Source organism: Lepisosteus oculatus, chromosome 1 (genome assembly GCF_040954835.1).
Source record: "Lepisosteus oculatus isolate fLepOcu1 chromosome 1, fLepOcu1.hap2, whole genome shotgun sequence".
Lineage (NCBI taxonomy): Eukaryota > Metazoa > Chordata > Actinopteri > Semionotiformes > Lepisosteidae > Lepisosteus > Lepisosteus oculatus.
In genome coordinates this window covers 65,639,088-65,700,035 of record NC_090696.1, presented here as the reverse complement: position 1 = coordinate 65,700,035, position 60,948 = coordinate 65,639,088, and the positions used below count along the sequence as shown (strand labels likewise).

The 60,948-nt window shown below is 37.3% G+C and overlaps 1 protein-coding gene across 1 annotated transcript; it reads right to left on the bottom strand.

Annotated features, from left to right (window-relative positions):
- Nucleotides 1-6,550: 6,550 nt before the first annotated feature.
- dkk2 (dickkopf WNT signaling pathway inhibitor 2) lies at nucleotides 6,551-41,280 on the bottom strand. Its single transcript, XM_006629902.3, has 4 exons — nucleotides 40,683-41,280; nucleotides 20,962-21,112; nucleotides 18,811-18,957; nucleotides 6,551-11,413 (listed from the first exon to the last, which is right to left on the bottom strand). The coding sequence occupies exons 1-4, from the start codon at nucleotides 40,893-40,895 to the stop codon at nucleotides 11,163-11,165; spliced, it is 762 nt and encodes a 253-aa protein (XP_006629965.1). The 5' UTR covers nucleotides 40,896-41,280; the 3' UTR covers nucleotides 6,551-11,162.
- Between the last annotated feature and the right edge of the window lie 19,668 nt (nucleotides 41,281-60,948).

Below are 60,948 nucleotides of genomic sequence, written 5' to 3'. Positions count from 1 at the left end.
TGAAGGTAAAGTATTTCTGATTGTAAAATCCAAGACTCTCATCTAGGATGAAAGACATAATATCAGTAGTGTATGATGTTTCAGAAAATGTCTCAAATTTACTCAAACAATGTGTTCTGGCAGTCTTGTCCATAGTTTCCTGTCTGGCCAAACTGATAAGCTCTAACGAACTCTGTGTGGAAGCTATGATAATCCATCTACGTGAAGGGTCTAAACCAAGGCTGTCCAGAATGAGAATCCTATCACTTTTTGTTATTCTTGTTTGTCTCCTTACATTGCAGAACAAAAAAAATATTATTGGCTGTTCACACAAAATTCAAGTTTGCTGCAGGTTGTAAAGGTTTGTAGTCATCGCAGTTCAATCTTTTTCACACATTTTCTCGGGAAACAGAAAAAACGTATTGTGACATGAACATGATGATTGCACTGTCTTGTTGTTTAGAAAGGGTGTATGAATTATAATTTCAAGCAGATGTGCTGTCTTTTTTTTTGGGGGGGTTACTGTTGAACATAATTTTTAAATATTAGGAAAGGGATCAGATTTGGCCTGGTGCGAGAGGAAAATTTGAACTGTGGAATAAGCAATGCAACCCTTGAAATAATAGCCCTGAGGCCATAATGCTGGTATTGTTGTGTTGGCCAGATGGAATGAATTCTATGACTGGAATAATCAGTCCTACCTATTTAATGTTTATGTACAAAGTTTCCACAGTCTCAGCTAATAAAATTTTCAAACCTATCAGTGAAGTGTTTTAACGATAGCAAGCCTGTGGTGCGAAATCTCTTCAAAAGAAATGTAATTACGTTCTGTTTAATTCTCCAAACCCTTCCACAGTACATAAATAAAGCTTGTTCTTAAATAGCACACATTTCCTTTGCATTTACTGTAAATAGTTACAGACCAGTTAGTGGTTTTTCCAATGGTATAGTCCCATCCAGGAATCTTGGCTAAAACCTTCACAAATCAAAAGTAGACCCTTTTCAAGTTAATTACCCCCAGAAAAAATGTAAAGTAATAAAATACATAGTCACATTTCATATTAAATGTGTTTTTCTTAACTGCTTCCATTTTAATATAAATGTCATATTTATGTCTTTCTGTTCGTGTAACATTATGTCTTTGAAGAACATTTGGGCACTATTTTCTGAAAGTATTTTGGCCACTGAGGAATACTTGCAGACTATTTTACAATATCTTTCTAAAAGCTCTGTTGAGAATCCACTCCTACAGCAATTATAACAGTATTTCAGCAAACTGCAACCAACTGAAGTGGTAGTCATAAAGTCGCATGAGAGCTCCCACAATCTCTAATTAACCTAACTCCTGTAATCTCTTGTAATAAGATAATGCTGACATTATATTATTGTATATATACAGTTCATAATAAGACCATTATATATTTCATGGTAGAAAAGGTGTGAAATACTGTAGGGTAGTAGAAAAGACTTTGGCCTTATGTTGTAGGTTCAAGTCCCCTCTGCAGACACTGCTATTGTGTGCTTGAACAAGGTACTTGATGCCAGACCACCCATCTGTGGACTGTGAGGGTCCGTATTACACATTCCACAAGTGAGGACAAACATTGCTGGGGATTTTTTCCTGTGATGGACTGGTGTACTGTACATGGGAGAAAGGTACATGCTCCCTAGTGTGCTCAGCTGCGGAAACCAGGATGAGCTCTGGCCTGAGAGACTCTGTAGCTCTGGTCTGGCCTCTTTGTATGCTTGTTTCAGCTCAAAGAGTCTAAGCAGCATTGAACCCCAAAAGACTTTCATGCGGTTGCAATAGAAAATTCACCAGTGCTTCAGCAAGCCGTATTGATGAAAAGATGAGACATTTTAACAAAGATATCTTTTTCCATGAATTCATCAACTATGAGAGCCACTCCTGGCTTGGCACAGATAGTGCATTTTCATTATTTTAAGAAAGGATTGTTGCGTAGATTTAAAATAATGCCTATTCAAGGTGTAGCCACTGACCTAATGCATCGTCATGTAACAGCAGAAGATACATACCCAATTATTTTTTTTTAAATAACCAAATGGTAGAACCACAGTCTGTGGCCTAAGATTGTCCATGTACGAAGAGAGGAAGCAATATTAAATTGCAGGGAGCAGGCAAGAATTCCACTTTCTTTCTGTGCCTCTCTGATCGTCATGACTCACAAGCCGACACAGACATTATTTTAATGGTTTGATACCATTAAAATAAAATTACTTTCTCTTTCTTTAACATGTGAGATGTCAATCAAAATCATGAGTGTCTGTTAAAAACATTGAAGTTGGAAGATGTCATGGCAGATTCCATCATTGATGATCAAACAAGAGTCTTAGGACATTCTGATTCCTAGTACTTGGCCCCTTTACAGCTTAATTTCACAACTGATGTTCAGATGTGGTAGTCTGTCTAACACTCCCACAATGCTACTGTGGATGAAAGCTGTTTATTACAGGTACAGTATATGTAGCATAAAACAGAACCAGTTCATACAGATTTACTGGTTCTATGCATACACAAATTAATGCAGTGCCCTTCTTTTCTAGAAGGTAATCAGAGAGAACATTTTCCTTTGCCAACAGGTGCTGAACAGGCATTACAGACTGAAAATAATGGCACACCCACTAAATGTCATCCTGCAATAAGATTTTAACTGGTTCTTTTACTGATTTAGGTGATATCTGGTTAAGAAATGTTAGGGTTAAATATGGTTAGTATTTGAAATAATATCATTTGGATCACACACAAACAGATGTTTTTTTTTTCCTGTGATGCCTTCTGAAACTCAATTCACAAAGGAGTTAAATAAGCTTGCTTTTACTGAGGGACTGTAACTCTGGATTGTGGTATTTTGATATAATAAAGTCATATCCTGGTCATTTTCAATGGTGCTGCTCAGGATCTATTTATTTAGTACCTTTGAGTAAGACGATCTCTGCCAGTCAGCGGAACTTTGTAATTAATTGCTCACTTTTGTTCTTCCCAGCACTTCGGCTCCTGAGCTGCTACGCTTACTTGAGAGCACATTAGCAGAAAATTCAGCTATTGGAAACATCTTTGGGAGCTGAATGTGGACGGGTCTTCTGATCCAGAAGAAAGGAACCCTTTGATGGGCATCCCATTTTGACTCACCTTTCAGAAACATGAAACAAAAGCTGCATTCAATTAAACGTGCGGCTTTCACTTCTCAATCACTGCTTCCTGGACTTGCATAAACAGTGCTGGCAACTGCACTGCATTGCATATCAAGGGGATTTACACTGCATTTCTTTCTGACTTATCTCAGGATCTCATTTTTGCTACTAATTCATGACTGACCTTGAAATTAACATCTCTCTTTCCACAAAAATAAAATTATCTCTCACTCAATGAGTCTGACTCATAATTTCCACACATCAAACTGTGCCGGAGAATAGAGCCAGCGTGCTGTACCAAACTCAACAACAACAAACAACGCAGTCTTCTTCCCCAATCAGGCTCCCTTGCAGTTTGGCTTCATCTTGTCAATTCAGTTTAATATCAGACAGCTGTGCAGATTTTCTGTGCTCTACTGTATCAGATCTGCAGATGTCAGCTGCATTCCTTACACTTCTATATCACTTGAATATCAGCTATGTAAACTGTAAAATTATTATTAAGTCTCAGGTTTGAATTTTGGGAGCTCAACATACAAATGTAACCTCTTACAAAAACATACCAGAACTCAGCCCACTGAGTCAACCCTAAAAACTGAAGCACGTTTCCTAATTGGAAATTCATTACCTATTGGTCATTACCTATTCACTACCCTATCGGGTAATGAATTCGATTTTATACTGCTGGTCTTAAGTACTCTTATTGCATATTTACATGTCTTTTTGCATCACTCACTAGTTATCTGTGCAATAGTTCTTTCTTAACTTATACCCATGTCACATTCCAATTGCTATTTGTGCCTGTATCCCAGAAAAACGTGAATCATGCAGTAGATCGTATACTTATGAAAGAGGAGTTTTATATTCACAAAGATCTGCTTGCGCTCTGTTCTTCAGAGTGATGTGGAATTTTAGCTCCAGGACCTTCATCGCATGGAAAATCTTTAGGGGAGCTGATTGAACCATGCAGGGTGAATGCAGAACCCTGTATTCACAGAACTCTAATCTGCGTTCTCAGACTTAGGCACCTTTTACATTTTAGTGGAAATATCAATGTTCATTAAACTTCACAGCATTCTCTTACATCACACAAAGATTTGTGAGAGAATTGGCCTGATGTAGTATATGCCCTAACAGTTCTCTCAGTAGTTCAGACGAACACTAATTCAAATGTTAAAAGAGTGCGATTTTAATCAGTAGGTTTTACGAAGCCCATGGCTTGGCAACAACATTTAAGGAAGAGACTGCCGGATCCCCCTCTTCAATGGAGAATAAGCCAAGGGGGTTCTGCAAGGGCTAAAATAGGGAGGAACGGATGATAAAACTGGCGAGCTAGAACTGCTATAGGTAGTGTAGCAATCCGGGAGTGGGAGGAGCCACGGCGAGCACGAGTGAAAAGTCGACGCCCCATCTGAGGGGGCGGAGGCATTAGTGTGAGGTTAGTGAAAACCGAAAAGAAAACACCCAAAAAGGGGAAACAAAAAGGAAACAGAAAAATGTGTCGCTGTGTAAAGTGGTGCCCAGTCTGGACTTACCCTAAACGGCAGCCTTCCGTTCCTCCGGGACTGCTGGTGGAAGTTCCTCCCTTTCAGGGGGTGCCCTGCTCGTCCCTTCGGAAGGGGAGTATTCAGTGTGTCTTTAAAGAGCCCTCTCGGTTGTGGCTCATCCCTGATCAGCCGGCACTACTGTAATTACAGAGGCAGCGCGTCGCCCTTCATCCAGGGCTCCACTTCCACACTGATCACGCCTCTCGTGTAGTGCCACTGTAGGCCTAATGGGGAGAGATCAGGGTCTGGCCTCCGCCAGAACTTTTGTTTTAAACTCCATTTAGTCATAGATGGCAGCGAGTAGTGAAACACAACATTTGCTAATAAAGGAGGTTTAGGTGTTCAGCCACTTGAACCATAAGAATAACATCTACTGTTCCCAGTTTGGACAGACTTGTAAAAATGTGTGTCAGATATTTTACACGGATCCTTAAAATCCCATGTGCATTTTCACAACTTTCATCTTAAAAGGTTTGGTGCATCCAAACCATTTGGAGGAATAAAAGGCACTGAAGCTTCTGAAGTCTATTTCCTTATCATTTCATTTTGTTTGTCCCTTGCATCCTCTCGGCAGACCCATTTCAAAAAGGTCACCTTAGATATAAGCCCTGCCTACTTTGGGCATAGATTGCTGGAGGGGGTGTTTATGGTGCGTGATGATATTTGTACTCAAAATCTAGTAACTGAATTAAGAGCTTATTTTACAAATTCCCTTGCCCCACAGAAATTAACTACTGTTGCACCTTTGAGCAAGGAACTTCACCCAAACTATTCTAGTTAAATACCCTGCTGCCTAAATTAATACAATTATAAATTCCTTTCAATAAAAAACAATAGCCAAATAAAGTTGTAGTTAGCAGAAAAATGTCTTAAAAACTTAATATATTTAATTAGTGGATATTGTTTTGCAAAGACTTCAGTGTAACTGCATTGGATATTTCCAGAACACGACCAACAGCGCATGTGTTCATGTGCTTTACTCAAAAGAGACAGCATACCTATTAAGAATACTAGAGGATGGAAGTCACAAGACATTGGAGAGTGTGTTACTGCGTACAATCCAGCTCCGTTCATCTCTGATGAACCCAAATCAGGTACTGGGCACTCATCAAAGTTAGGGGAAGGAGTTGCATGTTCATGATGCAAGTTTACAGTACCTTCATTTTCCTTTTTTTAGATCAAACAGGCAAAGTTTGTGATGGTTGTACATTTGGATACATGTTTGTCTCCTTTTTAGCATCTGTTTAGAATGCAGGCTGTCCTGCGGAGGATTTGTTATTTTATTAATTCGGTCTTGCCGAACCTTATAAAATTCTGTTTTCTGAAAACACTGGGGCTGCAGTACTAGGCACCTGGTGGAGGAGGTTGGATATAAAGTGCTCGGCTATGAGAAGTCTATCAGTCGGAAATACTAACCTTTAAATACTAGTTTCTGTGTTTTGTGTGTGTCAATGTATTTAATATTTTTTTCTCTTTTAAACAGTTGCCTGTTTATTGTTCTGCCAAAAATTGTTGATCTTGCTGAACATTCTCTGAACAGTTGGGTGGTGTTATTTTTTATAAATTACATGCACTCAAGCTGGTGTCAAAGTAGACTGTTATTGTATATATTGCATAATTACTTAATCTGTAATTTACAAAATAGTCACCTCTTTGCAAGAATATGATATACAGAAAAAATGTGTATACTTTGTATAAAATAAGTATTACATGGATAAGTTTCCAGAATTTTCCATATGTCAATGTTTTTGCTCTAATTCTCTAATAAAGAGGGTTCACGTTTGTTAAACCCAATTATTTTCAACCAAAGACACAGCAACGAAAAGTCCCTGTGAAGAACTGAAGGAGGTGCTGAATAAAAAAAGCCATAATACAAAATACATTTTTATTCATTTTGAAAAGTAAATACACAACAATAAAAAGTTATAAAATATTAACAGCTCTACAAAATTGCAGATTCCCGATTAAACATCTGCAGTTAAAAATGCACCAGCAATAGCTTTCTAAAAGAATGTACACGTTTTTAGTTCTATTTACATCAGTTTTTAAACATGAAATACACTTTTTTTCCCCCACTGTACTCAGTTCTCTCAATGTAAATAAGAAGACCATTCTCAGTTGATTTCTCTTAACTCTTAATATACAGAAAGAAACAGTTTGCATTGTTAACTACCGTAGCTTTATGGAATATGGTAATATGTTCATTGAAAGGCTCTAGGCATTCATTCAATATTCATTGGCTTGGCTTTCATGCTAAAAGAAAAATAGAAAAATGTGACATGAGTTTTCCAGGATTGTAATGTGTTTCTCACACTCTTCAGCAGTTCAGGGTTACATGTGTTTTTCCCATTACAGATTTGGGTGACTTGTAAAAATCGATCACTTAGGTTCATACCAGTTCAAAACAAGCACAGTTATAGGTCTGGTTTGGCATTCAATCCTGCTGCGTTCTCAGCACTGATACTGTACATCATAATGGCAGAGAGATAACGATGTGTTTCAATATTGATTAGATCTTTAGTGTTGAAGTGCAATGAGCACACATTTGATGTGGCTTTCACATCTGTTGTCATGCACAAATTGGTGTCTTTTAATCAGTTTACACATCTTGAAGCATGAGAAAGGGATTTACACATCATTTTAAGTGATACCATATGTGAATCTTGCATCTCTTATAGCATTAGTACTATACATGTTAGAACTATGTCATATACTCACTATGGTAGCAAACTGCTAATTAATCCAAGTACTGATGCCTATCTGTACTGCTTCTACTGTATGACCACATACCTGTAGTACTGAACTTCATAACTTAAGACACTAGCCCACATGAATACATTCTCCTCACCAGAAACAGATTATTTGTTATTATACAAGGTAATGCAAAACTGTACATGATATATTCTTGGTTCATAAATACACTTTTGAATAATGGACATTTTATTTACAATATAAAAGCTTTTTGCTTTTTTTTAAACAGAAGAAATTGAGTGCATACGAGAATGAAGACAAGGATAGTTTGTGCATACTGTATAGTACCGCAACATAAATGCCTTTAGAAAACTAATATGGTTGTTTCTAAATTAAAGACACCTAAACTTCTGGGAAAAATAAAAATAATGCCCAATATCCTCTAAAAATAGGTTAATATTAGGAACAGAAAGAATAGGAAAACAGTGCAGATGGTAAAACTATTATTACATTTATAAAGATACGTTTTATTATTGGGATATAACTCATTTTGACAAGATTGTGCCCTCTTAACTAGTAACACACAATATGAACTCTTTTATACAAATTATTCTTTTCCACAAACTTAATAGCTTGAATTTAAATTTTTCCATTAGATGCAAACTACAGTAAATGTGTGTTACTGATCTCAGGTCTGGGATTTGAGCTCTACAGATTATTAATTAGAGGGTGACAAGCACAAAAACATCCTCCTCTCATCACACATAGAATCAACAGTGAAGGTTTATCGTCATATATACGTAGTTAACTTTCCACCCAATTCATTTTCATCAAGACATGATATACTGTACAGTATTAAAGATCTGAAAACTGTTTTCTTGCCCATTTGTTATAGTTTGGACTGCACTGTTGGTCAATATTCTAAGAAGCAAGTAAAGGTTTATTTTATGTTGAAAAGAGAAGAAAGAAAACACATTTTGGTTGTGGAGCCTTCTTCAGGAGTGAGGCTCCGAAGAAGGCTCCACAGCCGAAACGTTGTGTTTCCTTTCTTCTCTTTTCAGCTTGGAATAAACCTTTACTTGTTCCTTTCAAGCCTACACATGCTGATTCAGTTCCCTACTTGAACTATATTCTAAGAAGACACTCTTAAAAAAATTCATAAAGAAATGTTTAAACTTCTTACAGACTGTAAGAATATTTGAGGACTAAAATGACGTTACTTCTTATTTTGGGCAGTTGCACAACTACTGTGTACTTCTGGCATTTCATTTTTGGAAAAAAATAATCTTGCATTTCTTTGGTTATAGATATAACAATGTCAGACTGTAACCCTCATCATTTTGAACTTAAAATTGACCATCAAAACAGGAAAATAGCTGTATGTGGAACAGTAATGTTTGGAAGCAACCAAAGCTTTACTAATAATTGGTTCATTAATAATCATGACAGATGGTATTAACCTTTTTTTGATTACCTGTCCACATCAGAAAAACAGATTTACAAAACTTGCATGTACATTATAGCAATGTATAGACAGATTTGTTGTCAATGGGGTTAATAAACGTTTGGGAGACAGACAAGCCCCCTTTTCTGTTCCCTCATCACTATAAATACAGATTGGACTTTCTCTCCTTTCATCGCTGTTCTGTTCACTCTTGTATAGATTTCTCAGTATGGCCAGACAAGTTAAAGCCAGTGAGACTATAATCACATTAACTTGAGAAGGGGCTTGTCTGGACTATTGCAATACGTGTCGGATATGTATTCAATAACTGAAGACAGAATGGCAATGTACTGTAACAGTCCTAAAGCATATACTGTATTATTCAGCACACTACCCATGCCAGAGGTCAGTGTGAGTAGGACAGAGGATTTTGCCACGTGGAGGCAAAGAAAAAAAAACAGCCGAGATGAAACGGCATTGACTTTCCTTTCTCAGCTCATGCAGCATTTTTGTAAGCACATGGTCTTCAGGTTTTGAGAAAAGAACAGTATTTTCTGAAAGGCCCAGATTTAAAGGCACATACAGGATATTCATAAATCTGAAGCTCAAAAATCACATGCAGAAAAAGCTGCAGTTGATTTCAGGACATTTTGAGATATTTTTAATATACTTCTGCTTGCAAATACAAGTGTAACTGCACAGGAAATTACTCCTTTCAGAAAGCAGGGAAATAGTTTTGGCAGCAACATCAATTCTGAAAAAATGGATTCTGTACCCCTGTAAGATATTAGTAAAATTCTAAATAATATGAAATAATGTTCAAACGGATTATTCCAAATGTTACCAGGCTAAACAAACAACATGTGGCAAACGTCCATGCTAAAAATAATAATGATGATGAGTAATTGGTACATGGGTTACAATTTTTAAATAATTTCAAAATGACATCACTCTATTTTTTTCTATTTATTTGATGTTTTCTCTCTTTTTAAAAAAAGGGCGATAATTTGTTTTGCATGCTTGGAATTACTTCCACAATTCTTCCACTTGCTTGCAAAAATCTCACTCTGCTCATATGGATGTCATTTCGTTGAGTGGCTCTGTCTGATTTGTAATTGCATTCTGCTCTAGTCATCTCTAATAATGTGACTGGACAGACACACTTTCCCTTATGGAAAAAAACCCAACACAAAACTACATCCGTCCATCATCAGAAAGCCACTTATTGTTATTAAAGGTTATGGCCATCCTTAGTAACCTGACACCAGACTGTCGTAGAGTACACATGTAACAGATCTTATTGTCCTGAGCGAGTAACAGAACTGATGTCACCCCTCTCTGAAATCTAAACAGTATAAAATACTCCCTTGACAGGGGACCCAGCCTGCTGTTTAGAAGTGGCACAATGCAATGGTGGAGGCCAAAAGTCACCAGAATAACATCCTGGCAGGGCAAGGGAGAGCTGTACTTTCACACACGCAGGCACAAATTAGCATCTCATCGATCTTGCTGCTATGAAACCTAAAGCTGTTAGCACAAGATGTTCTGCTGTGTTGAGAAAAGGTAGCTTTTCTGGACGTGTCTGCACACAGACTGAAATTAACACAAGTGTAACTGGTGCGGCCCTGGTACTGGAGGAGAAAACACTCCCAAACAAGTTAGAATCCCAAACAACTGTGTTGCTTTGAAATCATTTAACATCCCAGTTGAGCTATTGCTAGAGCCAAAGTGCAGTATTTCAGGCTGAATTCACTTTGTGAAAAATGAAAGAAAAAAAATATACAGTATGTATATATTTATGTTCCCATAAGAAAAACATGAAACATCACAATGCAAAATCCAAGGGTGTCAAACTCTACAGCACAAAAATAGGCACATTTGCATGGCTTTTATTCCACTTCAGTACTAAATGTGATAGTTGACTTGACTTAATTGCCTTGATTGACTGTAAGACTGCATGAATACATTTTCAATTATTTCCTATTTTAAGCAGCCAATGTCCTTAACACGCCTTGAAAAAGCCTGCGCGAGTGTGACTTTTGAGGAGTGCAGTTTAACACCCTTGCCTGGTGACAGTCAAAGTAAAAGCTTGGCTTTACATGGTTAAATATCTTCCTTGCAGAGCAGAATGGCACTTATAGCAGATAATGTTATTTACACATGGAAGCCACGCAGTAGACTACTTCATGGCCAACCCTACTGCATCCCGAATACCATCGTTCGTATGTTCCACACCTGTACCGCTGTCTGCAAAGCTCCCTTCCGTGTCCCTATTCACTGTGTCTCTCTTGTCTTAAATATGAGGGGTTTTTTTTTCACAGTTAGAAAAGAATGGGCCAAAGGTCCCTCTACACCTTTTGGCACATGTGGAGTCTTGATTTGGACGAGGAAGTGGCGTCTTTCCAGATCTTGCAGGAAAGGCCCTTCGCGCATTCGCAGCGCTGGAAGATCTCCAGCCCGTGGGTGCCCTTCTTACGATGTCTGGTACACACCTCGCCCAGCTGTAGGACAGGCTTGCAGATTTTGGTCCAGAAATGGCGGGCACAGCAGTAACCCTCCACACAGTCAGAGGAACGGAGACATCGATCTCCCTCGTGACCTGTCAGAGGAAAAAAACGAAATATTCGAATTTGTGTAACAAGTGCACCAGGTTCAAGGAGGACAAACTCATGACGGACTGCAAATACTGTAGATAAAGAGTTTGCCTTCAAAATGGCTTACTGTGAGGTGTAACAGCTGGAAATGAAAGGGTATAATTTACAGACTTATGATAAAGCAGGTTTCATAAAATAAAACAACCTGGTTAAGTGGAACAAATGCATAAAAAATGGGATAAAACGAGGAAAAACTACAAGATTACAATGGCAGTCTTGCATGAGGATGGTTCTTGCTACTGTTATTGGAAGTGAAGCCTTCCTAAAGGTCATACACTTACTCAGGGGACATTGCAGCTGTGAAGGAGCATGGCTGACAAAGACAAAATCTAGCTTGAATATTATAATTATGAGAAAACATGAATGGAAGACTAATGACTATAATTAATACTTTAAATTACAGGCATATAGTACATATACAAAAATGTATAAATATTTATACAGTAAATATAAAAGGTTTACTTGCATTTGTATAGTACACATGATATTTTTTTTGTAATGTGCCATGCACTTTAACTCTGAAACGACAGAAGTTTCCAATTAGCATCGATAAGGGTTGCTGCTCACAGTAAAACTAACAAACTACTTCAATTAACCTTGTTTAAACTGAGAGGAATTTCTTGTTAAAACGAAAATGTAGATGAGACTTTTTTCAGATACAGTACAAAAATACCCAAAACTTTTTTTTGAACCAAATACATTGAAAAGGAAGCTTTTAGAAGTTCAGAGAACATTTTTATTTAATACATCTCAGGCTGCATACAGTATCACTAATTGCTTAATTAATTGCTTAATTATTGTTGGTTCAGTAACTCGGCCAAAACCTATTTATCATGATCTAGAGTCAAAACATATTAAAAAGTTTCTGTGGTGCAGCTGAGGGAAAAGCAGCCTGCCAATGAGGACAAACCTGAAAGCACTACTGCTCCCACAAGGAATAAGCCAGGGTGCTGCTTCAAGGGTGCAGATGGAGTATGTGTTGGTGAGTGAAAGTTGGCAAGATTCACAATTTGACCACATCATTTATTTCTCTATTACATACTTATCTCCTGAGTTTCCAAATCCCTAATATCAGTACAAGTTAAAAGGGAATGGTGGTTGATTTTCAAAACTTCTGGGTTCGTGGTTATGTCCAAGTGTGAAATAAATACACTCCCTCATCAACAGTCATATCAATATAAAATGGAATGAGGTTGATTGCCCAGATAAGGTCAAAAACCTCAACCCGCCCACCAATGGCAAATTTACAGACCCATGACTTTCTCATTTGCCAGAGGCCTCTTGATTTTACCTAGTGGAATCCTGCCATCAAGTTCTGGTTTTGTAATTTTCAATTTGTCAAATGATGCAGAGTTTGCTTCACTCCAGACAGATGACAATTAAAATGAAAAATGAGAATTCATTCTTTTTAAGTTTTGTGAAATATGGAGAGTCAAACGTGAATCATAAAGTAAAAATGAGACAACAAACCAGGATACATCACAGGATACTAAATCTACAAGGATATAAATACTCTGAATCTATAGAGGTAAAATGTTTATAAATAGCAGCTTTCACACAAAAAGGAATTGTATTCATTCATGGAAAAGGACAGTCATCTTTTGCTATCTTGTTAAGAACACAATAACTAAATAAATCTAATTAAGTCTTCATTAATTATGTAACACCATTATAGATTACAGTTCTAGCCTTAGTCTTAGCCTGCCCTAGTACCATATACTGTACAGTACTGGATATATTATAACATCTTTGTTATTAACAAAAACATAAATAAAACAATCAAAACACCTCTATTCATGAGAAGAAAACATGAGATTGTAGTAGCCAATGCCTATCATACAGATCATGCCTATCATGCCTATAAAATACACATCTGTCAGGATAACTGAATTACATTTGATGATCACCAAAGAATGTTTCTGCATAAAGAATGAAAAATTCTGAGGAAAAAGAAAATAATAATGTCTAAGTCTAAGACAGATCAGCAATCTACTGTACATGAATGAGCAAAGTAAATCGAGATCTTAAAATCCCACCCAAACTTATGTGATCAATTTCAGCCTCTTATCAAAGCTATATTCCTTGCATATTCTTGTGCACTCATGAAACAGCTCTGCCTCAACATTAAAACCAAATTCCTTGATGGATCTTTAACACATAACTGTTTAAATAAAGCAAATTTTCCTCAATTGTTTTCTAATTAATTCTCAGTTAAGCAGAACATGATATTCCTTTTAGCCAGTTTACATGGTTGTTTCAAAGGTCATAATTAGTAAAGAAAATATTTATTAAAGATGTTAATCAGTCATGCATCTTTTCCATGAAATTATATGGTATTTTTTTCCCCTGCCAAAGGCTGTTTCACACGCGACAAGAGGCTCCAACATCCTTGAGAAACACATGCTTTCCTGTCCAGCTTGCTTAAATAAAACAAGAATCAATACCACATTAAAGAGATTACTATCAGCCCTGAGCGTCTTTCTGAATAGGGGCTTCAATTAAAGATAGATTTTTATACCATTTTTAATATATTCAAGCAGTTATGATTTCTGCACAATCAATTCTGTTCTTCCCTGCTTTGACCCTGTACAGAGCAGTAATGTTGCCCTAAGTCTACATCAAAGCTTCCTGTTACAAAAGATTCCTCTTCTTTTCGGTATAGATCCACTGCCTCACCAGCTGGCTTGAATAGCGTTCATGACCGTCTACATGCACATTGTCTCCAATCAGTTCTTCAAAGCACAAAAATGTCACTCATCGCTGAATGAAACACACTACTTCTGTTTCTCCTGCCAACTCATGTGTTCTCTGTCCCACAGAAGATGGCAGTTTCATCTCTTATCTGTCAGCATGTAACCCCAAAATAGCCTCCAAACATGTACTGTAGATCATTTTTATGCAAACAGTGCTATAGTCTTCCTGCTGATGCACAGGTTATTTCCTCTTGGAATGTCTCATGCTGCAGCCACTGCAGTCTGAAAACAATTACACAGATGGATCAAATAGATATGAGGGTCCCAGCCCAATGCAGTAACTATCTGTCTTCCGGGATTTGGCCTGTTCTTCACAGAGATGGTGTCCTGCTTTGTCTGGGCTAGTCTGCTGAATGTTGAAGAAGAATCTTAACTTTAAGAACAGCTATTTATGTACAGTACTGTACATTCTTAATCAACTCAATATGACAACTGTAACTTAACTCAAAAACCGAACACTACGCACCTTACATATTCATGAAATTACATGAATTGATCCCAGTATTGTTATCTCAAGCAATGATATAATAAACACATTTATTGGCTCACATTTTAAAAGACAGTTAATTATGACAAAGCCATGACACATAATACTGTAATAGCGTGTCAACATTCTACTTTTGTTTGTCAAGTTTTATGTGGGCTGTCTTTATCTTTTGGAACTCCTCTGCAATTCTAGATTTCACATATGGGTCACCTCTCAGAGAAAACTGCAAGTTCATTCTCTTTTTTCTGTGATTATTGTTCCACCTTCTACTGACGCACAGTCAACACTAGTGCTTTAAAATAAACTAAGGTGTACCCCGTTTCTTATACTCTTCATCTTACCTCTTAAATCAGTTGGCATTGGATAATTCAAGTCCATGTCGCCCATTTGCAATATTCACAAAAACAATTCCTTCACCTCATGAGACACTGCAGCATTGAACTTGTCTTAAAACCTAATGCCTAATTTTCAATCTTTACTTCACTAATCATTAATCAGTTTACGAGCCATTGGGGCATTGAACTCAACATCACCCTTCATGCTGATTTCTTCATCTTCACTAGCAACCACAATTTTATTTCTGGTTGATCCTGTTTGGCCAGGGACACCACTCTAGATTTTCTGTCAATAACCTGCTGTTACACTGAAAAATGATGTCAGGCTCTTTTAAAATCCCAGTGCCTCCCATCACCCTAGCTCGGTCAGTCCACCCTGTACCTCCACAGCACACCTAACCCTCATTGAGCCTGGCCAACACAATGACCACCTGTTCAGCACTTATGACCTCCCTTATGACCACAAACCTAAGCTGCGTTATCTTGAGTATTCCTAAAATGCAGATTCTTTCAGGTCTGTAAGCCGTTAGGATAGCCTAGTCTCCTAATGTAGACAGAAACCTTTTCCCTCTTTAATTGGCCCAGACTGCTGCCTAATTCCATGCAGAAACTATCCTCTTATCTTGCCAATCCTTTCCCCTCCTGTAGAATTTAATTCCTTCTGAGATGTAATTACTCCATAAAACAAGGTGTACCTCTGTGTGTTTAACTGGTAAACATACCATTCTTAGTCAAATTCAATCCTCTCATGTTCTTTTATTTTTTAATGTTTCTTTACTAGCCCTATACAATTTCTTGCATTAGGAATTCGTCTTTTCGCATACCCCAGCTTTTCTCCATGGAGACACAGACAGGGAGAAGCTTGGGGTCAGAGCGCAGGGTCTGCCATTGTACAGCGCCCCTGGAGCAGTTAGGGTTAAGGGCCTTGCTCAGGGGCCTAACGGAGTAGGATTCCTCTGCCAGCCGCGGGATTTGAACCGGCAACCTTCCAGCCACAGGCGCAGATCCTTAGCCACAGAGCCACCGCTCTGCCCCACGGAGAAGTTCTAACCACTTCTTCCAATTCAGGGATGCAAGGGAGCTGGAATCCATTCCAGCAAGCAACAGGTGCAAGGCAGAGTACACCCGGGTCAGGATGTCAGCCCCAACACAAGGCACACACAGACACACACTCACACCATTATCAGTTTTCCCAGAAGCCAGTTAATCTACCAGTATGTTTTTGGACAGTGGGATGAAATCAGAGCAGCCAGGAAAAAACCCACACAAACATGCAGAGGACATTTAAACTCCATGGAGACAGAACCCCAGGTCCGGAATTGAACACGGGAGCCTCAGCATTGCAACGTAGTCCCAATGCTGACTACTGTGCTACTGTGCGCCCGAGTCAAGTTCCATTTTTCTTATATTTTCTAATTTGAGTATGGATTTTAAATATGTTTTTTTATATACAGAATAATCAGATCTGACATACTTTTGGAAAGGATATCTGTGGTGAATGTGACATACTGTATGAATATAAAAGGAGCAGTGGTCATGGTTCAGGACATACAAGTGGAAGGTTATGGGTTCAAATTTCACATGCTGGGGTAATTCACTCAGATTGAGACAATGGTGCCCATCTGTAAAAAAATAGGTATATCTATGAGTTAAAGTATAACCCAAATAAGTTAATAATAAAGAATGGAACATTTTTCACAAAATAATACATCCATCTCTTCGTTTTCAATTTTCTTGTTTTGCTGCGACTCATGGCATGTTATATATTGGATGTATCCCTTGAAATGTTGCGGTATTACTTTAATGAAAAGTCATATAACTGACAGATTCTGGGAGTGAAATCAACTTTAAATTCTAATTTATTGAACAAAATTGTCAACATTTAATCACCAGTAAGCAAAGATTGTAGCACATTTCCAGTACTCATAAAAATAATGCCTAGGTGACACAGTATAAACCATTTGGTTAAAATTCAAGTTAGATAACTGTTGCATTTTTATGAGGAAAAGGATAAAACAAAATTGCCAGAAATAGTTGTCAGTATTTCATCAGAATGCTATATACTGTAAGCTTTCATTATATGGCACCACCAACTAATAAACATCTCTAAAGAAGCTTATTTGCTTATATGTAATATATTTTACTTCTTAAAAGACGTTTTGGGTAGGATGGGCTCAGTTTTCCAATTAGACTCCTTAAAAGGATGTTTTGCAAAAACACGCTTAAACAGCAAGAAAAAAAAATAACTTTGAACAAAAAATACTACAGGGGTACCTGATTCAAGTATTCAAAATGCTCAGGGGTATTTATAAAGTCAGTCCTATGGACTTCTACCAAATCAACAATGAAACATGAACCAGAAGACACAAGAGTAAACTGTGTATTAGAAAGGAATATGGAACAAGTTACCCAACCATACTGATGAAACCAAAAACCTGGCTTTTCTTTTCAGAAATAACTGGCTGCAATCCTTGGGTCAAGTAGCAATGAGAAACCAAACAGCTAGATGGGCCAAATGTACCCCTCTCATTTGTAATCTTTCTTATGTTGGAGATAATTACCAATACAACGTGTAAATTGAAGATTGTCCTTCTACCCGACTGCATTCCGGTGTAATTTTCAAAGGGTTTCAGCATTACACTCAAGTTCACAATAAGAAAGAAACACCCCTGTTCCTTGAGGTTCTTCATCATTTTCACCCTGCCATCATCTATATACTACAGTATTTCCTACCTTTTATCACTCTGTATTGCATATTTCATTTGTTATGTCATGCTTAAAAAGAAATCATTAGAACTGCTTATTTATTTAAAAAAAAGAGATGCATCAGTTTTTGATTATATATGATACAGGATGCCATTTGCTGCTAGTAAGTGTACATGACTTTTATATGGGGTGCAGAAACAACATTGTAATGTGGTTATGTCTGCACCCCATGCCGTGTTAACAGCTCAAGGGTCCGATGACATAACGGCAGTAGATAATTATTAAAATAGTTGGGGACTGGCGCCACCTTCACAATATGTTGTTAATAACCATGACTAACAGGAGATAATGATTCAGCTAGGGTCATGTGTAAAAGGGTCACTGGAGAAGGAGAAAAGCAGAGAAGCTCCTCTGTGGTGATTTTACCAGTGGTTATCTGGATTTTTCATAGGTGTGTAGTTTTATTCATTTTAAAGATAGGCTTAAATACCTATATGACATTCAGCTGATTGTTGATATGATGTGATGTGTCTGAGACAAACTGTTTTCTGTACAAGTATTATCTCATTATTACATTAGGAGCTACATTCAGACTAGTCATTCCTTCTGTGTGGGAAATCAAGGGCATAAGACAATCTGTCCCCATTGTATGTCCCAGACATACTGTATGAACACAGCCATGTATAAAAAACCTTATTTAAATCTAAAAAGATAACATTCTGCCCACAATATTTATATCATTGCTCCTTGTGTACACATTGAACAATTATTTGGTGTTTAAACAAATTGAGTGACATACAGGTGTATGGTGGAGAGAGTTATTAATGCTTAAATCCATTTCAGGAGGGAACAGAGTCTCTTGAAAAAGTACATTTTCTCTTGAACATCTACTACACTTGCATTTCAACGCGTCTCAACAATATGCAGACTTTTTTGCCTTTAAAAAAAGTTAATCAGCTCTCAGCTCCTACTATTTCGGGAATCAACAACATTTCTACAATAGCACTTGGTTTCCCATACGGCCACAAGGGAAAGTGGAAGACGGAGCATCTGCTACCAACCTTTCACATGCGGTAACTTGGACTGTGCCTTCCCAGTCTTTGGCCAACCCTTTTCCTTAGTGGAAAGCTGTCCAGTCTTCTTGTTGTGCCCCTCTACCGCGGTGATATGTGGCGCAAGGACAGTTTCGGTGATAGGAATGCAAATGTCTGCAATCAAAAAGATGAAAAGAAAAACATTGGTCTGAATTCTGTCCGCTGTCCCTCTCTCTTTCTAGAACTCTACAAACCGAGCACTCATACAGATCCAAAGTGTTTGTGCAAGCTGCATTCTAAGCCTGCTGATTTGTCAAAGGCGTTCAGACTCTACATGTGAACAAATGTTGATTTGAAATATTTTTCAGACGGATTTGCAGAGGAAACCGGTCATTGCTCAGACTGGTATGTGTTCCGCTACTACACACGTACTATACTTTTGGAGATACTGTAACTGTCTGAAAAACGAAGAGATGCCATAACCAGGTTCATTATGCAAAGCATAAACTTCCAACAGAAGTTTTTGTCATACAGGAATTTGATACTGTTTCTATGGGGTGAATATGACAGCCATTCACACAGACTGGTTTACGTGGAGCAAGATATCTCAGGAATATGTTCAGAGATCAAACTGAGGGAGCTTGGCACTAGAGCATTCAGTGAAATGTGGAAACAGTGAACTGTTTAAATGTCATCAGTCTAACAAATTGAGAGAGAGAAATGGAAAGTGATTAACTTTAGAGAGAGGGATGATTAGAAACTGATGATTCTGTTAACAGCATTCATTGGTAACATCTGACAAAACCTTTGGTAGTGTAGTTACTGTGCAGTTTGCAGCACATTTTTAATTAAAGCAAAAACAAATACTTTGGATTTAATTAAAGGCATTCTTACCAAGATGCATTGCCAAATTATTGGTTTTGTGTGTCTTCACTACTATACTGTATCCTAGATTGGATTTCCACCCTACTGGTACAGTAAGTGAAGGGTTTACTACAGAACATTTAAGATACAAAATACTGAAGTCTATCATTCGTCATACACATGAGATAATCCACATGAAAAAACAAGAGCATCCTGGAAAAATACATTTTTTTGATGGTTCACAGCTGTCTCAAATAGATCATTTTTCACTAAAAATGTGTTTTGTTTATTTTATTGCCTAGCATCATGTGAGGTCAGATTTTGTTCCAGAACAGAAATAATAGAAAATGACAGGGGCAGAATATTCTTTGCTGATTTTATACACTGACTGTGATTTATCTACTATTCATCTCTTTTTGCAGATACTTTCCAAGCTTTTACACTTCAGAAATGTGTTCTGTAGATCACTTTCTGTGTTTGCTTTTCATCTTCTTTTTGTCACATGAGATGTCTGTGTCCTCAGAAATTACTTATTGAAGCTGACGAGAAATAAATGTTTAAAGGACACAAATCCTTAGCTTGAAAACTCACTATTGTGGTGCAAAAAGATGCCTCCAAAAGACAAATATGGAAAACAGAAAACATTGCCTTTCCTTCAGCCCAGACCAGATTCTTGCCAAATAGTGGTGTCACATGATGTCTGATCATTTACATGATGTAACGCCTTAGGTTATGATTGGCTGATCTATAAGACAGTTCTCAATTTGTATCGCCAGGCACATTTTAAGAAAGTTAAAGCAGTATTAAAAATGCTATTACTGTATGCCCATGATCATGTCGTTTTCCTTGTTTATATTTACTTTACACTTACACAATCTATAAAGTGTAGTCACTTTAAATGCTTTTGATCATGGTATGCCATGGCATTCTTCCATAAAGTGCATCAGAAATATGCACCATTTTGCCTGGTGTTTCATCATACAGAGTCGGATACTTTCACAATTATTAGTGTCAAGCGGTTTTTGGTTCTGAATTTCTCTTGCTTTTCCATCTCAGTCCTTCACTTTCAGCTTTGAGAGATCATTTACTCAGCCATTTTACGCAAAAATAAAATGGTAAGTGAGAAAATAGGAAGACAGAATCTGTCACCGCTGAATTACATCCAGTAAACAATATGGTATTTCCAGTGACAAGTATGTAAACAATCATTAAAGACTAATACATGAGTTGTGCGAGGCATAAACTCTTTTCCATCATCAGATGTAGGAGTGTTTCCTTTTTGCGTTCTGGTAACTAAAAGCAACATGGACGTACAATTACTGCAGTGATTGCCTGGGCAGCACATGTTATCTCTGTGGCACCGTTTCTTCTTTCTCCTGCAAGCCAGGCATCTGGAGGGAGCATGTTGAGGACTGTGGCAGTAGCTTCCAATGTCACATTCCTTATCGCTGCTGCAAAGATAAACCTAGAATTGAAAAAAGAAAGGGACAGAAAATGTGTCACACATGCTAAGGAATGGTAATGAGACAAACTAGACTGTTTTGCATTTTTTTTCAGGGGACAGCCATACACAAAACAACTTATGGACAAAATGATTGCGTGAAATAGCACACTTATGGATATCCTCAAGCATGGGTATTGACGATAAGTTAACTTGACTCAAATTCAAAAGAAAATTAAATGGACAAACTAAGGTGAAACACAACTGAATGTGCTTTATGTTGCTAGCCCATAGCTCACAACAGACCTTGTTTTGAAAAAAAAACTTGGCTCTGCTCTCCGTAATCCCTCATTCCTGAGGGCCTGTCTGCATTCTAGCTTTGCTGACATTTTCACACTGAGATCGCTTTTTCATCTCTGCTCCAAGTACATCTTCTATGACATTCTCCCCTCACCCCTGGCAGAGATGTGCTTGCTATCAGCATTTTTGCGAAGTGCTTCATATGTTTCATACTAAACTATTTAAGTGAAGAGATTTTCATCTCACTAGCTATCAGAAGCTGTCAGTCATGCTTCACTGATTCTTCTCAATGTTTCTGTCTGGGAATAAAAGGCTACAAAACTATAAAATAAGTGTGAAAAGGTATGGTAGTTATACTTCTGGAGCAACCTTTAAATAGAACAGAAATTACTATATAGCATTTTCAGAAGAGCATGGCAGCAATCCCATTCATGTTGAAAATTAACACACCAAATCAATTTTACAGTATTATAATATTACAGGAATCCCTTAGTATCATTTTGTAATGCTTTACTACAGCCACTGGATATGATCAGAATATTCTGTGATGCCAGCTGATAAATATAATCTTCATATCATATGAATCAGATGTGTAGAATACAGCTATTCTCTAACTATTCCCAAGCAATCAAGGAGTACATGCTGTATGATGGGCAGATATAATATTTTGTTTTGAACCAATCTCAACAATAACAATTGACCGGTCGAATCTGGGTGTACCACCTTGTTAATTATAGATGAAGGTTACTAACACATTTAAATCTGACAGGGTTGTATTATCACTCCAGGAATGTTATACAACAGGAAAAGTACTACAGGGCTGATGTAATAGGAAATGCCATGTGGCACATTGGAACTGTTTACCACAGGAACTTTAACAGCATTCCACAGGAGTACTAAGGTAACTCCTGTGGTAAAATGTCCCAGAACACTTTATAACTTGTATTTTCTTGCGGCCGTAACACCTTTTGACATTTTCATAAGGGCTGTTTCCCTGACTGTTTTCTTTATAAACTTTAACTGGTATTGTCACAAAAGTGTCCAAATGATCAAAGAACAATATGAATATAAGGACACAAGAAAGGTTAAAAACAAGAGCAAGTCATTCAGGCCAAACATCAACAGAGACTCGGCTTCAGCTACTGTATATGGCTGGATAGCCAGCATCCTACTCCCACCACCCTTTGGGTAATATGGCATATACTGTAAATAAAAGAAAGAGGATATTGAACAAGTAATGTTTTACTGTTGTTTGACTGGTGCCTTCTGAAAGAACAGACAAAAATGAGGAAAAAGTTATGTTTTAGAGAAACCAATTTCTCCACCACAGAGAATACAATTTAGGACTGTGGATTTCTCTCATGGGCACAGGAAACATTGACAAGTTTTGCGTTCTGTTTGCAATGTAGGGCTTGATGGAACTGCTTATCTAAATCTTATCTAAAGCGTTTTGTGCTGTTCTATTAAAAGTGAAAACTGATATATGGCTAATTTATTAAGCTATAAAAAGGATAGTGTGTACTAAAAGATTAATACACATGAAGAGAAAATCATCAGGATGTACAAGTGTTGTTAAAAAAACAGATTAAACTGGCACTGATTAGCATACTAAACAGTTTCTTTGCATTTTGTTTCATATCTTTCAAAATTACAATGTGTTAAAATACACATCAATGGTTTACCTGACACTGTGGGAGTAAGTTATATGTTAACTATTGAGTATGCATACTGTAGAAAGCAAGCAGAAAGCTCTCTTGAGGCTAACAAAAACTACTCAGATCATAATTGTACAGTTGGCAACTGTATTTCTGTAGATAGACACGGACATCAGTCCTCATTATGTTTCCCATCACTGTATCAGCATTATTTACCTTTAGAAGTAGCTAACGTCTATCGCTGAAGAGAGTCAAGATACATAAAAGGAACAAGTAATAGGTTTATTCCATGCTGAAAAAAAAGAAGAAAGAGAACACAACGTTTCGGCCGTGGAGCCTTCTTCAGGTGTAAATTCACATTACATTCATGCATTCATTCCCGATGAAAAATAACTTTTCTTTTAACCTGTACAAAGGGTTTTAATTGGCCACAACAGCATCACTATCACTAACTTCATGAGAATGTTAGTTATTTCATCTTTTTAATATTAACTAACAATTTAAATACATTTTAAATAATTTTGCTAATTAGTTTAATAACTTAAAGCACCAATTTTGCCACAATTTGTGTGATATACTCTACAAATCACCTAGTCTCCATTCACTGCAGAGAATGGTCAATACAGTATGGCCCAGAAGATCATCGGCTGTGGTCTCACCGAGATTAAACAGCTCTATGTGGACCACTGCCATGGTAGAATTCTGGCCATCACGGAGGACAGTCACCACCCCGGGCATGACCTCTTCACCCCACTGCCCTCAGGCAAGAGATACAAGAGCATACGGACACTCACCACCAGATTACTAAATAGCATCTATCCTCAAGCATTGCGATTGGCGAACACATTTAGCCATGCCCCTCTACCACATCTTTACCATCTACCTTATTATGATTTCTTATTTATTGCACATCTCCAGTCACTGTTTACACGTCTGCATTGTTTACATTCAAACTGTTTACTTGTACATTGTCTACTGTTTGTTTGTATATTGTCTTAATGCGCTATCTGCACTTTGTGTTGTTACACTTGTTTTAACAATCGAGAGACTTTCTGTAAGAATTCCATTGTACCAGTACATGTACCGGTTACATATGGCAACAAAGTTCAAGTCTTACCTACACCTCATGTCTCCATTTTGACAGCCCAACTTCAGTATCTGCATGACTACCTCTGTCCATGACTGCTGTCTTCATCACTCAGGCACCCCACTCTGTCCAGTCCCTTGTCTGATCCTCTGCCTCATCTTTACCCAACTTCAGCTGGCAGTCTGGTTTTACTTTTCCTTGGTCTTCTACCGACATGTCCATTCATTGTACTTTCTTAACCCCACATGGCAGACCTAGCTGCCTACATAATAATACTGATCATACGGCACCTTCTGGTACCCACAGAGAAGTCAGCTTTTCATACTGTACTGTCTTTCTCCCATAGGATCAACAAAGTGATATTACCTGCACTGCAGTCTTGACATGACACTATGCACCGAAGAGCAACATTCAAAAGATTACAAACTAGAGGAGGCAATTTGGTCTTTTGGTCTCTAATAGCTTAAAAATCTTATGCTGACATCAAGTGATTTCAGGCTGAGCTTAAAAATTGTGGCTGAAGAGCTCCAGACTCTTATAATCTGTTGTTTAAATAAATATCTATTGCTTTACAGCCAAAAAAAGAAAGCAAATCTATTCTTAGGTATTGTAGCCCTTTTCATACATAGGCATCCCACAGTGCTTTAACAAGAGTAAAGGCAAGGCAGTGCAAGAATAATTTTTGATTTTAATTAAGTTTAATCCACATCTAAAAGGGAATTCCTTCAATTGGCTTTTAAAACAATCTAGTGTCCTAGATAATATTTAGAATAGTGAGGTTATATAGCTATTAGATCATTTCTGATGTGAATTGGGAAGGTACTCCATAAACAGAGGCTATAGCAGCTGAAAGACTTAAAGAAATTACTTTAAACACTGCCAGGGCACAGTCAGTAAACCCACATTCTCTTCTCGGTGAGCCGTCTGGGACCTAGGCGGTACGGAGCTCTTGAAGGTAGATGGGTCCTGACCCATAATTTAATTCCATTAAATCTACTTGAAAACGCACAGGTAACCAATGCAAAACCCCAGCACTGCAGTGACTTGATGAGAAAAGCCAGTGCACCTCAGCAGCCTAGCAGCAACAATGTGAACAAGCAAGAGCCTGCTGGCCTTGCAGTCTGGCTCATCTACAAATAGAGATACAGTAGACGTCAAGTCGTGAACCCATAAAGAGTAAACCGGCATCGCCACATTCTTCTTATCAGGTAGGATTTTACTTTAGCAAAGTTTCTCAAATGATAAAAAAAATTATCAAAAAGTCTATCACATCGGTCACAAGAAATCTTAGGATCCAAAAAATTGTCCGTTCTTGAACCTTGAAGACAGCAATAAACTGTTGTCAAAATTACCCTAGAAAAAAATAATCCTAGATTAAAATAATCATTTTTTAATAAACTGAGTTTAGGGCCAGTCTGTTGTAGCCATTTCTGGTTACTAATAACAGACAGTTAGACAGTCTGTGAGGATAGAAACTGTCATGTCAGTTTGGCCTGGAAATAACACCTACTGTAGTTCATTGTGTCAATGATACAGAAACAAAAAGTCAGTTTATATTGTACATCCTTATGATATTGCCTAGTGGTACCCACTGAACGGCATGTCTCTGTCCCTTAGATCCCTGAAGTTGAATTCCACATGTCCCCCAGATCTTTATATTGTTGCTGATCTTGACAGTGTTAAAAGGTTTGATTTAGTCAGTGCCCAGTTCTGAACATCTGACTAAAGTCCCCAAGTAATCTCTGTACCAAGCTAAACAGACTAGTAAAAGCCACCCGTTTATCTATCTGTCTGTCTGGTCTGTTGCATGAGTGCTGTTGAAGTTTATTATACGAAGAAGTATTGCAGTATAATTAATTCTTACAATGTAGTTATTGTTATCATGCACCTTAATTGGTCTGGTTACTCTTCTTGTACTACAACTTTTGCTTCACTGTAGTGAATAACTGAAGTCATTATTTGACATATGCTATCCTGGAGTCTGATAAACGATTCAGCTTAGCTTGGCAACTTAATTGCAGTTACCATTGATTTTTATAAAGTTACATATTTCATTTATTTAATGTTGTGGAAGTCACATAAAGACGTAAGCAAAACTCATTATAGTAATAATTATAATAAATCCCCTCAAATTAGTTCAGAATTATGGAAATTTGGGAACACTATAAATATTCATTTTAAAAGGTAGCACATCTGTTGTATCTGTCTTTCTGTTTGAAGCTCATTATAAACAAACACTGCATTGCGGAGCACTTTGTGCCGTAGTTCTGAGCTGCCTGCTAAGCTGATTTTAAAGATATGAACAATAGAGCGCCTTCCATTTCCCAGCAGAAAAGTATGGTTTAGGGTCAAAGTTACTTATGAGCAAGCTTTCCTTTATAAGCACAGTTACTGAATTAAGAGGTAATTGCTTTTAATGCTGGTTATGTTACCCACTGTTTTATTTGGGGCGCCTGTGGCTTTTTTTATGAGATTAGTTCTGTTATGGAAGCAATTAAGTCAAGGTAGAAGGAGACCCTTTCTTCATTTTTTGCTTCAACAATGTGAGAGTTTTGCTTCAATTTTTAATTTATGTCTCCTTCCAGTTGCCACAGTTTACGGTAACAGCTAAATATAAGAGATTCAAAGCAGGTTTGGCACTACTCAGCTACAAAACTATTCCCCATGCACACTAGTAAACAGACAACATGAGTAAGATTCCAGTTGGATGTTTTAGTTATTAGGCTCCAGAGCTTATTCATTAGCCTGACAAACTCTGCACACATAGCAACTAAAATCAACAGCATTGAAGAAAAAGTGATGACAACTGAACTGATTTTCCCCCAAAATCATGCTTGCGTAGCCAGTGGAGTTACAGAAATAGTTATCTCAGCATTTTTACGTGTTGCATCTATTTGCCTCTTTTGTATGGTTTCAAAGCAATTCAAAATAAAGCTGTTAAGCACTCTGTAGCTCAGTCCGTGCATGAGAAAAAGCAGAAATACTAAAAATCCATCCATTTTCTAACGGCTTCTTCCAATTCGGGATCACAGGGGAGTTGGTGCCTATCCCAGCAAGCAACAGGTGCAAGGCAGCTGGACAGGACAGCAGATCAGTGCAGGGCAATCACAAAGACACAAACACATATGTTACACACACCCATTCCAGGCTCCATTTTCCAAGAAGCCAATTAACCTGCCAGTGTGTCTTTGCACTGTGGGAGGAAACCCACAGGAACACAGGGAGAACATAGAAATTTCACACAAATAGCACCGCAGGTCCAGAACTGAGCCTAGGGCCCCTGCGGTGTGAAGCAATGCTAACCCCTGACCCACCATGCCTCCAGGCCCTTAGCCTTCACTTTTTAATTCAGTCCCTTCACTTGTCAATTCCCCTGCCCCCTCCAAAAAGGCACCAACATAAAATAACAAAAATAACATTAGTACAGATGCTACATAAATAATTCAAATAGCAGTTTCAGTTGTCAGTTGTCTTCATACTACAGTATATCATGGTTTAAACTGTGGCATTCTGCTATTAAGGTGTTGACAATTTTCACAAAATGAAGAACTTAATCTACAGATACTGTACCAAATTCTAGATTCGCATGCTAAACAAGAAAAAGCTAAGTCATTGCTTCCAAAGGATATCCAGTAACTGATCATTCTGAACCTTGACAACTTAAATGTGAAACGTAAATACAATACAACAATTCAAAACTCATTATCTACAACTCAGGAAACATCTCAAGGTGCAAAATAAAGATATGATTACATCTCCTAAAAGTCTATTGTATATGTACAGTATACGGTCATATAACAAAATATAATGAAACACTAAATTACATTTTTTTCTTTTTATTTAGTTTTTTCAATTACAAGCTGACAGGTTGATACTGTAGGCACCGATTATTAACTTGAGTTACATCTCAAGAATGAAAAGGTAAAAAAACAAGATAACACAGGTATTTTGCCAAACCATAATGTACCTTGAAGATAAATTGGCAGATTGAGAACAGTAACTTGTTAATTAAATGGGATTATCTGGTTTTAACACAAAAGCTCTGTCATTTTCATTAAAAATAAAACAGTGCTCAAGGCAAAGAGCTTGCTCTAACAAAGACATGATGGCAACGTGTCACTATGGGGAAAAAAGGCAGGAAAAACAAAGCCATTCCTAGACAACTTCCTGATCCTATAATTAAAAAAAATATTCTGAGAAATATGTCACAGGACATGGGTACTTTAATGAGTATAGTATCAGTAAGCACTGCTCAGGACAATGACTACTGAAATATGTATATCTTTCCATTTTCAATAAATGTACTACAGAAATATAAACAACAATATTCACTTGATAAAAGGAAAGATCTCCCATGATTAAACCACTATTTACTACAGTACATTGCATACAATAACACAAAATGGACAATTATTAAATATTGTGATGTAGCATTTCTTATCATGGATTTAGAAATACTTTCTAAAACTCCAAATGCACACAAATAAGCATTTCTACAAAATATTTTGGATTTACTTTTAAAAATCAACAAGAAAAATACATTTGAAAATATAATAAATATAATTTTCAGTATACAGTAGGCAGATCATGTTGCAATTACTCAAGTACACTGTGAATACTTTACTTCTTCATTAATTGTAAACTTCTCTTCTAATATCTTTCTCCAAAAGCTATTCACTTGTTTCATATCCTCAAGGCTCCTGTCTCACTACATGCTGATAGATCTTTTCAGCTTTGTTGTGACTGTGTGGGAAACATACTGTACATATTTAAAAAAACAACAGTCATGAAACCATCTGAGGTCAAATTCCAGGGAAGCACTGTAGCAGTATTTCAGTAAGATTTTGACTACACTACCAGTATAAGTGTGTACTGCATATGGAATTCTTTTTTATGATAATATCTGTAAAGAAAATGCACTATTTGTCTAACCAAGCCACCATTATTTTTATGCAATCCTTGAGATACATGAATATTTTCTTTTCCTTGTGTAATGTATTACAAACAGAAGAAGATCAATATTTCACAGATATATTGGAAATCAAAGTCTTACTGAAATACTACCTAAAAATGAAAACTATACATCTGAACAGTTGCATCACACAAAAATCAAAATAATTTGAAAAGAAAATATAATAGTCAATAGATTTTGGACATGCTATTTTCTCATGACTCTGAAAGGAGTGTACCGTAAGAGTCCAAGTGTTATGACTATGTACTGCATCTACTCTTTACTTATCCTTCATAAGGAAATACAGTCAAAGTTTTCTAGAAATGAATGCAGACTGAAAAATACATGTAGAAAGATCATTTGGGCAAAAAAGGGAGTTATTTCTTTTCAATCTGCACAAAGCTTGATTTCAATTTTATATCAGCTCACTTCAATGTAAAAGAAAAAAAGTGGAGATATCTATTAAAAGCTGGTGTGATGTACAAGGTTGTGTGTTGAAAATATATTGCTCAATAAAGAAGCTTTCAGCACAATTACAATGGAAACCCAGCCACAGTGTTCTGGGAAAGGAAACTTTTAAAACATTAATTTCCCTTTAGAAACAGAATTACATTTGAAAACATGATGCGATAGACAAAATGTAGTAGTCCTGGAGTTAAACACAAATATGCTAACAAGTCTGAGATGATGTAATAGAAGATGTGATTAGCAGATTATGAGCTGTTGCACAGACACACAACAAGAAATTAAACAATGTACAGTATATCAGTACAAAAAAAATATAAATCCATACTTCAGTATCTGGCAGTCTCTTCAGGAACGTAACATTTACATGAAAGGATCATGTTTCAAACATGAAAATGACCTCAAACACAACAAAATTCAACCTATATGCTATATATCCGAATGAAGAACAGAATGAAAACAGCAGGTTTAAGAGATTATAGTATAAACAGAGAGAAAACCTGCAGAACATTTAAACGAAGCATAATGGGATACCAAAGTCAGGACAAAGCTAAAAATATATTGCGATTGCATGAACAAAAACTTTGCATCCCAAACTCTGCAATACAGCAATACAAAGGGCAGGATCCTGCAGACAACAAATTCAAAGTCTCACACACTTCACTTGAATTCCCACACTTTCTGGCATGGCAATTCACCCCGTCTGCAGCTTTGAAGAGTGATGACACCCTCAAATCAGGCTCTAACGGCCTTATCCGGCAATCAAGGTACACTTTCAACCCACAATCAAACTGCGAAGATCAAAAACCGCACTCCCTTTACAACTCCACCTAAAAGAACAAGAAGGTGGACCAGATCCTATAAACTCCAGACTCCTAAAAGACAGCATTTGGGACCCAGAGGATCATTAGAGCCAGTTTCTAGAAATGCTGGAAAAAGAAAAGCTCTTGGTTAATTTCCAGAGATAATTACTGCAATGATGTCTGCTTTACATGGATGCACTAAATAAAAGACCTGTGCTTTACCTTTACCACACTTTTAAATAATTTCAGGAAAAAGGCAGAAAGGTCCAAAGCACTAAAATGTTATGGCACAGTTTTATTAAAAGGAACTATTCTATCATAAGAAAAAAACCTTAATGTTATTTCACACCTTAATGTAAAATTACGTAAGTTTATATTAAAGTTGGATTAAAAGTATCGAGATTTCGGTTCACTTCATGCAGCTACATTTTTTCTAAAATGTTTTAGATTTAAAACATTAGTAATGCATGTACGGTACATTTATGTCGTGTACAATAGGCTAGAAACACAAAGTTGTAGTAAAGGGATATTTTACTATGAAAATAATAATGTTCTATGGAAGTCTGTAATCATGTCTTTGTAATTTTAGCTGTATCATTCCACATCGCTTTAACACCATTGATGGCTGCTTTGCATATCAAAAGGGAACAAACACCCTGTTATCTTAAAAAGACAGAGAAAAGCCACTGTACAGATGGTATAGTCAATGTGATTCCTATCAGGGGTTGCTGGCTCAAGTCTAGGAATGATTACATCACTGACAAGTACATTCGAACCACAACTGAGGCTCTAGTGTTTCACAAGCTTCCCTTTGAAAACCAACGATACAAAACCAAATCTTGAGTGATAAGAATGTTTTATCTTGTCATGTTTGATGTTTTGTTTGGATGAGCCTTACCGATCTCCACGACTACAATAAAAGAGTTCAGGCTCTTCCTTTTTTGTGAAAAGGATTTCATGCTCACCGTCTCAGATGTCTTAGACTAGAACTTCTTTCTTGTAAAACTAAAGTTGGAACAGAGCTTTGATAATAGTCAACAAGAACTGTAACCTAATTTTGCAAAAAGGCATATATTTTGAGATCTTGTACTTATTGGTCGACAATTGTTAGACTTTTGTATCGTCTTCTACATTCTAAATAATATGCAGTACTGTAATAGTAAAGCCATTATATTGTATACATTACATGTCAGTGATACCCAGTGGACTGAGAAAACAGCTTAAACAGCCTTAAAAATATTTTGCCTTTTCAATGTTTTGTTGTTTAAACTGAAATTATAATACACAATCTATTAAAGGCATGATGTTTTCTAGTAGTCAAGATCAAGGTGGGATTTTTTGCATATATACAGTGCAGTGCACTGTAAGCAGACTTTTTTGTGATGTTAAAACAACGCACAGGCATTGTTATTTAAATTCTCATACTGAATGTTCAAAAGTTCTAAGGATAAGATAAATTACAGTACACATTAGTAAAAAAATTAAGATAAGAAAACATTGGTTGCATTAGTATTCAGACCAATGAACTCAACTTTAGTGGAAGCGCCTTATGAAGCAATTGTATCTACAAGTCTTTTTGGGTTAGGCTCTATCACCTTTGCACACTGGCTTGGTACAATTAATCACTCTTTAAATAGTTTTAAATATAATAAAGCCTGAACTTCTTGGCCATCCTCTAATAATGTTCAATTAAAGATGTATGTACTGTAGGTGTAAACAACTCCAGGATGCACTGTACTGTTGGTCTACAGCCAGATCAGTTAAATGGCTCCCTGATTTGATTGTGTCTAACTTCCAAATGATTTACTACTCTCCCGGGTCAATTTACTTGGAGTGCTCCAGTGAGGACAGGAAAGCTAGAGTGATAATGAGAAGTCACACCTCAGTATGCATTAGTCACACTAAAACAGTTGTGTTATGCAACCTAAAAAAATAATAATCCTGACTTTATGAGGAAATGAAAGCAATTGAGTCCTGCATGTTTAATGCATTCTCCATCAAACTAAACAAACCCACTTGTTAAAATATATGACCATGACTGATACAAAACAGCCACAGTACTAACCCCATCGCAAGCCACTTTCCTTATGGATACGAGGACTGTAAGAACAAGGCATGTCTCCGAGCTGTCCGTAATACACCAAATCAGAGGAAAAATCTTAGATTTCTACTTTTATTAGAAAACAGTAAAAAGGTACATAAACGCCCAAAATCTGTAAGACAATAAAAATATTATTTGTTTAAGATAAGATAAAAACAGTTGCTCTAATACAGAAGTAGAGGAGGCTTTTAAGCTCCGTGTATTGTTTCATTACTAACTTTCTTCTATGATTAATTCTTTCTTCTATGATTATTCTTCTATAATCTCTGTGCAGGTGGTGTGGTGGCTCTGTGGCTCAGGATCTGCGCCTGTGGCTGGAAGGTTGCCGGTTTGTATCCCGTGGCCAGCAGAGGAATCCTACTCTGTTGGGCCCCTGAGCAAGGCCCTTAACCCCGACTGCTCCAGGGGTGCTGTATAAATGGCTGACCCCAAGCTTCTCTCCCTGTCTCTGTGTCTCATAGAGAGCAAGTTGGGGTATGTGGAAAAAAACTAACTCCTAATACAAGAAATTGTATTTGGCCGATAAAGTGATCTTATCTTAAGAATTTACTGTCTACTCAAACCAAACTATAAAGTATTGCAAAGGCCCCTGGTGGACACTCCGTTTCCTGATATGGTAAGGTTTCTCTACATACTGTACTGTATGTCTCGCATGCATAACTCACTAACTTATTACAAGTTCCATGTACTGTATAAATGCAGATAGCTTATTATATATACACATTTGCAATTACATGCGTAACTCAATTCTTCAAACTAACTCATGTTAAGATATATCATGTGAAAATCTAAAAACCATTTCCGATCATGAAGTGAAACTGTTCTTCTCAATCCCCTCTGGTTTAAAATCTGATCACCCTGCAGGTTTCAAATCTATCAAATGTAATCATGTTTAACATGCCTCTTGCACTAAGCCTGAAGAAGATCAAATACCGTAGTTCAAATATCCCGCATATAACGGAGAACCACAGTCACTCAACAGAGAGTACCAATTCCGTTAAAGCCAATACATTGGCATTGGCACTGGCAAGTTATTTTGATACAGAAGTACTCTGAAAAAATGAAGCCTTTTATTTTGTCATCTTGCAATAAATTTCAAATCTACGTAGTTTTAAAAGAGAAAAACGGTTCAGCAATTTTATGCTTCTATGGCAGGGCTTAACCACATTGAAAGCTAATCAAACTCTGGCAAAGTCCCATAATTTGTCATTTGACAGCTGCGTGGCTGCAACCGGGCGTTCTTCACGGTTGGCAAGGGTACAGTTTATTCTGAAAACAGCATGCTCCTTCAGTATGAGCTAGCATTTCACTGGGTGGCCTAGCCATTCTTTTTGTTTTGCCTTTCCAATTTGGCACACTTGAAACCAGGCCAGTTGTTGCAACTTATAATGTATGTCTACTACACATACACTGCTGTAATCTGCTGCTTTAATGTTAGAGAAGAGCAAATGCCTCTGGGAGACACATTTCAGCAGTTGTCTAATAAAACATGAAAAATGGCTTACATTCTTGTAAAGGCTGGTTAGAAACCATAAAAAAAATGAATGAAAATAAAAAGAAATGAATTAAGTGGTAAATCTGTGGGAATCTTGCTTTTATCCTGAAGTGCCAAAGAGCAATAATACACATACTATTCATATGACCAGTAATTAGAATAAATGAGTTCTGTTCTGAGTGTGTAAAATTACTTTGTAATGTTCTGACCAACCGTTACATCAATGGGTGGCATGGTGGCACAGTTGTTAGCATTTTAATTATGGACCTAAGGAGCTATCTGTGTGGAGTTTGTACATTCTTCTGATGTTTGCATGGATTTCCTCCAGGTGCTCTCACTTCCTCCCAGTCCTAAACCATACTGGTAGGTTAAATTGGCTTCTGGGAAAATTGGCCATGGTGTGAGTGCGTGTATTTGTGTGTGCCCTGGGATTCCTTGCTCATATAGGCTCCCTGAATTGGATGAAGCAGTTAGAAAATGGATGGATCTTTATATCAATAGGCTTTGGGCATTTCCTAAATACTGATTATTAAAAAGGAGGCTTAAAGTGGTGCTACATGCTTGTGAGTAAATATAAATTGCAACTATATAATTTTTGGAAAAGATGCAAACAATCTAGAATTCAGATTCACTTTGTTTTCAGAGGTGTACAGAGCAGCCTGTTTTTTCATCTACTGTAAATGTTTGCTTTGCTAGTCCATACTTGCAAAATGCGCTATATTAACATGGGGCAATGCATTTAAATAGTTTATTATTCCCATACAAAAGAAAGCTCGGGATGCTATTTCTTTATTTTTACAAAGTATTTGGTGAACAAACAGTTTAAACTGTGAGCCTTCAATGCAGGTTTCAACATTTATGTGATTTGTCACAGTAAAGGTTGATTCAGACAGATTTTTCTGTCTTCATACCACTTTTTAAAGATCCCTAGGCACGTAAATAGAATTTGTAAAAGACATTTGGTAGGGAAAATTGAATATAATAGTCTGTTTCTGAATTATGGAAGCTGAACTAATAACTCCAGCTCTCTTACTATAAACACTCATCATTCCCTGACAGTTTGTCCCTGTTTACAAGCTGTCTGACGTACATCAATTAGTGGAGATCAGGCAATAAATCAAATTTGACCCTATATATATATATAATATTTTTGTAAAATCTGGAGATTAATTAGACTTTTAAAGCTATTTTGGTGAATGCATCTGGGGTCCACAACATTTTCAGAGATTTTTCTGGTCCTTCTGTGGTTGGCTTTTTTTTCTTTCCTGTTGATGTTGTGAAGTGAATGAATTCAAAACACCCTGCGTTTCATGAGCTGCAGTTTCTAGGAAAGTCCATAACAATAAAAGAGCCTTTTCCATTTGGCCATAGACAGGACAGCTGCCCTGTGATTTAATGTTATGGAAATGCGTTATTTTATGAAAAACAAAATAAATGTAATGAAAAGCACATACTATACACCTGAAGTCCATACATACTGTACAAGAAGCATTTAAGGAAGATGCTCTTTGGAGGAAGAAATCTTTGCTTATTTTAGAATTTCTCTAAAATAACATCAACCCAACCCTTGAAACCATTCTCATGGTATGAGCACAATACTAGCACATCATTTGCCCATGGTAATTAATAGTGTGACCCATCATCTGGACTTTTGGATGAACAGGACTTCAACCCCATAACAATATATTGGCCTACATCCCAGTCCCTTGTGGTCCATTTATCAAACCCACAGAATTTATTAGTGTGGCCGAGCTGCTTGCCCTCACTTAAGAGGTCTGGCATGACATGAGGAGGGAAACTCTTCCGACACTTGTGTATTAGGTCTGAGCACAGTTCATTGGTGTGGGTTAAGCTAAGCGCTGAACACAATATGTTGTGTCTGAATGGCTTCAGAAAGAAAGGTTGAGTGACTCTTCATCATTATTCTATTATTTTAGTTTTTGTCAACACAAGAGAGACAAACAGTACAAACAGTTCTGCCATGTTATTTGTTGTGTCACTGCTGAAATGTCACCGGACATCTCTGTATTGTACTGGAATGTCACTTCTTACCTTTGGGCTACTGAGGAAACCCACAGTCGCCAGTTATTAAAATGCCCAGATGGACTGGTGAGTAGGTGAAAGGTGGACCACAATCACACATAATAACGCAGTACCGTGTAATATATTTACAAACTAAAACATGTACCGTAGCTAAATGATAACTACTGGAATGATCTTCCTACCAAACACAATTGTTTTTAATAAAGGAGTGGGTGTGTTATATTTATGCCTCAACAAAATCAAGTGGAGTGCACCACGTTTTTCCACAACATTCTTGCAAGCATTCTTGCAAAATTTTGCAACAGTGGTACTTACTTTCCAAGATGTGGCAATTAAAGAAAGACATTTGTTTCACTTACTGTATTTATTACTACACTTGCTCCAATAGCTTATTTTGTGTTGTTAGTAGCTACTTTATCAGAGGATTTCATACAAATGTTTCTTAAAAGAAGCCAGAGTCGCATCAACAACTATGGGTAACTTGTTTCAGATTCCCCACAACGCTGCGTCTAAAGAAATGTGCTTGTGCAGTAATGTGGTTACCAAAATTGTGCATAATAACCCAAATGAGGATTCGCCATTGTATTGTAGAGCTTTTACATGAAATCTATCGATTAAAAGTCTAAACTTTTAAGTACGGTATATCCTACCAATCTGTTTTTATTGTTTCCACTTATTGTCTGCAAGATGAAAATGATATGTTAACATAGACAGCTTTTCTTAGCTTCTTAGGCTCAGTGTTTCTCACCTTAAAGTTTGTATTTCATGTTCATGCATGTTAGTTGCTACGATATCATTTCGAATTCTCTTTCCGGCTTCTATCATGTTTTCCTAATCCCACTTCCAAAGATTGAAGTACAGTATAAGTTACGAATTTGACTATTTTACTATGTATACCACAATGTACTGTAGGTTATCAACAGAAAGAGCAGCAGTCCCAATATAGATCCCTGTGGTACTCCATTATCTACAGTATTTCCCTACAGTTTGAAGATTCACGCCTTATCTAGAGTCTCTGGTAAAGAAGGCACTTCTGTTTTCATTTAAGTGTACTTTACTTTTGTTATTGAGTTTTTTTTAATCAGTCAGTATGGAACTTTCCTTCAAACCTTGGAATGTATCTGGTTGCTCCTTACTGGGATGTTTGTATAGTAGCAATATAATTTTTTGTGGTAGCCAAAATTGTTCACAATACAAACTTATAAAGTCTCATTAATGCACTGTACAATAAAATATAGCATCTCTTGATATAAATGCTACATTTTTAACTGTAAATATGTACATTCTATTTGCCCTTTTTTGCATCTGCACATTCTCTAGATGTCAATAATGTGTCAATGTACTGTAAATACGTAAGGCATTTCTGTAAGTAGCGCGTACAAGCTCTGTGTTTCCCCACACAGCATCTATCATTTATTTTTCCTACCCATTTGTAACATCTTGACCTCAATCAAAATCTTTTAAAATTTCATTTGCTGCTTCTGCAGTGTTTCCTAATCATCCTACAGTAGCATTGTTAGCAAAGTGGCGTAAATAAAAAAAAGAAGAGTGGAACTAATACATGGCCCTGTGGTACTCCACTATACATCACCCCAATTGGTACATTCAAACATTATCTGTACTCTGTTCCCCATCAGTAATTTAACCACTCCATGCACACCCGTCTTAAAAGAGTGCTGGAAAAGTTTTGTGAGCATTCTGTGAATAACATCTCTTGGTTCCTGAAGCACAATTGGTACAACACTTCTGAGACCTTCAGATCTGTTTTTCTACTTCCAGTAATATATCTGCTCTTCCTAAATTCATAATATTTTAAAAAGAACTTAGTATTTGCTCGGCCTGTGACATGTTGTCAGTTTCGGCCTTGGTGTGTGCCTGAATAAAACATTAGCAAAAATATTTTTTGGGGTGGCACAGTAGTGCAGTGGTTAGCATTGCTGCCGTGCAACACTTAGATCAATTCCTGGAGTACTTTCTGTCTGGAGGTAACATGTTCTGCTTATGTTTGCAGGGGTTTCATCCCACAGTCCAAAGACATACTAGTAGGTTAACTGGCCTCTTGGGGAAATTGGCCCTGATGTGAGTGTGGACATGTTTGTGTCTGCGCGTGCCCTGCAATGGACTGGTATCCCATCCAGGGTGTATCCTGCCTTATGCTAGTTGCTTGGCAGCGATGACCCTCATGACCCTGAACTGGATAAAGAAAGTTGGAAGTCGAACGGATGGGTGGATGATTTTTTGGGCAGTGGAGGCTTTTCAGTGCTACTGCTGTACTGCTTATTGCATGGTACAGTGTAGGTGTCTGACTTTAATTTGCGGCTGATTTGGAAGAAGCTTAGAAAGCGTGTGTTTTTTAAACCACTGATGGCAGTGGTTGGAAACGAGGGTATGGTGAGGGAGGACAGGGCTGGTGGGTTGAGAGAAAATGTTATATTGTTTTGTTCTTGCCTCGCTTCCTTTTTGGAATCTTTCAAATTTTTAAACATTGGTTCCCCAGAAAGTACCCATCGATACTCATTAATGCAGACATATCTTAACACATTGGCTTCTTTTCCTAATGCTGTTCACTAATAAATCACTAATGCCATTTTGTACAGAGTGTAAAATCCACCGTTTTTTCTTTTACCTCAAGAACTGCATTACATATCCTTTATTTTGTTTTCAAATTGCAAATACTAGACTTAACAAATAAATCTACTGTACAAGCACCTTTACAACGAATGCTGGACGAAGGGATGATAATACATCCAAATGCGAATTTGAAAAAAAAAGGGTTTGTGTACTTTGCTGCCCTGAAGTTGTGATTATAGATTGATTACAGTTTGTATTTCATAAAATAATATGCACACTGTAGAGCTTGAGGTAAGATTGTGTATTCTCTAGCCCTTCACACCAAGACTGTAATGCCATGAATATGGTATAAAAAACATACATTTTACGACTCTAGAGGAAAAACACTGTACGCTTATACTATGGGTTATTAGAAAACAAAAGACATTAACAGAAAACATTCAGCTGAAGATGTGGTAACGAATTTTTCCGAGCTTTCTTAAATCTATGCAGAGCTCAAACAGCAGGAGGTAACGCTTCGATCACAATTAAACACAAAAAAAAATATAGGTGCGCCTTATAATTACCACGATTTAAATCATCACTCCAGCACGCGCCTTAGTGGGCTCACCTGATGACAGGTTGATTTAAAGAGAGCCCAGGGTTGTAACAGGAAAGTGAAGTTGTAACCGTTTTCAATTTAAAACTCTAATTATTAACTCACTGAAATATTCCGAGCTCGTAGTTCTTTTTTTATCCAAGGTTTCGCAAGGAGCGTTTAAATAGGCGATTTAGTTGTGGAAGGCCTGGAACAGCTGTTGTTCTGTTGCTAGTTTATTTTTTTACTGTGTTCTCGCTCATGCACTTGTAGTTTCTATCAGCAAACAGTGTCAAGATGTTCAGATATAGCCCCCCAAAAGAAAATCACTCCATAATCAAAGGCTAAAGAATCTGATACACGAAATACTGTGTCTGATGTTACATTTAAGAGGTAACATTTGAAAATAAAGTTGCGTTGGAACGTTTTCTTTCTTGATACTATGTGGTTGACACCACTTAAGACATAAAACTGAAAAAGTATCAGGTTTTGTCCTCTGGCGCCACCAGGTACAACAGCCGTTATTTAGCTTAACACGGAGTCATCGGTTCACAGTGGTTCGAATCTGTAAGGTGTAACAAAATAGTACTTTTGTTGATCGTTCATAACGGTGAAAAGGTTGTTTTCGTACCAAAATAATCATTTTTAGAAAAGGGGCAATAATTATGTGTAAAATACAGTCACATCTCAGGATAATTGTGTATAATACATGGAGATAAGAAGACTATTTTAGTAACTACCCGGAAATTCATTCATCCCCTCTCTCAGCTACATGTGGTTATTTTCAAAGAAAAGCGTAGTAATTAAATTTAATTTTGGAAGTAAGTTATAAACTCCTCTGTACCACATATAAAACGTATTTTCTAATTACATTTAATCCGCCTATGGATTGCTTCGGCAAACACGTTTACGGTTTACAAAATGAATATTTTCCGGAGATATAAATTATTTTAATTGCCGCTGTCTGAATGTTTTTCAAAGAAACGTTTAGCCTATTGGGTTAACTTCATGGATTTAATTTAGACATCAAACTTTAAAAGAATCGGGACTTTAATGTGAATATTGTATATCGTCCTCCTGACAGCCTTTTTTCACACAGCATAAATTTAAAGAAAATATAGCAAACAATTCGCAAGGGATGGGGAATAGGTCAACCTGTTTAAGAAAGTTAAAAGCTACTCTGTTATCTAAAAACGTCTAAAACAACATATTGGAAAAACCTGACCTGAACAAGGCACTACAGCCTTAGGTGATCTAAACCACGAATGTCTTCATAATAGAATGCTTAGCGTGCTACGTCACCTAATTAGCCTTATCGAAAAAAGTTATAATTTCTGTCCGTTGTGAAGGGTCCTGCTAAAACGTTTACTTTGCAAGAACAACCACACAAGTAGTCTAGTGTTATTTTAAATACAAAGCTCAACTACAAAATCTGACACATTCAGCGCTTATTACAATCAGACTCGAACGGCTTTACTTCACTTGCAGTACTAGTTCCAGTACAGTGAATATCGAGCTTGCAGGTGAATTAAAAGACCAAGCCTACCTGTCCCGGGTTATTGCTCTTCTTGCTGACCACGGCTGGCTTGAGACTGGCGGAGTGGTTGGTGGATGGAGTTGGGCTCTCTCCCAGCAGAGTCGATTTGATGGAGTTCACCTTGGATCCCGAGCCTTCTGCCCTGTGCGAACTCCCCAATATGAAAACTGCAGCCAGCAGAATGATACCACACCAACACCTAGTCCACGCCAGCAGCCCCATTTTTGAACACCAGTGTATTCTTTAAAAATGTCCAATTGAAAATTGTACCTCAAATGTAAGTGTATACAAATGAAATTGAAAACTATGTGCTGCGGACAAAGGTAAATGCGTGTAACTGACGATCTCAGAGGAACTGAAAAAAGACGAATGCGATCACCTTCTAAAGTTTTATCTAAAGCTTGTCCAGTGGTAGCTAGCACAGCACTCACAATGGATCACAACCTTTCAAAATCAGCAACAACAAATAATAAGAACTGAAAAATCATAATATGCATAACAGAGAATCGTTTTTGTTGGTCTTGATGCGTTGAATAGACAGTCTGCAAAGCAACTTGTGCCCGATGCCAGGCAGATTGTCCCCAGCAGTGTTTGAGTGTCAAGTGAGGCAGACTAGTACAGTATTTTATGATCTCAGAGACTTTCTTTTTATAGGCTCCTAATGGGCTTGTTTCCTCCGCCCCCACGGAGAGAAGATTTGACAAAAGAGTGAAACTGATCTCACAATGCGGCTAGCAGTTCAGCAGATCGCTGCAGTCTGAACGCCCTAGTCCAGACACACAGACATCGGAAACCCCTTTGGGGAAAACCGATCAAGCACAGCGCGACGCATTCAGTTGCTTATCGGACGCCTTTCACCGTAAAACGGTTGTATGCTACTGAAACAGTAAAAACAGACGGGAAAACGTGTTCTTGTTTTCATCTGAGATCTCAGCATTGAATTTTGCAGTGCAAATGCCTATGTAGTATTACAATATTATGTTACTTCAGCTAGAATTTCGTCTTTGCCCCCAGTATACAGTACATAGCACATCATTTATTTTGTACCCACCCCTGTTCTATTGTTCTGGCTTAGACTTTCTTATAGTAAATTACAGTAGTTACTGATGATAGTTTAAATATCTATTAATAGCTACAAGTGAGGAACAAATCTAAAGATTTAAAAAAAATGTGTTCTAAACACGTCTCTTGGAAGTAAACAAAAGCTGTTTAAAGACAATTCTGTTAATATACATTATAGTTTTCTTACATTTATTACCGAGTTATTATAAAAGATATTATAGGATTTGTGCGGCAATATTGTGCGTACATTAAAACTCGAGAGTCATTCATTTAAAGGTAAATGTATCACGTGCATTCCGGATACAATTGCACGTCGATCACTAAGAAGAAAAAGATGTGTTTGACTGCACAGAGGTAATCATTTTGATATACATACATGGGGGTTTGGTAAGATTATCATTTTCTGAAAAACATTTGATAGGATTAACAATATAAAGATCCTAGACTGTCTCCCTTTGTTTATGGTTGTTTTTATTTACAAGGAATGAATCGTGGTTGTAGTAGCCCAGTCTTTGATGGTTCGAGCAAAGTTTTTTTTTCCTGCAAGATAAAGCGATATACAGTAGTCGAGTACAATGCCTTATTTCAACTGATTTTAAACACACGTCTGTACTGTAGGATTGCTTTAGCATTGGATCTTGTTAAGAAAAAAAAAACTTTATGGTCGACTTTACCAGATTAGATCGTTCTTTATGATTTGGAAATAAACACAAATATATTTGAAATGGTCACCCTACACATACAGCATGCTAGGGTCGAACCTTCACACATAAAACACAAGTAGCATTATTCAATTATCAATAATTAATAATTAAGTATTATTTAACCTTAGTAGCCTACTTAACATTATTGTATAGACTAATACGACTTCGCAAAAAAAAAGACTACTATTCAAATTTGTAACAGCCAACATTTTGCCTTACGATTTTTTAATTATGGAAGTGAAAGAATTTTCCAACAGCAGTTCACATAGTTCAAAATCATAGGCGTATCTATATATTATATTTCAGAATTTCCAGTTTTTTTATTTGATTTATATCTCATTGAATTATTAGAGAGTAAACGAATAAATGCCTGTAAAACATGTTTTTTTTTAAGAAAACGGACTTGGTATTAGAATCAGTTGATTCATATGACGGTTTTTCAATCAGAAATAAAGAGAAAAGGTTGTTTTGATGCATAGCTTAAATACATTGTACTGTAGAAGATTTTTTGAAGTCTATTTAAGAATTGCTAGTGGTTCTTGCGAACTATTATCTTCACAGTGAATAAGACGAATGAAGAAGCTCAGATCAACCGTCATACTGTTAAATGCATCAGGACCTAATAAAATATGAAACCACTGGGTTATTATGAGAAATTGTTTTTTAATCTTTCACAGAACAGTACAGTTTCTGCCTTTCTTGATTAGACCGGACATTAAAACTGGTTTTGCCTGTACTGACATTTAATGTTGCTCATCTTAATGCATCAAGCACTGTATTTGATATTTTTGCGCTTTTGACGTTTTGATACGAGTGACATATTACTGTCTTTATCAATCTGTTTTTTTCCCCTCTTAAAAACAATAAAGAACAAGAAAAAAATCTAACTTCATTAATTAAGACATCTGCCTCCGTGGAACTCACGAACGATATACAGACTCTCAGAACACTGAGCTGAGGGAGGAAGAATTTATCAAGCTCCCTACTATTTGTAGCAATAACACTATACTGATTAAAAGACAAAAACGAAGAAATAAACGAATAAACGAATGACTATGATCGCCGAAAGGTATTAGGGATCGTGTGGTGACAAGTTTAAAAAGAGCTTTAAACCTACTGTTCAGCTACAGTCGGAAATACCGCAATAAATAAAAGCTCCGATAACTGTTCCCCAAACTGGTTTAACGGATCACGGACCTTAAGGAATTAAACGGTACATATTGCTTTTCTCTGTAGCTAATGCTTTGAACGCAACACAAATATAATCTGAAGTAGTCTAGACTTCTTCTTTAGGTGGATCGTATTTGTGCTAATTTTTTTCACCCCTGTGAACTTTTGTTTGATGTTACAGTTCTACGGTATATGGCTGGACTATTTTTTTATTTGGCATGTTTCGCATGTAGTCAAGTCCATAGATTTCACAACTATTTTAATATTGTATCATTTTTTGTAAATAATCTAAACTCCTTCATTTACAGTGATATTATGTATTGTACTATTTTTCTCTTTGCAATTAGTTTACTGCATTCTGCTTCAAAAATGAGTATTTTACATGTTGTTTTATTTAAAAATAACTTTCCATCCATTATTGTCACCCTTGCAAATAATTTGCTTTTACCGAGTTACCGACATGAACATTTCTGTTCTTATGAACCTGGCTTTCATAGTGGGTGCCTTGCAACATCTTTCTCTCTTAAAATGAGAGATGACAGGGAGAAAGCTGGAAGATGTTCTCCTTGCATTTTTCAGCGAATTGCGCAGCGTTTTCTATTTCCTTCATAAAACAAACACGATACATGCAATCAGCTTCTTAAGCCGACCCTAGCCTTTATCATCAAGAACTGGACGTTTTTTGTGCTTTACGGTGCAAGACACTGGCTCATTTTGTTTTTCACTGTCCCTAGATATAAGGATGGTTTGTAAAACTATCTCCACATGAAGCGAGATTTATGCCAACGCTGCCAGAGCACATTCAAGCATGTATAACAAGGTTCAGTGGCACTGAACACTGAATCACCTCCTTCCCGCCGATCCCCACCAACCAATTCACCATTCCACTACAGGAATTCGGGCTTTGAGTGTAGCAGACAACGCTGTTGTCACTGGCGCTGTTTGTGCTGATGGCTGTAAAAGGGTTCGAATCACTCACCAAGGGCAGAGCTGTACTTGACCCTGAACACATATACAGTAGTACGACATATACTCTACATCAGCAGAAGTTTATACCTGCAACAAAGACTCAAAGGTATCCAGAAAGCAACATGGTGTTTAGGCACTAGCATGTTATCAAACACACATGCCAAATGTGATGTTGCTGATTAACTATCTTCATCAATCGGGTGGCTCAATTGGGGATCTGCTGTAAAAATATCTGCTTAGTTGCACGTGAGGCCATCTTTGGAAGCAATACACACACGCAATTTACCATGTTGTAGATGCTGTCTTCTTTAGTTTACTTCAAAATCATGGGTGTGGATTCTGTCTCCCCCTGACGATATTCTTGTTTTGAATTGTTATATGTACTCTTGTTTGTATTGTAATGTTTTTTCTTTGGTTAAGCATAAATAATATAAAAAAAGGATTCTGTCCCCTTCCTCTTGTGCAACAATGTAGAACAGTCGGTGTTGTCGTCACGGTTTATCCCACAAATGCTCAATGGAACTCAAATCAGTTAGGTTGTCTGCAACATAACTGTCACGTTCTTTTCACACAGGAAAGGCGGGAAAGCTCGCAGGACACAGGTCCCCGGACATGGATGAATGCAACACGTGGTCCCATCGTCCACCAGATTGTGACCTGTCACTTTTGGAATGTGTTTGGCTGTAATGTCTTGCCAGCTTAGAATAGGCTGGCTGGTGAACAATCTGGACACCAAGCATCAGTGAGCGGCTTTAATCGAGCCAAAAAGGCATAGTTCTCATAATAAACATTCTGGTTCTTTTCTGCATTGTTTTGCTCAGCTCTCACCAGGTGTGACATACAGTAAATCTCTTCACGTGTACCCACTCATATCTCTGACTAAGGAAGCGATTTAGTTCTTACGCAGCACTCACCTGCCACTTGTGCGTGTCACAAGCAAATCCCGACAAAATAAAAATCTACGTGATATCTAAAATCCATGTAATGCATTTTTTCTATAAACATATTTAGAATGACACAGTTTCATTGGGTGCTGGGTCAAAAATATTGACTGCCTAAAACAAAGCTTCTCAAAATCTGTCACTAGATACTCTGAACTACAACAGCAATTGAATGAGTCCCTGAAGGGTAAGTCAATATGTTCCTACATCTTGATTCAATCAGAGTCGATTTGCATGCCTTTTTTTAGGATTTCAGTTTCTTGTATAGTATAAGGTGCAACCCACGTTAACTTTACTGCCCCCAGTGGTCACAAAAAGCAAAGAAAGTCACACAAAATAACGAGTGGTATAGTATTGCAGGAGTTTTTTAAACGTTTTTTTTATATTTATCTTGTACAAGACATTATGACCAGACTGCCTTCCTGTAATTTCTATATGACCTACCTAAACTAGAAGAAGAAATATATAAATTTTGAATCATTTTGGTCCTAAGATATGAAAAGCATTAAAATTATGTTTGTATTTTTATATAAATGTTTTATAATAATGGCCTAATGCTATTCCATTCACTGATGCTTTTATAGCTCTGAGGATATCACAGATTAAGCTGCCCTGTACAGAGAGCTCTGTCACTTTCTTGTCTCACTTTGCAGGGTAAAAGTTTTATTTTGCATGCCACTGGACCGTAAACCCATGAGACATTAGAGACTTCACTTAGTGTAACATTCATCAAATTCCTCTTAGCCATTCATCTGCACAGAGAAACTCCTCTCAAGCTTCCAAATAGGATGGTACAAGACGATCTAAACACATATAACAAAGGCTATAAATGTAATGGTTGATAAGTGAGAAATGAAATAAAAAAGTTGAGTGACACAAATTTCCATTATAAAAAATCTTGAAAGAGTTCAAGGAAACCATTAAAGAGGAATTGTTTGGTGGCTGTTCAAATTCTTTTTATTCCATGACTGCTTTATATCTTTTTTCCATTTCTTTCTTTGATTTTACACAGAGAGGAAAAACACATTTTCTTACATGTTTGTCTTCATTATAGTAATTGTCATCTAAGCTAAGCATAAATGCTTTTCTTCAAGTTCAATTTGTGAACCACAGGAAAACAACATTTAGAGAGAACTCTTAATGTGTGCGATGTTTCAGTCAACACCACTATCCAAATTTCTGCAATGCGGACTTTTCTGGGGAATCTTTTTTATGTTCTTCTCCTTCCTGTCTTGATTAGACCAAAATCATTTATGATTACTGAGATGATGATGATTTTACATTTGATGTTCCTTGTTCCATTGAATTCTATTTCAAGATATTCACCTTCTGTCATGTCATTCACCAAACCGCTTTATACCATACGGTGTTGCGGGAAGCCGGAGCCTACCTGGCAAGCAACGAGCGCAAGGCAGGGTACACCCTGGACAGGACGCCAGTTCATCGCAGGGCAAGTGCAAGCCAATCGTACATGGGAACAATTTGGAGGCCAGGTTAAAGGCCAAGGGGGAAATTTGGCCTGGACACCACTCTTTATTGAGAGATGCCTGGGGATTTTTAATGACCACTGAGAGTCAGGACCTCGGGTTAACGTCTAATCCAAAAGACAGCACTTACTACAGTATAGTGTCCCCACCATTATACTGGGGCATTAGGACCCACACAGACCGCAGGGTGGGGGCACCCCACTGGTCCCACTAACACCACTTCCAGCAGCAACCACAGCTTCCCAGGAGGTCTCTCATCCAGGTACTGACCAGGCTCAACCCTGCTTAGCTTCAGTGGGTAGCCAGTTGAGAACTGCAGGGATATTCACCTTTTGATGTCTTATTAATATCTTTCATTGACCTCTGTCTGTACGTTTTGACATGTCAATGATGTAACATTTTATTTCAGATTTTTTCTCTGCTATTATAACAAGTCTGTTCCAAAGCTGTCAGTGTACACCAGCCAGAGTATTATTTTATCCCCATTTTCACTTACATTCCATCATTTGTGCTTGTACCATTTTGATGGTACAGGTATTTCGCAGTGAAAGCACATTTATCAGTTTATATAAGGTGTTGCTTTATATAAGATGTTTCTCTATTCAGTTTGTGCCAGTATGTGGCAGCCTGAGGTTATGTGTTCAAGAGGTTATTCTTCAGATTTTGGCTGCTCTTTGGGTGGTGATATCCCTAGTTACCATTTTTTAATTAAGAGTATGTTTGGACTCTGATCTCAAACTACTATGATGAAGCTTTCCATTTCAGTGCTTAGCTCACTGTTTCCATATCATTATACTTTGCCAATGTCTATATCAGCTTGTCAGCTCTTCACATTCTGAGTTTCTTACTCCTCTCTTCCCACTTCCCATTTGCCAACAGCTGCTATATGAACTCCTTTGTTTTGTTCTTGTTTATTCTGGCCTTTTCTGTTACCAGTAAGTTGTGCCTTCTGATTACACTCCGATACCTCTGTGCTATCTTATGGCCTCTTTGATTAGACTTATTCTTGTTTTGCTCGTGGTTGAATACAGCATTGAAAGTTCACCCTTTTTTTTTTTACAAATAATGCACAATGAAACTCTATGTCACTTCAGGAATAATAAGGGTATTAATCGGTATCATCTTGGTTTCAATCTTTACTTCACATCCAAATGCCAGCCTTACCCCCCTGTAAGATTCCTTTTTTTATTTTGCTGTCATGGTTCCATGTTCGAATTCCATCTCTTTCACTGTTATTATGTATGTGCTTAGAAGGTGACCTTACCCAGAGTGACTTGCAGTATTTTCTGAGCGTCAAAAGAAACTCATCACTCAATGCACTTATGGTTTTAACAGAGATCAAGTATGCTGATGCTGGATACTGAAGATATTTTGTGTCATTACAGTATGTTGTAGCAGTGTGCGAGTGGGAGGAGCCACGGCGAGCACAGGTGAAGTCGACATCCCATTTGGGGTGGGAGGAGGCATCGGCGTGAGGCTCACAAAAGATGGAAAAAAATGGAAAAAGAAAAATGCACTGCTGTGCACAGCAGCGACCATGCTGGACTGTCCCTATTTAGCTGGGGGAAAAAAGAGCCGTTTGGCACAGCAGCATTCAGACTGGACTTTGGCTATCTAACTGGGACCAGCCTGGAAGAAAAGGAGTTGCCAGGCCAAAACAAAAGAGAACTCATGGTGGGACATGGTGGGACAGGAGAAAAGAAAATGAAGGAAAAACGTGGCCTTAACGCTCGCGTCACAATCCCCTCCAAGACTGTCAGTGGAAGGTTCTCCCCTTGCAGGGGTTTGCTCGTCCCTGCAGGGAGATATTCAGTGTATTAAAGGACCCCCACAGCTATGGCTCATCCTTAATTAGCTAGAGCAGCTAAGGGCAACATGTCGCCCTTAATCCAGGTGTCCAAGATGGCGTTAGGAGCGCCTTTTTGGACCCTATGTGGCGCTGAGACTGTAGGCAGTAGCTAGTGATGGGTGTCCAAATCCCAAAGGCAAAAGGCAAAAGTCCTAGTCAAAGTAGAAGATCAAGGTTGGGGATCACAAGAGTCAGGTCGAGAGTATCCAAATCCAAAACGAGAGGCAAGACACAGTCGAAGCAGGAGGAACACGAGGTCAGGTAGACAGAAATCAGGTCGAGAGTAGTTTACGCCCACAAGAGAAAGCCAAGGGGTTATTCTCAATAGTGAGAGGGGACTGAGTGGAGTGAAAGGGTATACATAGGAAAGAGCGTGAGGAATGACAATTGATTAATTAGTGCATTACTGTCTACGGGGAGAGGTGCTGGTAGGAATGCGGTTCATGACACCAGGGCACCGCCTCCACACTGAACATGCCCCCACGTTATGCCACAAAGTTTAATCCATCATTTATGACAGCTTAGCATGCGTAGGCTGCAAAGGAACAAGTAATAGGTTTATTCCATGCTGAAAAAAAGAAGAAAGAAAACACAACATTTTGGCCATGGAATCTTTTTCAGGTGTGAGCAAGATCTGATCTTGTTGTGCTTTCTTTCTTCTTTTTTTCAGCATGGAATAAACTTATTACTTGTTCCTAATATCTAAATTACCTCTTTAGTGGGAAATGATTGAGCATGGTCTTATCAAGACGACAATAACTTTGTGCCATCTGTAGGTTGGAGATGTACTGCACAGTATATCAGAGCTCTCGTACTGTATCTCTTTGATACTTAACACCTCAGCCTGGTGAATAAGGAGGTCCAGGTCTGATTGTCTGGACAACAGTCAATATAGAACTCCACTTACACTGATTGGCAATATCCCTGCACAGGGCTACACTGAAGTCCTGGGACCTCTTGTATTGCCCGTCCTGTGGGACAATATTCCAGCCTGACAATGCACTTCCTTATCTTGCTTGTGTGACAATGACTTCATTCTGAGCTGAGTTACGTTCTGGGATGGCCTTTAGACATTGTTCAATTTCAAACCCTGGAATCTATAATATAGGTTTTGTAAAAACCAGCACACAAAACCTCACTTAACTCCTGTGGTTTGAGGCATGAATCTTCAGTGAACCAACAGCACTTTCTCAGTCCTTCATAGAGTTCCATTTGTTTTATCAAACTGAATTGGGAATTGTGACAGTTCACCCACAAATAAGAAGTTAATGCCAGAATTCTCACTCTGTGGTATGTGACACAGATTTAAATGATTAAAAATCCTGGTTAGCTTTAGTACCCTACTTCAAAAAATGCATTGTGGTTAACAAACAAAAATGTAATGAGATCACGCGATAATCTTTCAAATATTCACAATTAAATCAAAGATGTGCTGTGCTCGAAAGAAATACTTGCAGTAATACAAATTGGGCTGAAAACTAAGAAAAATACTTTTTTTAATATTCTATAAAATTTGTGTTTTCTTTCCAAAAGCCCAAAGGATTAAACCAAAATGCCAGTGATCTCAAAACAACGGAGTAGCTTTAACCCCCTAGAAGAGCTTTCATGCAACTGATAGGAGAAATTACTATGCAGTTATTTCCTGTTCTATATGAATTAATAATTTTAATACCCGCTCTGTCCCAAATCACCTAATGGGGAAGAGAGGGATCAAATTATAACATTCAAATGAGGAAGAAATAAGGAAGACATTTTTGTATTGGAGTCCACTTGTTTAAAATCAGTTATTACTGTGATAAAAAAGAATGCACTTCAATGCCAAGGTTTTTGAAGTGTTTAGGCAGCAGAGCAGTGCTACATAATACAGTAAGTGGTTGCCCATATATATAAATATTTCTTTGAATTAAATCTTATATAATTTTGTAATATACCATTGCACTATCTACTGAAACAGAACAAAAAATATGACAGTCTAATTTTATATCAATTCCTTAGTAGGTACACGCATCATGTTGTTTACATTTTAAATATTGAACAGATATGGTGTTGTTTTGATTCTTGGAATAAGAAAATACTGATCTCAAATTATCTGATGTCATGAAAATGTGAGATTAAGCTGCAAAAATGAGTTCATTAAGAATCTGTAGAAATTCAAAAAGAGATTAGTTTAAATGAGTAAAAAATATCAAAATATACAACATGTTGTGTTTCAAAAATTCCTATGAGATATTTTCGTTCAATGTAAACAGAGCAGCTCGGAGAAACCCGGAAACCAGCTTTGAGAGAGCCGGGCCATACTGTATACTGGCGAAGGGCAATCACATACATACATCTGTGCAATAATTTTTAGAAAGCTAGTGCACAAGAAATTCCAGTAAGAAATAAACCACACAACAATGAAATAAGTATCTCGCAGTCTCTGTGAAATTGATCTGCATGTCCTGAACTGTTGTGGCATCAGAGAGGTGGGGCATCTTACCAATAAATGCCATTTTGCCCTTAAGATTCGACCTGTGTGGAGACAGCCAATCATGAGAAATATAATGATGTGGGAAGGATTCTCTTTCAACACAAGAAGATCTCTGGCATAGATTGAAGAGGACCTTATTCCTCAGTGATAAGGAATGTTGATGAATCCCTTGAACCATCGGGCTTCTGTTTCTGCAACCTAATACAAGAATGTTACTTTTGCTGTAAGGCAATGCAAGACCACACAGTCCTAGGATAACATTGACAGTAAATAAATTAAAAAAATCAACGTTGAGGTGTTATGATGGCTAGCTTTTTGGGCTGATCTGAGTCCAATGAAGTATCCAAATAACCAGCTCACTAATGCCACCAAGAGGACAGAACTATAGTCTATCAACCTTTTGCCATTTAGCTGCAGCTACAGTATGTGGGAAGGGTACAGTATGTCTATGTAACAGCACTGCCAGAATTTAGCGAATGCTCAGGTAGCTTTTAACTACTAACTTTGACTTTCATGTAATGTTTTTTTATTTCTGATAGCTCTTTCATGCTTGATAGCTGAATGTTTCATGACACTTTGATCTGTAACTTCATTCAAATTCTTTTTTATCAATATTGAACTGACTTGTGATTAGATAAATCAGTAGCTATGCAATATTCCAAATACTGTAGATATCCTTAATAACCCTGTGATGTGTAGTTATATATACTGTAGCTGGCCATGCTTCACAGGTGACGTGATTCATTTGTAATTTGCAATGAAAGATGAGGTGTTCTTTGGATTATTTGCAGTTTCTTTCATTCTGCACACTTGAACATATCCACCACTTTGGTATGTGTTTGCCTTGGTCTCATCAGTCTATAAAATGTTGTTCCAAAATCTTTCTGGTTCACCTTTGTACTTCAACCAAATTCTGAATCATGGTCTAAGTAATGTAATGCTCTGTACAGGCATGACCATCTCTGGATCTAGATCACTCTTCTTTTTTTGACAGTGACCCAAAATATGGCCTTTGTAGCCAAGGAGTTTATCAGGAGAATAGTGGAAAATCTTAGACGCAAGCCAGTCTCAAGATTTAAATCCAATTGAGTATACATTTGACATGCTGAAGAAAACATTGAAGTCAGAACAAAAATAGTTCATCTTAACAAAATTTTAAAAAGAATTTCGTGAGCTCAGCAAGTCATACACATCAAGCAGTTACTGCCTCAAAGGGCTGTGTACTCAAAAAAGACTTTTGCATCCAATTTGTACCAATACGTCTTATCACTTAAAATCTCTGGCTTGAACATACAGTAAAGTATAATAATTCTAATATGATCAAAAGTTTTCATGGAATTAAAATTAAATCTTATATGACTGAATACAGTACCTATAATTAAAATTAATCTGAAGATCACAGAAAGGACTTGAATGTAAAGCAAACCAAGTTTTGACTTGGCTCTGCCAGTATTTGTGAATACAGTAACACTGTATTGTAGATAATGTTTGGATGTGTAATGTCTATTGGAACAGTGTGTTTTTATTATTTTCAGATTCCTAATGAGAGATTCCTCTGCACTTACAGTATCTCCATTTTCCTTTTTATCTTCTTTTTGTTTAAGTTAACACCAGAAGCTGCCATGTGGGCCCACAATTTGCTGTTGCCTCCACCATGTTTCATGCAGGGTTTGTAATGTCACTATTCATCTTTGAGGTGTTTCGAAGGCTTTTTCCATACCACCTACTTAGCAGCTGAGTCTTATCAGTTGTGTCCATTTGGGTTCATCAATAAAATAATTTAAACAATCTATGTTTCTGGAGAGCCTTCTACCCACACATTACAAAAATGACCTCCAGTCATTAAATGTTGTTTTATATCACTCAGGATATTTATCCACACCAAGGGAGAGCACAGTTTAGTCCAAGAAGTGGCAGCACCTGCCTTGAAGGTCATAGTGTTGAGTTCTGCCATAGAAGAGGACCAGTCTTTTAAAGTAGCATACTTCTCTTCTGTTTAGTGAGAGGCACTGTGAGCTTGCAAGTGACAGTGATTGAATTTTAATAGAGGAAGAGCTGAGCTGCAATCTTTACAGAAGGACCTTTAAAACAAATGAAAAAACTCAAGCCTGGTGATTAAAGTAAGACTGACCATTTTACGGTGACGGTATCTTTCTTGAAATCCCTGGGGCTAGGAAGTTGCATTTGCTACTTCCTCCGTGGTGAATAATCCGAAACTCATATATTTTACAGCTCAAATTTAGAACCAAGACTGCAGTTTGTATTCTTTTATTTTTCATTGAGACATTCAAAGCGCTAAAAAATTCCAATAACAATAATGTAAAAGCAGCAGTGTTATGTGCATGTGTACTGTGTTTACTTGGTAACATTGTAAACTGATTGGTTAAACTTTCATTCGGCGTTATGGAAATATTGCACATACAACAGCTTTTACAGTATAAACGAGATCTGCTTCACGCTGTATAAATTACTCTGTACCACAACATTTTCGATTGCCATCTTTTAGTTGCGACAAACTGTCACCACAAAATCAAGTCAATTGATGGCAAAAGCTTGCACAGTGCTCTCAACGTTTACAACTGCTTTTAATATATACTGTAATATATATAAAAAGAAAGATTAAATGCATTTTAATATTAACCAGTGAAACTGAAGTTAAGTTTAAAAGACAATCTGAAAGTCATGTCCTCTGGGACTGGGAAGCAGTAAGATGCAGTGTACTCAATAAAAGTTCATGGTTATTTTTCAATTTAAGATGTTTAATTGTTCCATAATTGTCGTTTTACTGTTTTTTGCAACTATTATCATTGTAAAATCAATTTAATAGTTTTATAACTCCAAGCCATGTGGTTTCTATGAAATATACTGCTCCCTGGGTGGTTAGTTCACTCAGCTTCATCTCGTAGTTTCACCACCACCCATGACGTGGTAAATTTCACAATAACCGCATGACCGAAGAACAGGAAAACAACATCTTCTGAGCTTGTGATTGGCAAGCCTTGGTGCTGGATTATGTGCTGGAAAGAGGATGTTTCTTGAACACTTCATGCTCCTGTGAATGAACCTCACTGAAGTCTTCATCTCCAGAAGGGAGGTTCAGTACTCACCACCACCCACATCATGGCACTTAAATAGCATTTCTGTAAAGTCAAGCCTAGCTCTGACTCATCACATGCTGGTTAGCCTGCGAAACTCTTTCCTATGTGTTTTGGTTGGACCTTTGACTCCACAAAGTTGCTTTTCCTTCAATTGCAGACATTAGCCAGGCCTGTGTGATTTTACTTTTCAGTGGATTGAATCTGCTTTAAAGAATTCATATACATCTTCGAAACAATCAGAAGTTAAAAACATGTCTGTCATAAGCAAGCCAAATGTTCTTAAAGCCTCTATATTTTTTTATATAATTATAACACATTTGACTGTTATTAATATTCATATGGGTGAAAATAGGCCAAACTTGATATTTAGAAAATTGTAATTACATTGACCAGAATCTTCAAAGGGAAAACTATGCAAACAGTCGCAATGCTGGTTATAGTAGTAATTCATCAAAGTTTCCTATCAAGTTAATTTGACTTATTATCAGGGATTCTTCATTATTTACACTATTTGCTCTGATCTAAACCCCAATATCACCAGAAGGCTACCTTTTGTACAACAAAACACACAAGCTGTGTTTCATGATTCATTGTTATCTTAAAACAACATGGCAACAATTTCAGTGGAACTATTAAACTTAGTAGAAGTAAAATTAGAATTTCAAATCAGAATGATGCTTCTGCAAAAAAAAAACTGAAAGTGAGTGAAAGGAGTCGAATTAATCTAAAATTAGTGAAAAGAAGAACAATTAGGTAGATTACAAGGGTTACAAGCAGACGTCTTCAGAATAAACAGTAAACAGTAAAATAAGAACCAGAGGACACCAGTAGACACTAAGTGGAAATGCATTTAAAATGAGTAATACATTGCACTTTACGCAATGTGTTGGAGTATGGAATAAGATACTCATCCATGTTTTTGAAACTAGTATCAACCAAACAACTTAGATGGACGTAATAGCTTTCACTCATTGGTAGCCTTTTTTGTGTTCTTCCTAAATTGTCTAAAATGCTTTTGCATGGCAGTGTATACTCACAAGTGATTTGGGAGTATTTAAGAGTATTTGTTGACATGAATATTAAACTAAGGAAAACAGGTTAGTCCACGAATAAAGACTTTTGTTTGCTTAACCCCTAACACATTTATCTTGTATGTGTGCCATTAATTTACAGTACTTTTCTATCAGTGGTCATTACATACTTCTCTGTAGTAGTGTTTCTATAACTGTACAAAGTTGGAGTTCTTTTAATAAGAATTACAGTATTTTTCTCCCATTCATTTCACTGGTCAGACTTTCAACAAAATGAGCTGTGAGTGTCTTACTGTGAGTGGACACTCTTATTCCACAATCTTGTCTTTCCTGGGCTTTGTCATGGTTTCCCATAATTCCACTTCCGGCTCCTTTAAGAAGGCACACATCCAGGTTAAATACAGTACCTAACAACGCACCTGCTCCCTTTACCACTACACTTCCACCTAGCCTGTATTTCAGCACACCGGTAACCCCTCTGTCTGCTCAGTATTTGTGTTAGTACCTTAGAAAGAGCTCCTTGCCTGAAGGTTTTTGCAATAAACCAGAATAAGGCCAGATACAACAGTGACATTGTCATAATGAACAGGAAAATTATATCTGACAAGATAAGGAACGCAAGAGGAAACATTTGGTCTTTTTCCAATTAAAGCTTGTTTACTGTGATGCCGGTCTTTTCTTTATATAATAAAAATAATAATAATAATTTTGTGTATATGTATGATTAAGTGTTTGCTTTTTATGGCTTTATGACAGCTGCTGTGCAGAAAGACTTCCTCTCATTAGAATTGGCCGCGTACCAGATTGACTTCAAACAACGCTGACTTTGTTTACAACCAAAATGCATTTAATTTTGTTGTACTAAATGTTTTAAGAGGTCCATTGGGACAGGAAGCAAGTCTGCCTAAACACAATACAAAGCATCTGAAATCTTTAATACAGATTCCAATCACCACCAATTAAATTCTGAAATATAAATGAGCACGAATTTCACTTTCCAAGTGTAATGGGGTGGAGTAAAAATGGTTTCAAAAATCACAAATGAATCATTCCATAAATCACAAATGAATCATTCCATATGAGAACAATTAAAAGAATTACATAGTGTGAACTGTGGACAGCTGGGTACCCCAATAAAATGAATCCCAGTATCAAGTTACGAAATGAGAGATTTGGAAAACCATAGAAAACTGATCCTTACCGAGCCAGTGACTTTGTGGTTAGCTTTGGCGCCTTTTGGACTTGGAATCCAAGCAAAGGTCCTCTGGCAAAAATGAGTCACCAATATCCATGTCAGAGAAGAGAATTCAATTAAAGGGCAGGAAATAGGTATATATCTTCATAGTTGGATGGCAACTGTACCTGTTCTCCAGTAATTCAAGATACTGAAATGCTGTGTGTATGTATTTGGGTCCATTTCATTTTTGTTACCTATTGTGACAATGGTAGTTATTATTTCAGCATGCAGCAGGTAATTAAATTACAGCTATTACATTGCTTCATCCGCTTACACATACAGAACATAATGTACCCTCAAGGTGTTTAAGGTTCTGAGCCGCAAAATTAAATTAGTTAAATCAAAGTTGCCACAAAAACTTTGTATTATTGTCTCTTCCAATAGGTAACCTTAGTCCAATAACAAAAGCAAGTAAAAAAAGGCTACTTGGCAAATGTCTAGAACTTCACACTTTTTCAATAGAAATGGGTTTTAGGAGTTTGACAAAATGTATACTTGTTACCTCCAAAACACCAGGAATGTGGAGAAAACCTAAAACTCATTTTACTACATTTATCCAGCAAAAAGCTGCTGTTAAGAATGTATTGCTCCCTATCTCATACTCAAATATGAGTTAAGGTAGGGAGCCTCTATAACTGAATGTGTGAATAAGGACACATCAGTTCACAAAAAGCATGTTGTCGGCTACATTAACTCTTGAGTTTTAAAAGAACTTAACATGATTGGGTAAAAGTGCTCCCTCAGACCTGACTAATGAAGTTAATTTACAGCAAGGACTGTGATGGACCGGCATCCCGTCTAAGGTGGACCCTGCCTTGCCCCGTTGCTTGCTGGGATGGACTCCAGCTCCACTAAGATCCTGAATTCTTAAATGGATGGATAGACGTACAGTACTCATTCACTTGGGGAGGACCTTGACCTTGAAAAGCCCTGGAAAGAAAATAAGAAAACAGCCTTCTATTAGCACAATTGCCAGCAAACCCTTACAAATCTAGCAATATAAAAAAATATTTTAATTTTTCTTTTACATTTTTCATTTTCATTTCATTTGAATAATAAGCAGGAGTAGTAGCATACTTATGAGTAGTTTCACAAACTGTCAATATCATTCATACTGTACTAGCAAATTTAGAAGTACTACTTCTAACTAAGGTCTATGAAACTACCCCTTAACCCATTATTGTCTAAAGTTTTGTAGAAAATGCGCAAATAGTGTTCATATACTGTAGGTCACTATTCTCATCTGGCTCTTTTGGAAACAAATTCTGGTCAGTGTCCACCATGATTGTGCAATTTAATTTCATAGTTCCCTTTTTTCTCTTTAAAGCCCAGATTCTGAGCTCTGACTTTTTCTACTGGCCAGAGCTTCAGATCCTGGCAGGTTCTAAAGGGTTTACATACAGGGTCACTCAGAAAAGTAAATATTGGACATGCAGAGTTTTAAGTCCTACAGTATGTCACTCGCTCATTTAATGCACTGTAACTGCTTTTTGCTTTTTGGTGTAAATTATCCTTAATGCAGGATGGCATGATGTCACAGTAGTTGCAAAGGACAGTACTGTAAATATAAGAACGCACAACTGTGTGTTTTCAGGAGTGACAAAAAGGTTTTGAACTCAAACCACAGAAAGCAAATAAAGGTACACTCTAATCTTTGAATGGCCTGGTGAAAGATAAGATCAAATTAACAATGTCAAGTTCTGGTCTCTCGCACAAATGTGGTCCATCGCAGCTGATACAAATGTGAAATGAGTGTCAGTTGTACACGTCTTAATCTAATTCAGTTGGATGTACACAGGAACTGCAAGTGTAATGTTAGCAGCCATAAGAGGCACCCTCGTCAGCTCCTCTTTAGACAAAACAAAAGTCTCTTGTCAGTGAATATCTTGATCTTGTTCATTCTATTCCCTGTTCCAATAGCTGATGCAGGATCTCATCTTCAGAATCTGTGCTTAGGAATGATTCATTCCAGACACTTACTTTGCTCTTTTGTTTTTAAAAGCCTTGTAGGAACCTTAAGTGTTTACTGTATAGATCAGTTTTTCTGAAACATTTTTAGTTTATTATTTTTAAAGGGTTGGACAAGTTAAAGACGAACGACTGTTTTCCTTTTTCTCAACTCTGGGCTTTAGAACAAGGTTTTTCAATCTCTCAACGTCTTTCAGTCTTCTTTGTCTTATTTCCTCAGAGCCATCAATACCATAACACACCAGATGTATCGGGTTGTATACTGTACTTTTGTCTGAGGTGAAACCACGTACAGTGAGCATTTAAAAAACAAAGACCTCCCCTGTTGTGACTAAGAAACAGACCTGGCTTCTTGCTTGCAGGAATAAAAATAAATCGGAGTCCAAAAAGTAAATAACTGGGCCTCAAAGCTAATTGATAACCGTTCTGCCCATTCAAGCCAAACAATCTGTTCCATTTGGTCACTGATACTCCTAAAGAGTCAGACATTGCTATTTTAATCATGTCTGAGAGATCTAATTTGCTAGACAAGTTCCATTTTCTGCTTTAATGCTCTAATTCATGTTTGGGCAACCATCAAATAAGGATCCCCACAACAGTGGACTCTTGTTGGAGACTTCGGCCCTCAGCCTATTTACTGCCAATCTCAAAGGAAGCAAATTAACAGACAACTCATCCGGAACCCCAGTGATACGGATCTCGAGAAACAAAGCAAGCAGTCTAATGTTGTGTGTAAAATTCTTTGTTGATAATTCACTGATAGCAGTGGTTTAAAACATTCTCTCCAAAGAAATATCCATGTTGAATCCGTCTTTTTTCAAATTAGCTTATGGGGAGAAGCGTGCCACTTTTGTTGATACGAGCCAAATGAGAGAATGGAGGCATGTAAACAGCTTTTACTAATAAAGACCATTACAAATGTTCATGTAACCCTCTCCTTCCCAGAATTTGTACTGTGTTTCAATGTTTTTGTATGGTGCAATTTTGTATCCTATTGAATATAACAAAAAACACATAATTTTTATTTCTATTCTACATTCAAATTCTACCCAAATAGGATAATATTTCTTACAACACCAAGGACCACTGAAAATATGCATTTTTCTTTTTTACATACAGTATGTATCCCCTGAGAACAATGATTTTCATGCCCAAAAGCCTGACTTTTCATGCCTCTTTTTATACATTAGACAAGTAGAGAAACTGTACATATCTCTTAAAGAGTAACAGAAATATCACTCCAATTTCTGCATGTAAATCTTTTGCAAATACTTTTTTTGAGTCATCCTTAATCTTCATCAGTCATCATGAAGAAGAAGGTCACGTCTCCACACCTGAAGAAGGCTCCACAGCCAAAACTTTTTGTTTCCTTTCTTCTCTTTTCAGCATGGAATAAACCTTTGCTCGTTCCTTTGCAGCTTACACATGCTGATGCAGCTTCCCACTTGAAAATCATTTACATTAGTTGATGATTCTTTACTTACCGTGCTACATTTCAGTGGCTTCGGCTATTGCATAAGCACTAATTCATCTAATTGGTGAGAGAGTTTATTGGAAACATGTGTCAAAGTAATTGAACCTCTTCAGTATCAAGGCATGGTGAAGAATCAAGAACAGAAATTCAAAATACAGAAAGAATCCCCTGTAAATTCTACTCATTCTTCTTACCAATAGAACAGTGCCTTCACTCTACAGTATTTGTATGGTTACAGGCTGGATTGTGGTACTCCAGTGGATTCACCATCATTTGAAATAAATCCCCTTTAGTGACAAATCAACATTTCGTGTTGACCACCATGATGGACATGGCTAATTGTTGTGTGCACTAGATCAGTCAGCGGTGAGCTCCAAGTGTCAGGGTAGCAGTGTCTAGCTGCTACTGTACATACTGTACTGTAACTCTCATTGTGGTGTTTATTAACCTGATAGCAAAGCACTACACTGATGAAGTCCTAGGACCTCTCTTACTCTATTTCCTAGGTGCTTATTCTCATATGACAGCATTTCTCAGGCTGCTCTTAAAAGTGTCAAGGCTATGTGCGTGGATGCCCTGCTTACTAGATTTTGTGGATTGAGCTCGGATGGCACGTGGTATCTAGGACTCAGAGACCAGTGAATAGGGACCTGCTTGTCTCTACAAGAGCAACTGGTCCCATAAGACAACATCTGCAGCCTAGTGCACAGCATGTGTCATAGATTTACAGATTGTATTGTAACCTTTGGTGGTCACACTCGACTAGGCTGTGATTTTCATGCTGATCATCCATGTTGATGTCAAATGACAATCAA

What these genes read in the sequence shown, in the direction of transcription:
- dkk2 (XM_006629902.3), bottom strand. Translation starts at nt 40,895, where the DNA reads ATGGGGCTGCTGGCGTGGACTAGGTGTTGGTGTGGTATCATTCTGCTG. An exon ending in AGAGCAATAACCCGGGACAG is followed by an intron (nt 21,113 to 40,682) that starts GTAGGCTTGGTC and finishes TTTCAATTCTAG; the next exon opens with GTTTATCTTTGCAGCAGCGA. An exon ending in AGGCAATCACTGCAGTAATT is followed by an intron (nt 18,958 to 20,961) that starts GTACGTCCATGT and finishes TTTTGATTGCAG; the next exon opens with ACATTTGCATTCCTATCACC.